Source organism: Triticum aestivum, chromosome 4B, assembly GCF_018294505.1.
Source record: "Triticum aestivum cultivar Chinese Spring chromosome 4B, IWGSC CS RefSeq v2.1, whole genome shotgun sequence".
In the NCBI taxonomy this organism is placed as follows: Eukaryota; Viridiplantae; Streptophyta; class Magnoliopsida; order Poales; family Poaceae; genus Triticum; species Triticum aestivum.
Window position 1 is genome coordinate 541,998,879 of NC_057804.1, and position 72,089 is coordinate 542,070,967.

The following is a 72,089-nucleotide window of genomic DNA, read 5'->3' on the forward strand; positions in this document are numbered from 1 at the left end:
GAAAAGTAGTTATCAACATCATTGTAACCTGTTGTTGCAGCAGCAAAGCAGTTAAACAAACAAGTAGCTATTTAAGTTCAGGCAAACAGGTAATTCTTAACAGTAAGTATGAAACACACAGATAGGCACAGTCTATAATAGGATTAACAGGCTGTGGCATTATGTAATCACTAGCAAACTAAATTAAGCCAAGCAACATAATTGAACTATTTTGCAATAAGTAGCTACCAAAAGCCCGAGAAGCAGGTAACTGAACTTACGCTAGCTCTTTGTACAGGCACACTGCAACTTCTTTTTCACTTACGAGGTTGTACGAAGTTGTCCATGGCATCAATTGCTTGGATACGCAGTCCCAATACTCCTTTCTTCCCACACTGCATTGGTAAGTTGAATGGTTAATCTGGTAAGATGGTGCGTCCTTGATATGTTATATGAGGATGTGTAGTCAGACTAGTTGTATCCACACACATCACACTGGCTTTTACTGTATATTTCATGCGATTACTTGGCATATCAAGATCTAAGAAATCTACAATAGGATGAAAAGACTGGCATCCTTCACATTTTTTTGACTATGTACTGCAAGGCAACAGCCTCACAGTCTTTTATTAACTAATAACATCCTTCACATTATTGGCGAACTCAGTTCATAGAAACAAACAATTCAACCATTCTGTGGGTAAATCAAAAGTGCCACTGGAATATTTTTCACTACCCCAATCATACACGCAAAAAGGGGTGACGCCACCATAGGGGCTGGTATGGGCGGCCGCCTCGGGTGGCTGCAAAGTGTGCACCTAGTTTGAGTCGTCCAGGTTGGCCCAGGCTAGTTTTGTTCGTCCCAACACAGGAGCAGTCAATGTAAAAAATGAAGAAAAATATTTCAATTTGGATGGGCTAATAACATAAGTGCAAGGCAGGCCCTATAGCAGGCTCGCAGCCCAAACGAGCGCCTACCATATCGATCAACAACAGGAAAAATGCCAATTCATTCGCTCCAGCCTCCAGTCTGGTTCGCTCCTAACCTAGCCGCCGCTGGACAGACTGACACAACACTTCCTCGCGCCCTCATTGGAGTGCGGTTGCCGGGCTTCAAGTGAACGGAAGGACAAGAAGATGAAGATCCAACCCTAGGTGTAGCCTGTGTGGGAGGCAGCAGCAGCAGCACGGGCATGGCATCGAGCTTGCGCAAACGGACCGTCACAACTTGCAAGAGTAGCATGCGCAACGTGCAGGTACATCACATCCCTAATTATATCTAATTCAACTCTTCAATTTCTGGCAAATAGTTAAACCTGACGGTGTTGTAAAACTGCTTGTATGTAGGGAATCTATGAGAAAATGAAACCTATTTCTACTTATTTTATAACTCCCCCAATCAATACTGAACTGACTGAATCTAATGTATCTAATCAAGTTTCCGGTGCAAACATACAAGCTCATGTTGTTCTTGAGCCTGAAGTGTCTAATGAATAGACTGCTAATGAAGGATTTGATGCAAACATTTTACATGCACCTGGTGATGAACATATAGTGTCTAATGAGGGATCTAATGAAAGTATTTTGCAAGCTCTCACTGAAGGATTTAGTGTCTAATGATGATCTGCTACGTTGAGAGAGACAGAGATTTGCAGGCATTGATGACAAGCAAATTATAGTGCATTTTCATGGCTTGAGGAAATGTCGAGGCCATCTACCAGGAAGTCCCCGTATCATGACAACGTAGCATAAATACTTTTCTAATCTGTTGTTTGAAACTATTGGCATACTTGTGCATGATAGATATATTGATATGCAGTTTGCGCACTGGTTATAGGTGCAATTACACTTTGATATTTTCAGCCAGAGAACGAATAACTCAAGCAGGTATAGACCATGTTTGTAGTCCTTGTACACCATGTTGCATTTTGTGTTTTTGGTGCTTGCATCATTTAGTGTTTATAATCTGAACTACTTTGGATCATTAGCTGGTTTTCAAAGTGCATGTAGCTTCACATTTCTCAAGTTATGTTGATTTCCGGAGTGCAAGTGCCTTCATATTTTTTAAGTTAAATGTTCGCCCCTGGTAACTTGAATTCATGGATCCGCCACTGCACACAAATCATACACGAAAAACAGTACGAATTAAATGAAATGCAAGGACTTATGCTAGCTCGTTGTACAGGCTCACTACAGCTCTGTTTGCGCTTGGGATGTTCCATGTACAAGTGCTTGTTACCATGTGCAGGCCTTGTGCTCCTTGCATCCCCCTCTGCATTTTTGACATGCCGACTAGTTGATCAAATAAGAGGAATTGACCTTGCTGTTGTACCGGAGGACAGATACTTACATGGTTATATGGGTGTGCAGGATGTGTACCCGATCCCGTAGTTCCGTCATGCTTCGCTAAAAATGGTTTTTCTTGTTTCAGATGATATCTCCAGAAGAAATAAGAGTTAAAGTCAGAGTTGCATATGCGTGTAAGCTAAGAGAGTAGTGGAAGGATATCCAAACATCATCAGAGTAGTCCACAAGGGAGTGATGTGTGGATACCTAGTTCAGGCCGGCGTTTGGGCATGCTCGCCTAGCTAGAGTGCGGGTCACTTTAGAGCCGTTGAGGGTGATGCACTGGCGTTGGCTCGCTGCACACGGATGCAGATCTTGAGTGGCAGCGGAGCGCTACGATGCGGTGGACGAGACCGTTGGTGAAGCCCCAACGGCCTCTGGGGGTGGAGGTGCGACGATGTGCTCGGTGAAGTATCTCCGGTGAGCTGGGAGACAACGTGGGTGAAGCGCACCTGATGCAGTGTAAGCCGGTGTCTGTGAGGCTTGTCAGAATCGCGATTCTGCTATACGATTCTACGACTTTACGATCCAAACTAACCCCTTTGATTCTACGATTTTACTTCATATAATCTACGTTTCTACGATCCTGATAGTGAAGATTCTACGATTTGCGATCCTACCATCGGAGCTCCGATCCGATTCAAAATCACGATTCTGACAACCTTACTAAGGCATGTTGGTTGCGGCGGCCGACGTTTTCGGTAGACCACCCGGTGCGATGGACGAGGGCGTAGATGAGGTAGCTCCGGTGCGGTGGTGAAGCGTGACCATCGTCTTTGCCGTCATCGTCCGACACAGAGGTGGGGAAAGAGACGAGACGATGGGCGATTCGAACTTTGCTTGGGTTGGCGGCGACTTAGGGATTTGAGCAATCTGGGCATGGAAGGGGATGGTGGAGAAAGGAGATTTTGCAGGGCTGGAATTGGGGCCGCCAGATATTTCAATCCGAAACGTGGAAGCGCGAACTTATTTTGTCGTTGTCATTTTTTGGGGGGAGGGGGAGGGAGGGAGGGGGGTGGGTGGCTGGGTGCTAAGCGTCTGTCCGACACACACGACCACCATGACACGACCCTGGTCTACCTGGTGCGCCTACATTTGAGAATGTAAACAAATCTTATTTCATTTGCAAATGAATCTGTATGTATTACCATGCCTGTGTTTACCTTGCAATAATTAGTCATTCGAAACGAGATACTATAAATTAATTAATGAGGAGTTATTTGAAAAAAAATCAAAACGGTATCCACACTAACATGGATTAGAGTGTGTGTCACATAATTAGTTATTTGAATTAGAGTTTGTGTCAGATAGCGATCTCCAATTCTAACGTGGATTTCACATTTCACTCTATCCACGCTACTTTTTAGTACAAATTCATATGTATATGATGAACACCATGGTAGTGAGAAAACTTTTGGATGGATTCAAACATATGACCTACAAAATAGCACAACAAATCGAGTGAATGTCAACTTTTCGAAACCTAGTATGGCACGAATTCGAAATAATTACCCATATGCATGGTCCTCAGTTCAAATCTTACAATGTACACCAAATTGAAACATCGATATTAAGTCTCGTACTATCTACATTCAAATGTTGTTTTTAGCCATGTCAAGATCACAAAGCATTGAGACGGACATTAAGTTGTAACGAAGGGATTCAACAAGCATCACTTTATCAAAGTGTTGATCTTTGAGATATCAACTCTACCTAGGCCCAATACCTTGCTTTTACCAGTGTCAGCGAATGTGATGTGGCTTTTAGTAGATGGACGTATGGTTGAATCCATGAGAATACTTCGATCACCAGTCATGTGGTTAGTGCATCCACTGTCCATAATCCATTCAGTAGCTTTCGGAGTCGTACCCTACAGTGCAGTTAACGGGATAGGCTTCACCAAGAGTATTGTGAAGCACAAACATTTGACGAACAAGCACACTATCAAAATTATGATTCTTGGATGGTAAGATAGGATGCTCATCAAGAAACCCAGGGTCAAAATAAATGGTAACACTATTTTGGCATTTTATCTTGCGTCCCACAAGATGTTTTAGGTCTTGAGCATTATCTTCAGAAGTTAGTGATTTTCGGCTGGAGACCTTTCCCTGCAAGAGAAGTTAATTCTTCTTAACCACCTACATCTTAAGGGGTGGCTTAGAAGCAATGAGTCTAAGTGCAGCATCTAATAACTTTGGCTTTGGAGCCCTAGCAAATAATTTTGCAGGAGGTGAATTGTACTCATAAGAATATGCAGAGAAGTTCTTTGACTTATGAACATAGTGGTTTGAAGAAACACACTCATATTCATGAGTCTGATGACAATTTCCCTGCAAAACATTGGCGTTAGGGTGACCTTGTGAGGTCCTCTATCTATATGAAGCCTTTGGGCCATAAGAAGCCTTTGGTCAAGGATTTGTCTCCTTCCCAGGTGGCGTCATGATGACATTCATGGGAAGCTTCTTAAGACAACTTTTAGGAACCCATATCTTCTTCATGGGAGGCCCATTCCTACAATTAGTACCAATAAACCTGGCAAACACTTCACTGTTCTGATTCTTGAACAGTTTATAGTTTGAGTCAAATGACTCAATGATGATAATAGGATTAGAACAAGAGAAGCCAGATAAGGTGGATGGATCCGTAGATGGACCCTTTGCAGCAACCCATGTGGTTTTGGGGTACTGCTCAGGTTTCCAGTAAGAACCATCAACATTCATTTTCCTCTCGAAACCAACACCCGTTTCCTAGGGTTTCGGTTCAGAATCTGTTTCTTGAGGACATCACATAGTGTCTGATGCCCTTCGAGGCTTTTGTACATGCCTGTTTCAAGCAATGTCTTCAACCTGGCATTCTCATTAGCAATAGTAGTGGCATCCTCGGAAGAGGGGTTAGTTACCACATCAGCAGTTGAAAATATTGCAACATCAGAGACAGTAGAACATTCAGCATTGGAGACATCATTGTAACGCTCAAGGCATTTTAAACATGGTGGCACAAAATCTTCCTGAGCGGAACTAATCTGTTGAGTGAGTAGTGAATCATTTTCCTTTTGAAGATCTTAATGAGACACTCTCAGTTTCTCTAGATCTTGCTTCCTTTGAAAATAATCATAGGAAAGCTTCTCATGAGTAGCTGAGAGGGTTTCATGACGACTTTAAAGTTCCTCATACTAATACAAAGATTTTTGATGTCTTCGATTAAGGACTGAATTCAATTCATTTCCTCGTCCAACAGGTCATCGCTTTTGTCTTGCAATTTCTGAATCTTTTCATGGCTGTTTGTTGTTTAGTTGCAATTTTAGCAAGTGTCTTATAGCTGGGTTTGGATTGACATTCAGAGTCACCTTAACTAGAGATCTAAAAGTAAGATTCGCATGAGGTTACCTTGGCACCTCGTGCCATGAAGCAGTAGCTTGGAGTAGAGTCGTCCTCATCATCGTCCTCAGCATCCGCGACGTGACCATTGTCTTCAGTGTTGAAGATGCACTACAAAAAAAGACACATCCGTGACATTTTGGGCTGAACGAATTTTTTCCTGTCATGCTTATGACACTTCTATGACGATAATTGTGACAAAACCCGGTATCATCATAGATGTGGTGGGCTCCTACTTCTATGAAAAAAATCATGACAGAAAATGGGCTTTTCGTCCTGGGCGGGCCAGAGACATAGCTGCATGGCATTCTTTGGGCCGTCCATGACGGAAAAAATTGTGGTAGAAGCGAGAGTGAGGAAAATATCGGGGAGTTCCCGGTTACGGTGGGAGGTCGGGGGCCGAACAATGCGTGGCGATTGATGGGACATGGGCGTCTCCACTTCCCCATGCTGCCTCGGCAACTGTTTCCGTCTAAAAAAAGGGTTGCCGTCTGCTGCCAGGCTTTCATTGCCTCCTCTTCATCTTGCTCTAGATCCCCTTCTCCCAATACCGGAAGAACTCATCAGATCTGCCAATTTTCTCCCACAATCTTCCGCCCAATGGCTGCTGAGAAGACTAAGGCTTCAGCCTCGGCTGCCGGCCCTGCCTGGTATGAGCCGGTGCTGACCGCGCCCTGCGTCACCGAGGAGAAGCTCCAGACCGTGCTTCTCCTAACGCAAGCGGGGACAACAAGTGGAAGGAGACGGTGCTTCGGGTCGCCGTAGTTGCGCCGGAACCCGCGAACAGTACCTTTTACCCTTTCTTCCTGCACAACGTCTATTCGGGGCTGGTGCCCCCATTCTCCCGCTTCTTCTACGCCGTTCTTCACCATTACGGCCTCCATGCGCTTCATATTCATCCCAATTCCATCCTCCTCCTGTCCATCTTTGCCTTCTACTGCGAGGCGTTCGTTGGGGTGATGCCCTCCGTCGCCATGCTCCGCCACTTCTTCTTCCTCCGCATGGGTGGCGACCGACCCGCTGGGTGTGTCGGCTTCGTAGCTTCCCGGGGCGGTAACGCGATCTCCTGTGCAGGGAAGAAGGTGGAGGATGCCCTGAAGAGATGGGTTCTGTTGGACGCCAAGTGCTCGCAAGACTTGCTGGAGCTGCTGACCGAGTTCCCCTCCTCTGAGAAAGGATGGCTTTCTAAGAAGATCACCGACCCTTCCTTGAAGCCATTGATGAAGAAGATGGAGGAGGACCTGAAGAGCGAGAAGCTGACATGGGCCATGATCATCAAGGAGTTCTTGATTCAGCGCCTAGCGTCGCTCCAGGACCGCTCCAGCCCCCTGTGAAAGCTTGGGGGCGCCAACGACAAGATTCGCCTGCGCCAGGACACCCTTCCCGAGGAGGAGCTGAGCAAGGTGTTGCTTTATTTGACTGGGAAAGATCCGAGCGATGCTCTGGAGGATTGGCTCCCTTTGTACCGTTGAGTCGATGGGGAGGAGGTTGCTGCTGCCATGCCGGTCTTCGACGAGTTCAGGCCCGTGCGGACGGGGCCTCCCCCGCCGCCTACCTCCTTGGTGGACCTGTCCTCCGGCAACCCATCCTCTGAGGCCACCGAGGATGAGGGCGATGGGGAATCCTCTACCCAGAGGCGGAGGGAGCTCCTCCCCGACTTCCCTGATGACGATGATGATGATGCGCCTCCGGTGGTGGAGCTGGCTCGCCCCTCCGAGGTCACCACGAGATCCGGGGTGGCCTCCTCAAAGCAGCCCAAGCAGTCGACCGTGAATAAGGGTAGGAGTGCACTGATCCCCCCGGGCAGCGCTCCGCCTTCGCCAGCAGCGTCCCGAGTGGTGCCGACCACAAGTTCTCCTGCTCCCAAGAGTGCAGCTCCAACTGCCCCGGCCCCGTTGCTGGGCTTGAAGAGGAACTACGTCTTCTTTGACCAGTGAGTCTTTTCCCTTGATCCTGTTATTGATTCCTGATGCGATGCTTAGCATCTTTGTCTATCATTAGGCAACAGTCGTCGAAGAAGAAGGAGGACACCTGAGTTGCCGTGGTCGAGCGTGTTGGGGTGGCTGCCGCGGCCTTGGCAAAGGAGAGCATCGTGGCTCCTGCAGCCCCATCGGCGATGTCATCTCTTCAGGGCTTGGAAGCCCATCCTCAGGAGGTGCCAGCGCCTTTAGTGGGGCTGACCCCGTTGGCGCCCATCCTTGCTGCGGCTGCTGTGGTCGCCCAACCTCTGGAGCCCCCGGTCTTCCCTGCTGCTGTGGTTTCTCCTGCCTTGGCGCTGAGGACATCTTGTCTTCTGCTTGGCTTACAGCCGGGCCATGGCGCTCCTGCCGCCTCCAGAGCCCTGGAGGAGGCACGAGCGGTGCTGAACCTTCTCCAAGGCGAACTTCAGGGCCCGGACCGGCGCGCGGCGTCGGAGCGTCTGGGGATGATCTCTAGATGGCTCCAGGCTGACACGTCTGTCTAAGCAGCCGGGGCTCTGTGGAGGAGGCATAGAAGGTGTTTGGGGTGGCTGCTGCCGAGCGCTACCTGGCGCAAAGGGAGGCCACAGAAGCCGAAGGTCGATGCCGCACGGTGGAGGCTAAAATGAAGGCTCTTCAGGATCAACAGTCTACCCAGGCCGGCCAGCTCCAGGAGCATGAGGAGAAGCTGAAGGCCTAGGAGGCTTTCGTCGCCGATCAAGATGCCGAGCTGAAGAAGGCAGCCCTGGAGCAAGCGGCGGAGCGCGACCGCCTGATGAAGCTGAAGGAGGAGGCGGAGGCGGCCAAGGCGTCCCTTGTCGAGGCGAAGGAAGCGTCCACCATGGAGTGCAGCACCCTCGCCTCCCTCGAGGTGAGGTTACACAAGGCGCATCAGTCACTCTTTGGGGACGATCCCTTGAAGAAGGCGGCAGTGGTGGCCCCGAGGGAGAGCCCTGCTGCACTGCTCCCTGAGGTCACGACAGTGCTCGAGGACTTCGTCGACGGGTTTGGCTCTTTGGTGGAGGGTGAGGCTCGCTTGCTTTCTTCCTCGGCCCTTACATTTCAGCCATCTCTATCTTCGGGACGCCAGCCTCTGTCGGTGCTCTGGGAACGGGGGTCCCCAGACTTGCCTGCCTGCGGCCCGCAGCATGGCTCCACCAGCGGCCCAGTGTGGCCCGTCTTCATCAACCAATGCTCAAGACCCTCGCGAGGGGCCAAGCCTCGCGGGGCGGGTGACACAAGGCCTCCTCAGGGGCGGCCTCACTAGGCAGGCTCGTGAGGAGGCGAAGAGATCATGGCAAGGGGTACCTCGCGAGGTTCCCATGATGCAAGACATGACGACCGAGGCCAGGCGGGCGCCAGCGCGTGCAGTGTCCTCAGTTCCCCTTTGGTGCTAAGGGGGCAAGTGCAGGCATGGAGTACCGAGGCATCAGGCAAAGGTTTCCATATCGGTGCAACAAAACCAGGACCAGCAGGAGGCAAGACAGAGGTCATCGTGGACCCAAGACAGCGTCACCACGAGCGCCTTTGACAGGCGAAGACCACCTTTAGCCATGATAACTTGCACTAGCTGTCCCCTTTCAAATTGGCCGTTGTTGGATCCCTTCCCGCTCAATATTTGGGGAGAGGACAAGGGCCTCTATAAATAGGACGAGCCACCACCATAGGAAGGGAATTAGAATCTCACCTAGAGCTGAACCACCCACCAAGCACAAGAACACCTCGCCTCAGGATGCTGTTCTTCCCCTTGTACTGTTCATCATAAGCCCAAGAGGCAATCCACCACCACCACACTGGAGTAGGGTATTACACCACAATGGTGGCTTGAACTAGTATAAATCTTGTGTCTCTTGTGTTGTGAATTGATAGAGCTAAGCTAAGAGACTGCGGCGAGGCTGAGAGGCGAGATTCGGTAGGGGGAAATCTTCGTGCGCACCCCAGTGTTCGAACCTCAAGGGTTTTGCCGGAACCCGAAATCCGACATTTGGCGCGCCAGGTAGGGGTGTGCTGAAGCCTTCCTTCCACTGATCCGCGTCCCATCGCTTCGTCGCAGCCATGTCTGACGCCTGTCGAGCCCGCACTGAGCGCCGGGCCACTCTTACCGCCCACGTTGCTCAGACGGCTCCAGTCAGCGGGCCTCCCCGTTGTTCCCTGTCGCCTGCCGCCCACGCCAGCACCGGCTCGGCGGGGAATGAGTAGCAAGCGTCCTTGCTGCACCCCTCGGTGCGGCGGGATGGCCGCACCACCACTCCGTCACTGACCCCAGCCGGTTCGTTGTCGCACTCCCACCGACGCGCAGGCCGTGCTGCTCATGGCGCATGAGCTCCGGCGTTACCGCCCCGTCGACGACCTCTACGAGGAATGGCTCGCTCGCATCATCGAGCTCATCAACGCCACATGAGGCTCTATGTGCCGTCCCTCTCGTTGCCTCGCCCTCCGCCAGCAATGGGCGACGTGACTCGTGGAGCGCCTCCACCGCCTCTGCCCCAGGAACGTGCCCTGGCGCCAAGGCGCGCGGCCCTTGGGCGTGACCCACCGCGTCCGGCGCCTGCACGGGAAGAAGGAAGTTGGCAAGAAATCCCTCGGCGTCAAGAAGGCACCCCTGTGCTCCCTGCGCTGGCACAACAAGACCGCATACTGCCTATGGCAGCGGTGCACGGGCATCACCAAGAGCAAGCTCCATGGCAGCAAGGGGCCCTGGTGACCACAGCAGGTTGTCGCACCTTCACCCCCGAGCTGCATAGTGTCGCCTGGATGGGCAAGTTCAAGACGGACCTGCCTCCTCGCTATGACGGCACCCCCGACCCCGCGGAGTTCTTGCAGCTCTACGAGATGAGCATCGAGGCGGCCCAAGGCGACGAGAAATTCATGGCAAATTGGTTTCCCATGGCACTCAAGGACGGTGCCCGCTCATGGCTCCTGAACCTGCCTCCCGGCTCGATCTCCTCTTGGGACGAGATGCGCGGTTGCTTCATCGCCAACTTCCAGGGCACTCGCAACCGCCCCCAGCCGCGGGTGACCTATGCCGCATCAGGAAGCAGCCTAGGGAGACCCCGCAGAAATACATCCAGTGCTTCAACAACACCCGCCTCAAGATCCCCAAGGTGATGGACGAGGCCATCATCTCAGTGTTCTCTGATGGCATCCATGACGTCAAGATGAAGGAGGAGCTCGCCATCCATGAGGAGTTGTGCACATCCCTGGAGCTGTTCAACCTGGCGATCAAGTGTGCAAGAGCTGAGGATGAACACCTCTACCTCCTCGAGCTCCCAGCTGTCGACCCAAAAGAAAAGAAGACCAAGGCCAAGGACGTGAAGTGCAAGGGAATCGCCGTGCTTGCTGCGGAACCAGACACGAAGTGCGGCAGGGATAAGCCGGAGTCGTCCAAGGGCAGCCAACCGTTCTGCGCCTACCACAACCTCCACACCCACAACACCAATGATTGTCAAGAGCTCAGGGCCGTTCGAGAATGACGCTTCGGTTGATGCCCCGAGCGCAATGACCGTTGCTACGGCCGAGGAGGAGGACGTGGCGGAGGACGATAGGTCGACCATGGCCCTCGCCAGGAGTGGCGTGACCAACCTCGTGAGGATCGCTGGCAGGACCAGCCTCGTGAGGGCGCCTGGGGGGACCAGCCTGTTGAGGGCGCCTGGATGGATCAGCCTCGCGAGGATCGCCCCCAGGGTAACGCGGGCCTTCCTCCACTGCCGCCGCTGCCAAGGAGGAGTGACGACCACCATCAGGACGAGGGGGCTGGGGGCTTCTAGGAGCCACGTGCTATCGCTTGCATCTTGGGCGGAGCTCAAGCCCCAGCCTCTCAGCGCATCTTCAAGCAGTTTGCTCGTGAGGTGAACACAACCCTCCCCAGGCTCGGGGCCACGCGCCCGCTCAGGTGGTCCAAGTGCGCCATCACCTTTAGCTCGGCAGATCAACTCAAGTGCGCGACTACTGCTGGCGTTCTCCTAATGCTCTGTTCACCAGTCATCAGTAATGTGCAAGTCACCAAGACCCTCATCGACGGTGGCGTAGGGCTTAGCATCCTGCCCGTTGAGACGTCCGACAACTTTCAAGTGCCATATGTTTAGCTCCAGCCTACCAAGCCTTTCTTAGGAGTTACCGATGGTTCCACCACCCTGATAGGGCAGGTCCGCCTCCCTGTCACCTTCGGACAGCACGACAACTATCACACTGAACTCATCGACTTCGACGTCGCCCACATCCGCCTGCCATACAATGCCATCCTCGGGTATCCAGCCCTGTCCAAGTTCATGGCGGTGACCCACCACGGCTACGACGTTCTTAAGATGCCAGGAGCGGTGGGATCATCACGGTCCCTTGCAAAGAGAGAGACGCGGTGTGCTCCCTTGAGCATGCTTTCCCGGCCGTAGCAATCGAGGACCCAGACAGTAGGTGCGATAACCCTCCTGAGGCCATCCCCAAGAAGAAGAAGTAACCGCTCCATGCAGAGCCTCAGGAGGTTGGGGCCTCGGGTGGAGTCGCGTCAGGATCAGTGCCCGTGCTTGGGGCGCCTCCTTCCATCACATAAGAAGGCGCGCCCGACGCCCTCCTCGGGCAGGGCTCGGGCGCTCTCTTCTGGAGGGCCTCAGACCTCGCTGACATCACGAGGGAGGCGCTCGGGCACCACTTGGAGGCGTGCTTCGCGACACATTTCCCTCATGAAGGCACAGGGCATGGAAAGCCCATCGTTCATGGTTTCATTGCCAAGAACACTCAGGAGGTTCAGGAAGCAAGGGCCATGCGTGGTGATCGCCGCTTGCCTGGCGTGGCTCCCCATCCGGGCAAGGATGGTGGGCTGCGCGTCTGCATCGACATCCCAGGACTCAACCGAGCCACATCCCAGGAGTGCTTCTAGCCTTCGCGTGTGGGATGCTGTGATGGTCCGCCGCACAACTACGTTCGCATGCCTTTCAGCCAGCCGAACGCGGCTGCCACCTGCTAGCATCGCCTGCGGAGCACCCTGGCGGCTCAGGAGGCCAGGCGCCGCGCGATCCTAGCAGAGTTAGAGACGGACCTCGACACCCGGCCCCTAGAGCCTCCCGAGGCTCAGGGTTCCGGTGGCTCATGACGGTCGACCCCTTCACCGCGCATCTCCAGCTGCCCCGACACTGCATCTACAACGGAACTAGGTGACATCCCCCAAATTCATTTCAGCTAGGAGCACCCTCAGGGCTGCATCATTCCCAGGCCGCGTGGGTCCGTCCCTGTGGCATGTATCTCTTTTTATGTCTTTGGCTTGCTTTGCTGGGGGCACCCCTCGGGTTGCATCATCCCCAAGCCGCTTGGGCCTGACCCAGTGGCATGTATCTGTTCCACATTTACCTAAGCCAATTACCTTTCATGCCTGATCTACCTATGATTATCATCTGCTCGATTGCCATCTACCACGGGAGCCGCTCGCGCTGGTACTGTGTTTGCACACGGGTCCGTCCCTGCAGCGCCGACAAACCTGAGTGGTCGTGCTTTGGCCCGTGGCATGCCCCTCACGCGTCACCTCACCAAGCCCTCAGTGCCCTCACCCTTCTTTTGGAGCAACCAATGGCCGGCCGACAATCATAGTGGCAACCCATGCCTTTCTCTTGCTGATTTGCAGGAACCTCGTGAGGTCTATAGCGGGCGGCACCATGAGCCCCCTCTCCTTCCCGAATGATCCACTTGCGTGTTAAAAGGGATGCTCCTGAGCATCGCGACTCAGGAGCTCTTACTGGATCTCCAACCCTCACCCCCTAGCCTTGACCACGACATCGTGACCTGGCATACTAGCGGCGGCTGAGCTCGCTTGAGGGCCGTGACCTGAGGACGTAGAGCACTAAGGAGAATGCAGGGAAGAAGGGGAGGCTCGCACGGTCCTAGCCTAGTTGCGCCACGGCTGCCGACGCTCAAGTCTGGCGCAACACAGGGGAATGACTCCCGATCACCAAGATAAGTCTCGCGCTTGGAACAACTAATCGTCACAACGTGAAATTATTATTTGATGCGGCCCTGTGACGACAATGTTGCCTTCCTTTCTTACCTCTCGACGGCTGCTTGCGCGCTAAAGGGGACCTCCTGAGCATCGCGCCTCAGGGGCTCTTACTGGACCTCGGGCCGCTCACCTCCTGCCCTTGACCACGGCATCGCGACCCGGCATACCATTGACAGTTGCAGCCTGCTTGGGGACCGGGACCTGTCAGCATAGAGCACCGAGTCGTCACGAGGTTAGAAAGGGGGAACCAAGCCGGGACAGGACAAGCACTCGCACTATTTCATAATAAGGATAACATCAACAGAAGACATCGCAGACCCTTTACACGCCCCCGCGAGGTGTTTCTCGATTCCTTACGGGGAACAAAAGAAGAGAACTCTGAGGCGCCCTAACTACACACGCCTTCGTGGCCGACGCCATCATCAACAGTGGGCCACGGGAGACCGACACGAACCCCATCCAAATCAGCGGCGGCGACGTCCTGGTGCTGCCGCCTTGTTCCAAGCGCGGCGAGATCTCGGGGGTGCGTAGCTGCCGTCGCTCGTCTCTGGAGCCCTCGGTTTGGGCGCACTGGGGTAGCGGGTACCCAGGAGGTGGCCGCTCACACCAAGGCCTCGTCATCTCCAGCCTCAGGACCTTGTCACAGCGGTGGACCGGCCTCTTCTTCGGGGAGCGGATCGGGTCCACCGCGGGAGGCCTTCCCCTTCTCTTAGGCCAAGAATCGACGAATCGGCGCCATCAGTGGCGAGACCGGAGGTGGAGCAGGGGGTAAGAAGCAGGTGGAGCAGGGGAGAAGAAGCAGGCGGAGCGGGAAGAGGTAGGCGATGAGGGCTCTCACCCCTCCTCATTTATAGCCCAAGGAAGGCCAACCATCGACCTCCACGATCGCAGGTAATGATGACCCTTTTTGCAGGCAGCAGGGACTCGTCAAGTCAGGCAGTTGCCGAGGCAGCTTGGGGAAGCGGAGACGCCCACGTCCAATCAGTCGCCACATGTCGACAAAGGCTGCAGGCTGGGGGGCCCGCTGCGCTCCGCACTTGCCCTTTGGCTTTGCCGCTAAGCCAAGTCCGAGCGCGCCTTGGGCCCGGGGGCTACTGTCGGCGTTTTGGGAACGGGGGTCCCCAGACTTGCCTGCCTGTGGCCTGCAGTGTGGCTCCACCAGTGGCTCAGTGCGGCCTGTCTTCATCAACCAACGCTCAAGACCTTCACGAGGGTCCAAGCCTCGCGGGGCGGACGACGCAAGGCCTCCTCAGGGGCGGCCTCACGAGGCAGGCTCGCGAGGAGGCGGAGAGATCAAGTCAAGGGGTACCTCGTGAGGTTCCTGTGACGCAAGCCATGACGACCAAGGCTAGGCGGGCACCAGGCAGGCGCCAGCGTGGGCAATGTCCTTGTTTCCCCTTTGGTGCTAAGGGGGCAAGCGCCGCGGAGTACCGATGCATCAGGCAAAGGTTTCCATATTGGTGCAACAAGACTAGGACCAGCAGGATGGGAAGATGAAGGTCATCGTGGAGCCCAAGACCATCTTTAGTCAGGATAACTTGTACTAGCTGTCCCCTTTCTAATTGGCCGTTGTTGGATCCCTTCCTGCTCAATATTTGGGGAGAGGACCAGGGCCTCTATAAATAATACTAGGCACCACCATAGGAAGGGAATCGGAATCTCACCTTGAGCTGAACCACCCACCAAGCACAAGAATACCTCACCTCAGGAGGATGTTCTTCCCCTTCTACTATTCATCATCAGCCCAAGAGGCAATCCATGACCACCACACTGGAGTAGGGTATTACACCACAATGGCGGCCTGAACCAGTATAAATCTTGTGTCTCTTGTGTTGTGAATAGATTGAGCTAAGCTTAGAGACTGCAGCAAGGCTGAGATGCGAGATTCGGTAGGGGGAAATCTTTGTGCGCACCTCAGTGTTCGAACCTCAAGGGTTTTGCCGAAACCCGAAATCTGACAGCCTCGACTTCTCCATCTTCCTAGATCCCGTGGACTCTGACTCCCACGACGCTCCTGCTACCGCCGTGAAGAGCTCCATGGATGCCCTACTGAGCAAGTTCCTTGTCATCGGCCCTCTGGCTGGGGACGAGGGGATGGGCGACGTGCCTGGCGACGGGGCTTCGTTGGCGGGTGATGGTGGTACCTAGGGCTGAAGAGATGGCTTGGCGACGCTACTTCCTCCTGTTCATCCTGTATCATGTAGCATGCCTCATGGAGGCGTTTAAAACTGTTTGCTTGGAACAATTATGTTTTGTAATAATTAGTTTGCCATTCCTTGAATTTTCCATTTGCTTTATTGTTTATTTGTTTTGCGTCGGCAGAGTCCAGCCCCGCGCATACCTCAGCCGCCGTTGGGTCATCTGGATCGCCAGGACGAGCCCAAGGGGTGAGGGGCTACATGACCAGTTAGGCTCCTAAGACGCGATGCTCAGGAGTCCTCCTTGACATGCGAACAACTTAGGAAAAAGTGCGAAGGCAAGCCTTGGTGTTCTGCATCGGCAGGGCCCGGCCCCGCACATACCTCAGCCGCCGTTGGGTCGTCCAGATCACTAGGACGAGACCAAGGGGTGAGGGGCTACATGGCCAGTTAGGCTCCTGAGACGTGATGCTCAGGAGTCCCCCTTGACGTACGAACGGCTTGAAGAGGGCGAAAGTTAGGCCTTGGCGTTCTGCGTCGGCAGGGCCCGGCCCCGCGCATGCCTTAGCCACCGTTGGGTCGTCCGGATCACCAGGACGAGACCAAGGGATGAGGGGCCACGTGGCCAATTAGGCTCCTGAGACGCGATGCTCAGGAGTTCCCCTTGATGTATGAACCGACCATCATACCTTTCCTCGTCGGGCTCTCGCTCGGGAGGGGTGCGCGAAGACCAGGCCCGTGGGGCCTGGTGAGGTGGGGTACGCCAGGCGTGACCTGAGCATAGCCCCCGTGCCCAACCCCCTCACGCTACCCTCCCGAGGGAGAGCAGCATGGTGAGGCTGGTCACTGAGCCTAGAAGTTCCCTGAGGTTAATGCAGCCGCGAGGCCACCCCCAATTGTTTATCACTAGCGGAGCATAGAGCTTCCGCTCTTGCATGGGCATAGCTGCTCCTCGATAGTGTTGACGGCCAGCGCGAAGCATGGTGCTTCCACTGGTGCGTGAGAGGGGGCTCCCTCTGAGGAGAGCCCCGGGGACGTGTACAGCCCCACCCTGACACGTGGCTTGCACGACAGGGCAGGAGGAGGTGTATATGGGCACCCGTGAGCCAGCACGGGACTCACAAGGCCCTACCTCAAGTCGGGTTGCACCTGAGCTTGATTGGGGAACACTTGTGTTAGTCCTGCAAGATGGTTAGGCAGCCTGCGCCGAATGAGTCTCCTGAGGCTATTGCATGAGAAGGCCAGACACCAATGACCCCATGAGGTGACGTGAACGGGGCCAGCCCGCCAGACAGAGCTCAACCGTTGGATTTATCGACGCTGCAAGGATGGACCCAATCACACACATCGTGCCCAGTCTTCTCATGCAAAGATCCTGAAGAAAAACAACCGGCGCGCGGTTCCCGTGGCCATAGGGGCACCGGCTCGCGCACCCTCACTTATCCACCCGCGATTAGCTCATGCGAGAACAAGGCACCAAGGGCCATGGGAGGTGACGTACACGGGGACTGGCCTGCAAGCCAGAGCTCGGCCTCTTGGGTTTAGCAATGTTGTAGGGATGGACCCGAGGACAGAAGCCGTGTCAGTCCTTAATCATGAGGCGGTCGCGGGAGGGCTCACAAGGGTGCGAGACGTCCTTGGCGACGAAGCGCCGGTCAGGCAGTTGATAATCTTAGGGTAGCTTGCGAAGGAAGGTAAACTAGCTCTAATAGATGCAAAAGGGATACATGCCGCAGGGATGGACCCATACGGCCTGGGGATGATGCAGCCCATGGGGCGCCCCCAAACTAAACGAACTGGAGAGATGTCACCTGGTACCGTCACTGAAGAGGTGTTAGGGTAGCAGAAGATGCGCGCTGCTGGAGTCGTCCCTCATGAGCCGCCCTGGCCCTGAGCCTCAGGAGGCCTAGAGGGTCCGGGAGGTTCCTGAAGGCGCTCCTGGTGCCTGGCCTCGCGAGCCACCAGGGCATCCCTCGTGTTGCGCTGGAACACCACGGCTGTGCTTGGCAGTGTTGGGGAACGTAGTAATTTCAACAAATTTCCTACACACACGCAAGATCATGGTGATGCATAGCAACGAGAGGGGAGAGTGTGTCCACGTACCTCGTAGACCGAAAGCGGAAGCGTTATGACAACGCGGTTGATGTAGTCGTACGTCTTCACGATCCGACCGATCCAAGCACCGAACGTACGGCACCTCCGAGTTAGGCACACGTTCAGCTCGATGAAGATCCCCGGACTCTGATCCAGCAGGGTGTCGGTGATGAGTTCCGTCAGCACAACAGCGTGGTGACGATGATGATGTTCTACCGACGCAGGGCTTCGCCTAAGCACCGCAACGATATGACCGAGGTGGAATATGGTGGAGGGGGGCACCGCACACGGCTAAGGAACGATCACGAAGATCAAATTTTGTGTCTAGAGGTGCCCCCCTGCCCCCGTATATAAAGGAGGGAGGGGGGAGGTGCGGCCGGCCCCCTAGGGGTGCGCCTGCAGGAGTCCTACTCCCACCGGGAGTAGGACTCCCCCCTCTTGCCTTGGTGGAGAAGGGAAGGGGGAGGGGAAAGAGGAAAGGGGGGCGCCCCCCCTTCCTTGTCCTATTCGGACTAGGGGGGGAGGGGGCGCGCGGCCTGCCCTGGCTGGCCCTCCTCTTCTCCCTCATGGCCCATGTAGGCCCAATAAACCCCGGGGGGGGGGGGTTTCGGTAACCTCCCGGTACTCCGAAAAAATCCCGGTTTCTCCCGGAACGATTCCGATATCCAAATATAGGCTTCCAATATATCAATCTTTATGTCTCGACCATTTTGAGACTCCTCGTCATGTCCGGGATCACATCCGGGACTCCGAACAACCTTCGGTACATCAAAACATATAAACTCATAATAAAACTGTCATCATAACGTTAAGCGTGCGGACCCTATAGGTTCGAGAACTATGTAGACATGACCGAGACACGTCTCCGATAAATAACCAATAGCAGAACCTGGATGCTCATATTGGCTCCCACATATTCTACAAAGATCTTTATCGGTCAGACCGCATAACAACATACGTTGTTCCCTTTGTCATCGGTATGTTACTTACCCGAGATTCGATCGTCGGTATCCAATACCTAGTTCAATCTCGTTACCGGAAAGTCTCTTTACTCGTTCCGTAATACATCATCTCACAACTAACTCATTAGTCACATTGCTTGCAAGGCTTATAGTGATGTGCATTACCGAGAGGGCCCAGAGATACCTCTCCGACAATCGGAGTGACAAATCCTAATCTCGAAATACGCCAACCCAACATGTACCTTCGGAGACACCTGTAGAGCTCCTTTATAATCACCCAGTTATGTTGTGACGTTTGGTAGCACACAAAGTGTTCCTCCGGTAAACAGGAGTTGCATAATCTCATAGTCATAGGAACATGTATAAGTCATGAAGAAAGCAATAGCAACATACTAAATGATCAAGTGCTAAGCTAACGGAATGGGTCATGTCAATCACATCATTCTCCTAATGATGTGATCCCGTTAATCAAATGACAACTCATTTGTCCATGGCTAGGAAACATAACCATCTTTGATAAGCGAGCTAGTCAAGTAGAGGCATACTAGTGACACTATGTATGTCTATGTATTCACACATGTATTATGTTTCCGGTTAATACAATTCTAGCATGAATAATAAACATTTATCATGATATAAGGAAATAAATAATAACTTTATTATTGCCTCTAGGGCATATTTCCTTCAGTCTCCCACTTGCACTAGAGTCAATAATCTAGTTCACATCATCATGTGATTCAGCACCAATATTCACATCTGTATGTGATTAACACCCATAGTTCACATCGTCATGTGATCAACACCCAAAGGGTTTACTAGAGTCAATAATCTAGTTCACATTGCTATGTGATTAACACCCAAAAGAGTACTAAGGTATGATCATGTTTTGCTCGTGAGAGGAGTTTAGTCAACGGGTCTATCACATTCAGAGCCGTATGTATTTTGCAAATATTCTATGTCTACAATGCTCTGCACGGAGCTACTCTAGCTAATTGCTCCCACTTTCATATGTATCCAGATTGAGACTTAGAGTCATCTGGATCAGTGTAAAAGTTTGTATCGATGTAACTTTTACAACGAACTCTTTTATCACCTCCATAATCGAGAAACATCTCCTTAGTCCTCACTAAGGATATTCTTGACCGCTGTCCAGTGATCTACTCTTAGATCAAAATTGTATTCCTTTGCCAAACTCGGAGCAAGGTATACAATAGGTCCGGTATACAACATATCATACTTTATAGAACCTATGACTGAGGCATAGGGAATGACTTTTCATTCTCTTTCTATTTTCTTCCATGGTCAGGTCTTGAGTCTTACTCAACTTCACACCTTTGCATCACAGGCAAGAACTCCTTCTTTGACTGTTCCATTTTGAACTATTTCAAAAATTTATCAAGGTATGTACTCATTGAAAAATCTTATCAAGCGTCTTGATCTATCTATATAGATCTTGATGCTCAATGTGTAAGCAGCTTCACCAAGGTCTTGCTTTGAAAAACTCTTATTCAAGTATCCTTTCATGCTATCCAAAATTTCTATATCATTTCCAATCAACAATATGTCATCCACATATAATATTAGAAATGCTACAGAGCTCCCACTCACTTTCTTGTAAATACAGGCCTTTCCAAAAGTCTGTACAAAACCATATGCTTTGATCAACTCATCAAAGTGTATATTCCAACTCCGAGATGCTTGCACCAGTCCATCGATGGATTTTGTTAGCACCTTTCGGATCGACAAAACCTTCTGATTGCATCATATACAACTCTTCTTCCAGAAATCCATTCAAGAACACAGTTTTGATATCCATTTGCCAGATTTCATAAAACGTGGCAATTGCTAACATGATTCGGACAGACTTAAGCATCGTTACGAGTGAGAAAATCTCATCATATTCAACACCTTGAACTTGTCGAAAACCTTTCGCAACAAGTCAAGCTTTGTAGATAGTAGCACTACTATCAGTGTCCGTCTTCCTCTTGAAGATCCATTTATTTAACATGGCTTGCTCATCATCGAGCAAGTCAACCAAAGTCCACACTTTGTTCTCATACATGGATCCGATCTCAGATTTCATGGCCTTAAGCCATTTCGCGGAATCTAGGCTCATCATCGCTTCCTCATAGTTCATAGGTTTATCATGATCTAGTAACATGACTTTCAGAACAGGATTACCATACCATTCTGGTGCGGATCTTATTCTGGAAGACCTACGAGGTTCGGTAATAACTTGATCTGAAGCTTCATGATCATCATCATTAGCTTCCTCACTAATTGGTGTAGGAATCACTGGAACTGATTTCTGTGATGAACTACTTTCCAATAAGGGAGAAGGTACAATTACCTCATCAAGTTCTACTTTCCTCCCACTGACTTCTTTCGAGAGAAACTTCTTCTCTAGAAAGGATCTATCTTAGCAATGAATATCTTGCTTTCGGATCTATGATAGAAGGTGTACCCAATAGTTTCCTTTGGGTTTTCTATGAAGACGCACTTCTCCGATTTGGGTTCGAGCTTTATCAGGTTGAAACTTTTTCACATAAGCATTGCAGTCCCAAACTTTATGAAACGATAGCTTTGGTTTCTTGCCAAACCACAGTTCATAAGGCGTCGTCTCAACGGATTGTGATGGTGCCCTATTTAAAGTGAATGCAGCTGTCTCTAATGCATAACCCCAAAACGATAGTGGTAAATCGGTAAGAGACATCATAGATTGCACTATATCCAATAAAGTACGGTTATGACGTTCGGACACACCATAACGCTGTGGTGTTCCATGTGGCGTGAGCTGTGAAACTATTCCACATTGTTTTATATGAAGGCCAAACTCGTAACTCAAATATTGTTCTCCACGATCAGATCGTAGAAACTTTATTTTCTTGTTACGATGATTCTCCACTTCACTCTAAAATTCTTTGAACTTTTCAAATGTTTCAGACTTGTGTTTCATTAAGTAGATATACTCATATCTGCTCAAATCATCTTGTGAAGGTCAGAAAATAACGATACCCACCACGAGCATCAATACTCATTGGACCGCATACATCGAGATGTATTATTTCCAATAAATCAGTAGCTCATTCCATTGTTTCGGAGAACAGAGTTTTAGTCATCTTGCCCAGAAGGCACGGTTCGCAAGCATCAAATGATTCATAACCAAGTGATTCCAAAAATCCATCTTTATGGAGTTTCTTCATGCGCTTTACACCGATATGACCCAAACGACAGTGCCACAAATAAGTTGCACTATCATTATTAACTTTGCATCTTTTGGCATCAATATTATGAATATGTGTATCACTACGATCGAGATCCAACAAACTATTTTCATTGGGTGTATGACCATCGAAGGTTTTATTCCCGTAAACAGAACAACAATTATTCTTTGACTTTAAGTGAATAACCGTATTGCAATGAACACGATCAAATCATATTCATGTTCAACGCAAACGCCAAATAACATTTATTTAGGTTTAACACTAATCCCGAAAGTATAGAGAGTGTGCGATGATGATCATATCAATCTTGGAACTACTTCCAACACTCATAGCCACTTCACCCTCAACTAGTCTCTGATTATTCTGTAACTCCTGTTTCGAATTACTAATTTTTAGCAATCGAACAAGTATCGAATACTCAGGGGCTACTATAAACACTAGTAAGGTACACATCAATAACCTGTATATCAAATATACCCTTGTTCACTTTGCCATCCTTCTTATCCGCCAAATACTTCGGGCAGTTCCGCTTCCAGTGTCCAGTCTGCTTGCAGTAGAAGCACTCAGTCTCAGGCTTAGGTCCAGACTTGGGTTTCTTCTCTTGAGCAGCAACTTGTTTGCTATTCTTCTTGAAGTTCCCCTTCTTCTTCCCTTTGCCCTTTTTCTTGAAACTGGTGGTCTTGTTGACCATCAACACTTGATGCTCCTTCTTGATTTCTACCTCCGCGGCTTTTAGCATTGCGAAGAGCTCGGGAATAGTCTTGTTCATCCCTTGCATATTATAGTTCATCATGAAGCTCTTGTAGCTTGGTGGCAGTGATTGAAGAATTCTGTCAATGACACTATCATCAGGAAGATTAACTCCCAGTTGAATCAAGTGATTATTATACCTAGACATTTTGAGTATGTGTTCACTGACAGAACTATTCTCCTCCATCTTGCAGCTATAGAACTTATTGGAGACTTCATATCTCTCAATCCGGGCATTTGCTTGAAATATTAACTTCAACTCCTGGAACATCTCATATGCTCCATGACGTTCAAAACATTGTTGAACACCCGGTTCTAAGCCGTAAAGCATGGCACACTGAACTATCGAGTAGTCATCAGCTTTGCTTTGCCAGACATTCTTAACGTCGTCAGTTGCATCAGCAGCAGGCCTGGCACCTAGCGGTGCTTCCAGGACGTAATTCTTCTGTGCAGCAATGAGGATAATCCTTAGGTTACAGACCCAATCCGTGTAATTGCTACCATCATCTTTCAACTTTGCTTTCTCAAGGAACGCATTAAAATTCAACGGAACAACAACACGAGCCATCTATCTACAACAAACATAGATAAGCAAAATACTATCAGGTACTAAGTTCATGATAAATTTAAGTTCAATTAATCATATTACTTAAGAACTCCCACTTAGACAGACATCTCTCTAGTCATCTAAGTGATCACGTGATCCAAATCAACTAAACCATGTCCGATCATCACGTGAGATGGAGTAGTTTCAATGGTGAACATCACTATGTTGATGATATCTACTATATGATTCACATTAGACCTTTCGGTCTCCGTGTTCCGAGGCCATATCTGTTATATGCTAGGCTCGTCAAGTTTAACCTGAGTATTCCGCGTGTGCAACTGTTTTGCACCCGTTGTATTTGAACGTAGAGCTTATCACACCCGATCATCACGTGGTGTCTTAGCATGAAGAACTTTCGCAATGGTGCATACTCAGGCAGAACACTTCTTGATAATTTTTAGTGAGAGATCATCTTAAAATGCTACCGCCAATCAAAGCAAGATAAGATGCATAAAGGATAAACATCACATGCAATCAATATAAGTGATATGATATGGCCATCATCATCTTGTGCTTGTGATCTCCATCTCCGAAGCACCGTCGTGATCACCATTGTCACTGGTGCGACACCTTGATCTCCATCGTAGCATCGTTGTCGTTACGCCATCTATTGCTTCTACGACTATCGCTACCGCTTAGTGATAAAGTAAAGCAATTACAGGGTGTTTGCATTTCATACAATAAAGCGACAACCATATGGCTCCTGCCAGTTGCCGATAACTTCGGTTACAAAACATGATCATCTCATACAATAAAATATAGCATCACGTCTTGACCATATCACATCACAACATGCCTTGCAAAAACAAGTTAGACGTCCTCTACTTTGTTGTTGCAAATTTTACGTGGCTGCTACGGGCCGAGCAAGAACCGTTCTTACCTACAATGATAGTTCGTCAAGTTAGTGTTGTTTTAACCTTCGCAAGGACCGGGCGTAGCCACACTCGGTTCAACTAAAGTTGGAGAAACAGACACCCGCCAGCCACCTGTGTGCAAAGCACGCCGGTAGAACTAGTCTCGCGTAAGCGTACGCGTAATGTCGGTCCGGGCCCCTTCATCCAACAATACCGCCGAACCAAAGTATGACATGCTGGTAAGAAGTATGAATTGTATCGCCCACAACTCACTTGTGTTCTACTCGTGCATATAGCATCAACGCATAAAACCTAGGCTCGGATACCACTGTTGGGGAACGTAGTAATTTCAAAAAATTTCCTACGCACACGCAAGATCATGGTGATGCATAGCAACGAGAGGGGAGAGTGTGTCCACGTACCCTCGTAGACCGAAAGCGGAAGCGTTATGACAACGCGGTTGATGTAGTCGTACGTCTTCACGATCCGACCGATCCAAGCACCGAACGTATGGAACCTCCGAGTTCAGCACACGTTCAGCTCGATGACAATACCCGGACTCCGATCCAGCAGGGTGTCGGGGACGAGTTCCGTTAGCACAATGGCGTGGTGGCGATGATGATGTTCTACCGACGCAGGGCTTCGCCTAAGCACCGCAATGATATGACCGAGGTGGAATATGGTGGAGGGGGGCACCGCACACGGCTAAGGAACGATCACGAAGATAAACTTTTGTGTCTAGAGGTGCCCCCTGCCCCCGTATATAAAGGAGGGAGGGGGGAGGTGCGGCCGGCCCCATAGGGGTGCGCCTGGAGGAGTCCTACTCCCACCGGGAGTAGGACTCCCCCCTCTTGCCTTGGTGGACAAGGAAAGGAGGGAGGGGAAAGAGGAAAGGGGGGCGGCGCCCCCCCTTCCTTGTCCTATTCGGACTAGGGGGAGGGGGCGCGCGGCCTGCCCTGGCCGGCCCTCCTCTTCTCCCTCATTGCCCATGTAGGCCCAACAACCCCCCCCCGGGGGGGGGGGGGGTTCCGGTAACCTCCCGGTACTCCGGAAAAATCCCGGTTTCTCCCGGAACGATTCCGATATCCAAATATAGGCTTCCAATATATCAATCTTTATGTCTCGACCATTTCGAGACTCCTCGTCATGTCCGGGATCACATCCGGGACTCCGAACAACCTTCAGTACATCAAAACATATAAACTCATAATAAAACTGTCATCGTAATGTTAAGCATGCGCACCCTACGGGTTCGAGAACTATGTAGACATGACCGAGACACGTCTCTGGTCAATAACCAATAGCGGAACCTGGATGCTCATATTGGCTCCCACATATTCTACGAAGATCTTTATCGGTCAGACCGCATAACAACATACGTTGTTCCCTTTGTCATCGGTATGTTACTTACCCGAGATCCGATCGTCGGTATCCAATACCTAGTTCAATCTCGTTACGGGCAAGTCTCTTTACTCGTTCCGTAATACATCATCTTGCAACTAACTCATTAGTCACATTGCTTGCAAGGCTAATAGTGATGTGCATTACCGAGAGGGCCAGAGATACCTCTCCGACAATCGGAGTGACAAATCCTAATCTCGAAATACGCCAACCCAACATGTACCTTCGGAGACACCCGTAGAGCTCCTTTATAATCACCCAGTTAGGTTGTGACGTTTGGTGTAACACCCCAAAAGTTTAACCAGGTTTTAGTTATTAAAATTTTGCCAAGAGTTTAAAATTTTTGCCTGCAAGAATATCCCTGTTGATTTCAAAACTTTTCTTTTAATATTAAGGAGTTTTTCCCAAGTGGATCCTTCCAAAACATATTGGACTTATTTTCCCTCTCATTTAAAAAACATCTCTCAATCAGGAGATTTATTTATAAAATTATTTCACCCTGAACTTTATTCATTAAAATGAGTTGTTTTAAAATTTGGAGCTCTTTTTGAAATACAACCTTTTGATATATTTAACTAAAAATTTCACCAAAATTTGGAGATATCATGTGATGTCTCTAAATCACTTTTGTGCAATAATATATTTCATTCATTGGATATTTTGAGTTCTACACCAAGTTTTCAAATCTGGTCCAGTGGGCAATTTTACGCTGCAACCTATTTAAATATTTCTTTAAAACTTCTACCAAAATTAGGGGAGGTCAGTAGGAGCATATTATTCCACTTTGTGCAAAAACCTAGTGCTGTTCTTTGAAAATTTTGAGTGAATCAACCTCGTTTTCATTCTGGTCCAGCCCTGTGATTTCTACTGCAACCCTATTTTTTTTGCTCCAATGATCTTGTGTTTTCTCCTACTTGTAGACAGCCCTACCAAACCCCTAAATCCAGGAGCATGCAACCATTGGATTAATTTTGGTTCATGAAATAATGTCATTTATTTCCTGTCCAGAAATGTAGTTTTGCAAAACTTGCACTAACAAGTTTGTGCTTTTCACAAACTAACCTCACCACCCTCTTGTACATCTAAGGAGACCCTGATCTGGAGAATTTGCCCCCTCCAAGAAGAGCCTAGGTGCCTGTGGTATTTTGTCAAACACCTGGAGAGCATGACCAGTTTTGACATGAGTTTTGGCATTGCACTGCGAGCTTGCACCTTTGATCAAACAAGCATGTCCACTAGACTCCCCGTTACTCCTAACCTAGATCTGCTAAATGCCAGCCTCACCCAAGCTCTGTAGCATGCTCTGGAATTACATCGAGCACATCCCGTGCACGCCCAGGGCGCGAGCAGAGCGTGCGTTTGGCACGCACGTGCGCCGAGCCGACACGCTGGCCCCCCTGGTTTTGGCCCGCTCTGCAGCACCACGCCACGCGCTCCCCTCCTCGCAGCAACGCGCCAAGCCGCCCTGGCAGCCTATAGCAACGCCGACAGAGCTTTTGGCGGCACACCGGCGTCCGCAGCGCGCCTCTGCCACGGTCGGCGCCGCCAAAACCACCTCCGCTCGCCAGCTCGCCCTTGGAGCACTGCCCACTCGTCCGCTAGCTCCTGCCGTCATCCCTAGCCACGCCACGTTGCCCTGCAAGCTACAGAGAGGCGGTTCGCCGGAGAGCTTATCCGGACGCCGCGGAACCGACCTCGACGAGCTATAAAAGGAGGCCCCCGAGCTTCCCCGAGCACACAGGCAACCTTAGAATGCTCCCCTGGTTCTCCTATGGCAGCCAATCGACCCGGGGAGGTCTTCTTCCCCACCTCCGGCAACTGCGGCCGCCACCACTGCCCTGGCCAATTCGGCACCACCAGGGCCTCCCCCTCTCCGTTCTCTCCACTAAGAGCTTCCTCATCCTCCCGTGAACCTTTCCCACTACTCGATTTCAATCGGGGCTCACTGCGGGAGAATTTTCACTCCGCCCCCGAAGCCTCCTCCGCCGCGAAGCTCGCCGCCGGCAGCTCCCTCTGTCCCCACCAGCCTGGCAACCACCGGGAGGACCACACTGGAGTGGCGCATCCATCCCCGCCCTCGGGGCCCCGCGAAGAGCTGCCAGTCGCCGGCGACGAACGCCTGAGCTCCGCCTCCGCTCGGGACAGGGGAAGGAGGGGGAAAGAGAGACTAGTCAAACCTGACTAGTGGGACTCTCTGGACCCACTGTCAGTGACCCCGTGCCTGTCCACGTGGGATTAAGTGAAGGCGTAATCCCCCCAGTACGTTTCCCCCGCTCCGAAAGCGTATTCCCCTCCGAAACGTTTTCTTTTCTATTTTATTTAAATAACAGATTTTGACCAGAACTTTGACTGGCTATAACTATTTAAATACAACTCCAAATGAAATGATTCTTTTTCCTACCTCTCTCAAATTTCACCTAGTTTATTTTAAGATTTATTTGAAAAAATTTCAGAACAACTTTTGGTGCTGTTTTTATTTTGTGTGTTAATTCTTTTATATTGCTAAAATAGGATTTTTGAAGAGAGGAGAAATGTTTCAAGTTTTGGAGTGCACATTGAAGGCACCACATTGAAGGCAAGCATTCTGAATCCCGGCATAATATTTTTTGGTGTGATCGTTGATACATTTATAACACCACCGCATTTCGAAGGACTTGTTATTTCATGTAGTATGATCATATGCATGAGTGCATATTAGTGATTTCCATGCTGTTGGAAATGAACACACTTGTGATGATAATCACCCTCATGTGCCTTGCATGCATACCGGCAGGAACCCGGGAAAACCTCTGCCTTGGGTAGGCATGAGTTTGTCGCCGGTCTCCGTCGGGACGGTTATGTCTGGTATGGCATGGTAAGGTGATATGAGCGGTGACTCTGTTTGATGAAATATATTCGTTATACTAACCATGCAGGGAATACTTAAACCTCCTGAGTCGACCGTAGATCGAGTCTTGTTCCAGTAACCCCCATACTTGTTTCGTACTACCACTCGTCTCTACAGCAAGTAGAGTACGGTTCAGTAAGTTGTCAACCTCTTTCTAGCACACACCGTACAGAGAGGCCATGGTGGAAGATACCGGTTGTAGCTGGTAGGCAGGCCACCTGGTCCGGGGGCATGGGTGTTTCCGGTTGGGACCGAGAGGGGAGGCCACCCCTTAGAGCGCGCGATATAAATTTGATCCCATGCTACGCGAGGTTGTAGCCTCCCCACTTAGAGTTTGCTTGACAGGTGTCGTGGGTGATTCCAGACACGTGTGAGTTAAGCTGGTGTGTGCAAGTTAGGTGTGTTTTCAACAAAAAGACCGTAGACGGAATTAGTCCCGATGGACAAAAGAAATCCGTTACTCGTGGGTAAAGAGTACACCCTCTGAAGAGAATAAACCTATTCGAATAGCCGTGTCCATGGTTAAGGATTACAGTCTGGGATGGGTCAGGTGTCGGTCTTAGTGTCGGTCTTCGGAGGTGAAAATGTTAACCAGAACTAGAATTACTACTTGTGACTTGTGATAACTATGATTATTATTATTGTTGACTAACCCGTGATATTATTGTTAATATCGAGTATCTCTGGGATGGTTCTACCTCCGGGATATTCACTATGATTGTTTATTTTAAAGCCCTTTGTGTGGTGTCGCTCAGACGCCCGACTGTGGCATTTCTTTTAAAGCCCTTTTTGTGGTGTCGCTCAGACGCCCGACTGTGGCATTTCTTTTAAAGCCCTTTATGTGGTGTCGCTTAGACGCCCGACTGTGGCATTTCTTTTAAAGCCCTTTTTGTGGTGTCGCTCAGACGCCTGACTGTGGCATTTCTTTTAAAGCCCTTTATGTGGTGTCGCTCAGACGCCCAACTGTGGCATTTCTTTTAAAGCCCTTTATGTGGTGTCGCTCAGACGCCCGACTGTGGCATTTCTTTTAAAGCCCTTTATGTGGTGTCGCTCAGACGCCCGACTGTGGCATTTCTTTTAAAGCCCTTTATGTGGTGTCGCTCAGACGCCCGACTGTGGAATTTCTTTTAAAGCCCTTTATGTGGTGTCGCTCAGACGCCCGACTGTGGCATTTCTTTTAAAGCCTTTTATGTGGTTTCACTCAGACGCCCGACTGTGGCATTTCTTTTAAAGCCCTTTATGTGGTGTCGCTCAGACGCCCGACTGTGGCATTTCTTTTAAAGCCCTTTATGTGGTGTCGCTCAGACGCCCGACTGTGGCTTTGCTTGTTATTTATTTCATAAATTTTAATACTACTATGTTATTGCAATTTTATAAATAACTTGCTTGCACGCATCAGAGATTTATTTATCTTTTGTGACTGACGTCATGAGCATAAAATATTTTCAGCACATCATTGTTATATTATACCTGTGTTCATAATGTTTGCGAGTACATTCAAAGTACTCACTGTCTTCTCCCTGGCTATTGTCTTGGCCAGATTTTCTTGCACGAAGAGGAGCGACACGATGACAGCCCCGGAACCTAAGTAATGGAGATAGCAGCCTCACGAAGATAGGAGTTAACCTGGTCAGCTGTTCCCGTGGGAAATGGAGTCCCATAGACACTGATGTTTCACAACCCGCTTCCGCCATCAACCACTAGAAACCATTTGTTGTACTCACAGGCCAGAATGGTCTTGTACTACATATGTTGTATTCTGCTTGGAATTTCTGTATCAAGTTGGAGCCTCATCAGCTAACAGTAATCCTGGGGCTGATGAGCACGACGGTCTTTTCTGGAAATTTATTAGCCGAAAAACCGGTCGTGACAGACTTGGTATCGGAGCCAGGCTGACCATTGGCTAATCCTATCTTAGCCAGGTCTATAAACTTAGGCAAACCAACCCACCAAACCATAACCAAACCCCAGCCAAGCTTCTCGTGCAAGATAGCCACACAGTGACCCAACACCTTTTTGGCAGTCGGTGCCCAACCTATCAACCTAACCTGTCACTCATGCGCCAGTGACCGGCCCCTAAATAGTCCTTTCTCGCAAGCGTGCGAAGGAAGACTCCGTCCCCTTTTTCCTATAAAAAGGGGCACACTAGTCCCAACACAGCACATCACAGCCTCTACCCAAACCGAGCCACAATGCCTGGCCCTGTCGTGCACAATGAAACCACAGCAACCAACCTTGGAGGTTTTGTGACCATACTCGCAAACCTCACCCGTCGTGCCTATGCGTTAGAAGAGCCACCAGAATTTGTTGTGTACCAAGGACCCATGAGCGGTGAAGACCGTCAATTTTGGGCCACTGTGCACATCTACGGTAGGGGACTGTCACCCGAGCGCCCCTACAGGTTCACCAGAAGAACAACTTCCTTCGAGCCACAAGCCATCCAGCTAGCCGCTCGAGAAGCTACAGTTCATCTCAGGCACTTGTCGCCCAGAGTAAACTGTCGCTCGTTCCACTACTACCCTAGACGTGAAGGGTATGGTAGACCACCCCAAGTTGCCAACGGAGATCACGAGACGGACCCCGCATTGTTGCACCTAGTGCGCTATGTAAGTGCACTAGAGGCACTGTTCGACCAGATCACTATTGATCTAATCGCAGCTCGTGGAGAGCTGGTTCGTCGAGCCCCGGCGAGAGAAGAGAACGAGCCCAACGCCGACAACCCAGTCGTGCTGTTTGGACACCCGATCGAGTCCCTGAGGCCTGCCCCAGCCATCAGCCAAGGTGCTGCGATAACCCCAGAGGTGCTTCGTCGCATATTGGGAGCACACTCCAACGGGGTTGTGGCCAACAATCCCCGCGATGGTCATCATCACTACCCCGACCCTGCAGTTCCTCCGCCATCTCCGACTAATCCCGGCAGTGAGACATGTGGAGAAGCCTCGACATCCACCAGGCACGCCCGTTTAGACATAAATGAGGTAGACTAAGCCGTACGAGTAGTACCGAGTCTCAGTGTATCCTCACTTTGTAATCGTGCGACCGTGTATATTGACGCAGCCTGTCGTTGTGCCTCTGTTTTAATAGTAGCCTTGCATTTTTGGTCAGCGCATAGTTGCATATTTTTCCGGGCACAACTACCAAAACCAACCCGACGACAACCACAGTAACACGTCTCTTTATGAGATATGTGCATCTCTGACACTGACCTGACCTTTGGAGCTAAGCTGGCAAATTTATTACCTTTCACCGTGGTAAAACGATCCGGCTCCATTGCTATATAAAGGCCACCTTGTGACCTTACCCAGCAACCCTCACTTTGTGCACCACACTCACAACTTTTTCCTGTCATGCCGAGCCCCAGCATTCATCTGAGAACCCCAGATGCAACCCCAGGTAGCTTTGTCAAAATATTGTGGGATTTTACCCGCGGTACCATGGGTTCTACCCAGCCACCTCAGTACGAGCTGTTCAAATCAAGGATCACCCCATCCACCTCGGAATATTGGGCAGCAGTACACATTCCTCCTGTAGACCCCAACCAAGATCCAACGGAAGTTTCCTTCGTGGGGAAATCTATGCCAACCCCACACCTGGCCATAGAAGCTGCTGCGAAAGAAGCGATTGCTCACCTTCGATCCGCTGTACCCTATGCCCGCGAACGAGGATATTATTACTTTTAGAGCCGTGCAGCACCCGGAGAAGTAACATCTTTTCCTGGTGGACGCATTGAGAGAGACCCAGTGCTAGCCAACCTTATCCAGTACATCATTACTCAAGAGCATTTGGACCAGCGAGTGATGGATAATCTCCAGAGCCTCGTAGATTTAAGTCCTCAGATTGCCATCGGCAGATCACTGAGACCCGACCCGGAGAGACGCATACATCGACTGGTCAATCCACTGTCTCCGATAGAAGAGGAGTGTATCCCAGTACCAGAGACATTTTATTAGGACCCCGTCCAGTTGCCGTTTCCATTTTAGAACATCGCTGCGGTGTTCATTATTGCAACATTTATTTATGTGTGTGACTTATGCGTGATACCCTGAGTTTGTACGACGAGTCAATTATTTGGCTTCTACAAATGTGTGTAGTTTTTGTTGTGGTTTATGCTCCTTTAAATTAACTGTTTTTCCCTCGCAAAATCCTGGAGTGAGATTTCTTTTCCCTGAGTTGCTACACCTGCCCCTTCTCACGACGTGGATTATTTAATTTCACACAGCACCACGCAGCAGACTCACAACCATAATCATTCGGACACATACACTGTTTGCAAAACTTTGCAATAGTGTTGCATCCAGGTAATCACCCCCTAACAACAGTTAGCACCCGGCACACCCCATCTACTCCTCATGATCACCACCACCGCAGAGAGCCAACACCCGAGCCGCAGCGTCGCGACACTCGTCGAGGATCATCGCGCACAGGAGCACAGAGAGCCCCAGTAGTGTCGCCAGCCCTCCAAATATCAGGGTCACAAACCAGTCCGGCATCGCCTCCGCCATTAGAGCCTCACCCGAGCTTCTGTAAGCAGTAATGGAGAAAGAAGGAGGAGGAGAAGTGAGGCCAGGTGTGAGGAAGAAGAGAGAGGCACCCCGGCCGTTTTTATAGCTCGAGCTCGGTGTACGGTGGGCGAAGTCCACCAACGCCGCTCGTCGCCGATCGCCGGTGTTCGGAGTCGAATCCGCGAGCAGTGCCGACAGCGCGCTGGCCCGCGAGGTGAGTGCACGCTGCACCGGCAGCTAGCACGCCGCGCGCTACCACGGTACGGCCTAGATGCCCTACGCGCTAGGCATCGCCGATGGAGAAAGCGCGAGAAAGCGCGCGGGAGAGAGGAAGAAGAGAGAACCAGAGGGAGAAGAGGAGACTGACAGTGGACCCCGGGTCCACCTGTCAGCCAGAGGGAGCACTGTGCTCTCGGGTACGACCAGCGTATATCTAAATTTAGGAGTTATTCTAAATTTATATCCAGCGTAGAAATCTCACGATTTTGTCCCAAACCGTAGACTCTTCCACGCAGCACCAGTTTTCACACTGTGATTTTTTCACCACTTATTGCCCTCTCACTAAAGCCACATCTTTATTGCGTAATATTTTCTTAACACGGCTTTTAGCAAATCTCGAGGACGAGATTTTTTCTTAAGGGGGGTAGTATTGTAACACCCCAAAAGTTTAACCAGGTTTTAGTTATTAAAATTTTGCCAAGAGTTTAAAATTTTTGCCTGCAAGAATATCCCTGTTGATTTCAAAACTTTTCTTTTAATATTAAGGAGTTTTTCCCAAGTGGATCCTTCCAAAACATATTGGACTTATTTTGCCTCTCATTTAAAAAACATCTCTCAATCAGGAGATTTATTTATAAAATTATTTCACCCTGAACTTTATTCATTAAAATGAGTTGTTTTAAAATTTGGAGCTCATTTTGAACTACAACCTTTTGATATATTTAACTAAAAATTTCACCAAAATTTGGAGATATCATGTGATGTCTGTAAATCACTTTTGTGCAATAATATATTTCATTCATTGGATATTTTGAGTTCTACACCAAGTTTTCAAATCTGGTCCAGTGGGCAATTTTACACTGCAACCTATTTAAATATTTCTTTAAAACTTCTACCAAAATTAGGGGAGGTCAGTAGGAGCATATTATTCCACTTTGTGCAAAAACCTAGTGCTGTTCTTTGAAAATTTTGAGTGAATCAACCTTGTTTTCATTCTGGTCCAGCCCTGTGATTTCTACTGCAACCCTATTTTTTTTGCTCCAATGATCTTGTGTTTTCTCCTACTTGTAGACAGCCCTACCAAACCCCTAAATCCAGGAGCATGCAACCATTGGATTAATTTTGGTTCATGAAATAATGTCATTTATTTCCTGTCCAGAAATGTAGTTTTGCAAAACTTGCACTAACAAGTTTGTGCTTTTCACAAACTAACCTCACCACCCTCTTGTACATCTAAGGAGACCCTGATCTGGAGAATTTGGCCCCTCCAAGAAGAGCCTAGGTGCCTGTGGCATTTTGTCAAACACCTGGAGAGCATGACCAGTTTTGACATGAGTTTTGGCATTGCACTGTGAGCTTGCACCTTTGATCAAACAAGCATGTCCACTAGACTCCCCGTTACTCCTAACCTAGATCTGCTAAATGCCAGCCTCACCCAAGCTCTGTAGCATGCTCTGGCATTACGTCGAGCACATCCCGTGCACGCCCAGGGCGCGAGCAGAGCGTGCGTTTGGCACGCACGTGCGCCGAGCCGACACGCTGGCCCCCCTGGTTTTGGCCCGCTCTGCAGCACCACGCCACGCGCTCCCCTCCTCGCAGCAACGCGCCAAGCCGCCCTGGCAGCCTACAGCAACACAGACAGAGCTTTTGGCGGCACACCGGCGTCCGCAGCGCGCCTCTGCCACGGTCGGCGCCGCCAAAACCACCTCCGCTCGCCAGCTCGCCCTTGGAGCAGTGCCCACTCATCCGCTAGCTCCTGCCGTCATCCCCAGCCACGCCACGTTGCCCTGCAAGCTACAGAGAGGCAGTTCGCCGGAGAGCTTATCTGGCCGCCGTGGAACCGACCTCGACGAGCTATAAAAGGAGGCCCCCGAGCTTCCCCGAGCACACAGGCAACCTTAGAATGCTCCCCTAGTTCTCCTATGGCAGCCAATCGACCCGGGGAGGTCTTCTTCCCCACCTCCGGCAACTGCGGCCGCCACCACTGCCCTGGCCAATTCGGCACCACCAGGGCCTCCCCCTCTCCGTTCTCTCCACCAAGAGCTTCCTCATCCTCCCATGAACCTTTCCCACTACTCGATTTCGATCGGGGCTCACTGCGGGAGAATTTTCACTCCGCCCCCGAAGCCTCCTCCGCCGCCAAGCTCGCCGCCGGTAGCTCCCTCCGTCCCCACTGGCCTGGCAACCACCGGGAGGACCGCACTGGAGTGGCGCATCCATCCCCGCCCTCGGGGCCCCGCGAAGAGCTGCCAGTCGCCGGCGACGATCGCCTGAGCTCCGCCTCCGCTCGGCACAGGGGAAGGAGGGGGAAAGAGAGACTAGTCAAACCTGACTAGTGGGACTCTCTGGACCCACTGTCAGCGACCCCGTGCCTGTCCACGTGGGATTAAGTGAAGGCGTAATCCCCCAGTACGTTTCCCCCGCTCCGAAAGCGTATTCCCCTCCGAAACGTTTTCTTTTTTGTTTTATTTAAATAACAGATTTTGACCAGAACTCTGACTGGCTATAACTTTTTAAATACAACTCCAAATGAAATGATTCTTTTTCCTACCTATCTCAAATTTCACCTAGTTTATTTTAAGATTTATTTGAAAAAATTTCAGAACAACTTTTGGTGCTGTTTTTATTTTGTGTGTTAATTCTTTTATATTGCTAAAATAGGATTTTTGAAGAGAGGAGAAATGTTTCAAGTTTTGGAGTGCACATTGAAGGCACCACATTGAAGGCAAGCATTCTGAATCCCGGCATAATATTTTTTGGTGTGATCGTTGATACATTTATAACACCACCGCATTTCGAAGGACTTGTTATTTCATGTAGTATGATCATATGCATGAGTGCATATTAGTGATTTCCATGCTGTTGGAAATGAACACACTTGTGATGATAATCACCCTCATGTGCCTTGCATGCATACCGGCAGGAACCCGGGAAAACCTCTGCCTTGGGTAGGCATGAGTTTGTCGCCGGTCTCCGTCGGGACGGTTATGTCTGGTATGGCATGGTAAGGTGATATGAGCGGTGACTCTGTTGGATGAAATATATTCGTTATACTAACCATGCAGGGAATACTTAAACCTCCTGAGTCGACCGTAGATCGAGTCTTGTTCCAGTAACCCCCATACTTGTTTCATACTACCACTCGTCTCTACAGCAAGTAGAGTACGGTTCAGTAAGTTGTCAACCTCTTTCTAGCACACACCGTACAGAGAGGCCATGGTGGAAGATACCGGTTGTAGCTGGTAGGCAGACCACCTGGTCCGGGGGCATGGGTGTTTCCGGTTGGGACCGAGAGGGGAGGCCACCCTTTAGAGCGCGCGATATAAATTTGATCCCATGCTACGCGAGGTTGTAGCCTCCCCACTTAGAGTTTGCTTGACAGGTGTCGTGGGTGATTCCAGACACGTGTGAGTTAAGCTGGTGTGTGCAAGTTAGGTGTGTTTTCAACAAAAAGACCGTAGACGGAATTAGTCCCGATGGACAAAAGAAATCCGTTACTCGTGGGTAAAGAGTACACCCTCTGCAGAGAATAAACCTATTCGAATAGTCGTGTCCATGCTTAAGGATTACAGTCTGGGATGGGTCAGGTGTCGGTCTTAGTGTCGGTCTTTGGAGGTGAAAATGTTAACCAGAACTGGAATTAGTACTTGTGACTTGTGATAACTATGATTATTATTATTGTTGACTAACCCGTGATATTATTGTTAATATCGAGTATCTCTAGGATGGTTCTACCTCCGGGATATTAACTATGATTGTTTATTTTAAATCCCTTTGTGTGGTGTCGCTCAGACGCCCGACTGTGGCATTTCTTTTAAAGCCCTTTTTGTGGTGTCGCTCAGACGCCCGACTGTGGCATTTCTTTTAAAGCCCTTTATGTGGTGTCGCTCAGACGCCCGACTGTGGCATTTCTTTTAAAGCCCTTTTTGTGGTGTCGCTCAGACGCCCGACTGTGGCATTTGTTTTAAAGCCCTTTATGTGGTGTCGCTCAGACGCCCGACTGTGGCATTTCTTTTAAAGCCCTTTATGTGGTGTCGCTCAGACGCCCGACTGTGGCATTTCTTTTAAAGCCCTTTATGTGGTGTCGCTCAGACGCCCGACTATGGCATTTCTTTTAAAGCCCTTTATGTGGTGTCGCTCATACGCCCGACTGTGGCATTTCTTTTAAAGCCCTTTATGTGGTGTCGCTCAGACGCCCGACTGTGGCATTTCTTTTAAAGCCCTTTATGTGGTGTCGCTCAGACGCCCGACTGTGGCATTTCTTTTAAAGCCCTTTATGTGGTATCGCTCAGACGCCCGACTGTGGCATTTCTTTTAAAGCCCTTCATGTGGTGTCGCTCAGACGCCCGACTGTGGCTTTGCTTGTTATTTATTTCATAAATTTTAATACTACTATGTTATTGCAATTTTATAAATAACTTGCTTGCACGCATCCGAGATTTATTTATCTTTTGTGACTGACGTCATGAGCATAAAATATTTTCAGCACATCATTGTTATATTATACCTGTGTTCATAATGTTTGCGAGTACATTCAAAGTACTCACTGGCTTGTCCCTGGCTATTGTCTTGGCCAGATTTTCTTGCACAAAGAGGAGCGACGCGATGACAGCCCCGGAACCTAAGTAATGGAGATAGCAGCCTTGCGAAGATAGGAGTTAACCTGGTCAGCTGTTCCTGTGGGAAATGGAGTCCCATAGACACTGATGTTTCACAACCCGCTTCCGCCATCAACCACTAGAAACCATTTGTTGTACTCACAGGCCAGAATGGTCTTGTACTACATATGTTGTATTCTGCTTGGAATTTCTGTATCAAGTTGGAGCCTCATCAGCTAACAGTAATCCTGGGGCTGATGAGCACGACGGTCTTTTCTGGAAATTTATTACCCGGAAAACCGGTTGTGACATTTGGTAGCACACAAAGTGTTCCTCCGGTAAACGGGAGTTGCATAATATCATAGTCATAGGAACATGTATAAGTCATGAAGAAAGCAATAGCAACATACGAAACGATCAAGTGCTAAGCTAACGAAATGGGTCATGTCAATCACATCATTCTCCTAATGATGTGATCCCGGTAATCAAATGACAACTCATTTGTCCATGGCTAGGAAACATAACCATCTTTGATAAACGAGCTAGTCAAGTAGAGGCATACTAGTGACACTATGGATGTCTATGTATTCACACATGTATTATGTTTCCGGTTAATACAATTCTAGCATGAATAATAAACATTTATAATGATATAAGGAAATAAATAATAACTTTATTATTGACTCTAGGGCATATTTCCTTCAGGCAGGTCGAAGGGCATGCAGACGTAGCTGTGGGTGGATCCTCACATCGACCGACTCGAGATGGCCAGAAAAGCTGCCGAGATGCGGCCCTGTAGGACCTTGAAGTAAGTCTAGAGGGAGGGGTGATTAGACTACTTGACCAATTAAAAACTTAACCTTTTCCCAATTTTAGAGTTTGGCAGATTTTAGCTGTCTTAGGACAAGTCAAGCAATCATCACACAATTCGAGCAAGCATGCAAAGAGTATATAGGCAGCGGAAATTAAAGCATGCAACTTGCAAGAAAGTAAAGGGAAGGGTTTGGTGGATTCAAACGCAATTGGAGACACGGATGTTTTTGGCGTGGTTCCGATAGGTGGTGCTATCGTACATCCATGTTGATGGAGACTTCAACCCACGAAGGGTAACGGCTGCGCGAGTCCATGGAGGGCTCCACCCACGAAGGGTCCATGAAGTAGCAACCTTGTCTATCCCACCATGGCCGTCGCCCACGAAGGACTTGCCTCACTAGCGGTAGATCTTCACGAAGTAGGCGATCTCCTTGCCCTTACAAACTCCTTGGTTCAACTCCACAATCTTGTCGGAGGCTCCCAAGTGACACCTAGCCAATCTAGGAGACACCACTCTCCAAGAAGTAACAAATGGTGCGTTGATGATGAACTCCTTGCTCTTGTGCTTCAAATGATAGTCTCCCCAACACTCAACTCTCTCTCATAGGATTTGGATCTGGTGGAAAGAGGGTTTGAGTGGAAAGCAACTTGGGGAAGGCTAGAGATCAAGATTCATATGGTAGGAATGGAATATCTTGGCCTCAACACATGAGTAGGTGGTTCTCTCTCAGAAATGGTAAGTTGGAAGTGTAGGTTTAGTCTGATGGCTCTCTCCACGAATGAAGAGGAGGTGGAGGGGTATATATAGCCTCCACACAAAATCTAACCGTTACACACAATTTACCAAACTCGGTGGGACCGAATCGTTAAACTCGGTCGGACCGATTTAGTAAACCTAGTGACCGTTAGTGATTTTCGGTGGGACTGACATGCATCTCGGTGAGACCGATTCGGTTAGGGTTAGGGCATAACGTAATCTCGGTGAGACCGATTACACAAACTCGGTGAGACCGATTTGGTAATAAGCTTTCCAGAGAGTTGGTCAGGTAAACTCGGTGGGACCGATTTGCTCTTTTCGGTGAGACCGAAATGTTACAAAAAGGAAACAGAGAGTTTACATTGCAATCTCGGTGGGACCGATCGCTCACTTCGGTTAGACCGAAACGTTACGAAGGGAAACAGAGAGATTGCAACCCCATCTCGGTGAGACCGAGATCCCTATCGGTAAGACCGATTTGCTTAGGGTTTGTGGCAGTGGCTATGACTTTTGGAATCGGTGGCGCCGGATAGAAAGAATCGGTGTGACCGATTTTGGCTTTAGGTTTAGGTCATTTGTGGATGTGGGAAAGTAGTTGAGGGTTTTGGAGCATATCACTAAGCACATGAAGCAAGAGGCTCATTAAGCAACACCTCATCCCTTCTTGATAGTATTGGCTTTTCCTATAGACTCAATGTGATCTTGGATCACTAAAATGTAAAATGAAGAGTCTTGAGCTTTTGAGCTTGAGCCAATCCTTTGTCCTTAGTATTTTGAGGGATCCACTTTCATCATCCATGCCATGCCATTCATTGAGCTTTCCTGAAATAATAGTCTTGGAATAGCATTAGCTCAATGAGCTATATGTTGTTATGAATTACCAAAACCACCTAGGGATAGTTGCACTTTCAATCTCCCCCTTTTTGGTAATTGATGACAACATATAGATCAAAGCTTCGACAAATGATAATAAAATTTAAATAACATCGTCGCTTTGAGAAGTATGTGATAAGCAAGAGCTCCCCCTAAATTTGTGCATAGTTTTAGATTTGCTTTGGACTGCAAATGCACAATGAATTAGGCTCATGGGTTACTCTTCCATGTCACATACATCTTGGTGGAGCGCTCAAAATAATAAACAATGAATACATGCACTCATCACCAAGCATAGTGAGTGATCACATAAGATAGATAGGATAATATCAAGCATGCATAAGTGTAGCTTATGATCAAACACATGATCATCAATGTCTCACAAGCATAGTATCTCAACCAAAAGCAAACAAAGATTGAAAAACCACCAAATAAAGCAAGAGAGAACAAAAGCAACACACTCTCTCTCTCTCGAAGCCTATGATCTATACATTTTTCTCCCCCTTCGGCAACAAGTTACCAAAAAGTTCATAGAAAATGCATAGTGCTAGATCGACTCTCAGGCTTGATCTTCTGGTGGTGGTGTCCTGATAACTCCAAGGACGAAGGCTTCAGTTGATGTAGAGGGTGCTGGATTTGATGCTGAAGCTGGTTGCACTGGAGCTGAAGGGGCAGTGGCTGGTGCTGAAGTTGTTGCTCTAGTGTCTGTTACTGGCACTGCAACTGACCTCTGGGCTGTGGGCACTCTGGCAATCACATTTGTGGTAGTCTTGCCCTTCCTCTCCTGCATGTCATCCTACAGCTGCTCCACAACTGACCGAATCTCAGTTACCTTGACATCTAGATCATAGAATTTTTGTTCCATGATTCTTTCCAGGCTCTCCTGGTTTTGAGTTAGGGTGGCCAACCCCTTCTCAATCCTCAGATATGATGCTATCAAGTAACCAAGCTGCGCTTGTTTGGTTTTCAAGAAATATTCATATGCCTCCTCTTGAGTTGGCATCTTGGCAGCCTTCTCCCTCTTTGCCTTCTCCTTCTTCTCCTGAGCTTGAACTGATGATGGACCATCCTCATTCATGACAACCTCATTGTCCTCAAAGTCTGGATAAAGTGGAAAGTGTTCCTTATCCAACTGATATTTTCCTGTGCCCATCTTTGAGTTTATCAATTCTTGAATCTGAGGTGCATATCCACAGCTCCTCTTCTGATCTGCTGCAGTCCTCTTGATTGTTTCAATGATCAAGCTCATGACTTTGAATTTTTGTGGCACATCAAATAAATGCAACATATTGATGGCATGCCCTATGATCATGTTGTGGTCACCTGACATGGGCAACATAGTGTGCCTCAGAATCCAATTGATAGTAGGCAGCCCTGACAACAGAAAATGGACTGATCCAAAAGTGAAAGTCTCTAGGGCTTTGTCTGGGATCTCCTTGTACATGTGTGCCATGGTATTGTGTCCCATTTTATTCTTGGCATATACATCCAGATCATCATCATTTTCCTTTGGGGCATTTATCAGTTTTGCCCATTCTTCTACAGTGGATTGGTACCTTGTACCTTCAGACATCCAAACAATTCTTCCATCTGGGTAAAAATGTGCTGTGGAGTAGAATTGCATGATAAGTTCATCATTCCAATTTGTGAGCTTTTGCCCAACAAAATCTGCAACTCCACAAGCAACAAAGCTGTCTTGCACTCCAGGATAGTGCTGTTCATTTTCCTTGATGAATTTCCAGTCAACCCACCTCATATCACAAACTATGGGCTTCTTGTCCAATAAGATTGTCTCATAGAAGTCCTGCTGTTCCTTTGTATGGAACCTGTAATCAACAACAGTTCTTCTCCTTGTGGCATATGGATCTGCCATTCTCCATAGTCTCAGCCCTGAATCCTTCCTGATTCTCATGTCCTCAGCCACAGGATGGGCATCATTGTGGTCTGGTATCTTTGGCTTGAGCTTCCTTAGAACCTGTCCTTCTTCATCTTCCTCCTCAGCAACCTCAGACACTGGGGCCTTGTTCTTCTCAGCAGCTGGAATACTCCTAGTATTCCTCTTTGGTGCATACTTGGCCTTGGGGGCAGCTTTGGGTGCTTCCTTGGGCTTAGATGTTGCAGCCCCAAATTTAATAGCATCACCCATAAGCTTTGGTGCCTTTGGTGCTGGTGCAGCAAGCTCTTCCTCTTCCATCATGGAAGGTTGCCCAACAACTCTGGCCATGGTCTTCTTGACCCTTTCCTTCCTCTTCTTGCTTTCATCAGCTGGCTCTTTGGGATCGGGATTTACAGGCAGTTGAGTTGATGCTCTGGCCTTGGGCATAGGTTGCCTTCTTGCAGGCCTTTTAATCTTCATGCCTGGCTTTATATCCTTTGCTGAGCCATATTCCTTCTTGAGCACCACTTTCTTGGAAGTAGCCTCATCTTCCTCAGCTTTGTAATCTTCATCCTCTGAATCTGAAGTTCTTTTCCTCCTTTGCCTAGTTGCAGCCTTAGGCAAATTGCTAGGAGTACTTCTGCTCCCTTCATCTGAAGTTGAGGGACTAGTGCCCTCACTCAAGTCCATCTGCTCTTCTGACCTGTTCTGGCTGTCACTTTGATCAGACATACTGCAAAAGCTGACTGCTGACCCTGTGAAGAGTTATAGATGAGATAGAAAAGATGAGCATCACAAAATGCAGAGGTTTTTGCAAAAGAATGACTCAAAAGTTCAGTCTTAGTTTTCCACAGAAAGCATTTCGGATCCACCGATTTTCAAACTCGGTGATACCGAAGCAGTTTTGGAACCTAAACTGATGATCTCGGTTGGACCGAGTTTCAGTTCGGTGGTACCGAGACTGCTAGGGTTTCACAGAATCCTCAAATCGGTTGCACCGATTAGTAATTCTCGGTCAGACCGAGAGTCACTAGTGCAATGGCATAAGCCAAATCGGTGAGACCGAGTTTTTCAACTCGGTGGGTCCGAGATGGTTTCGGCGGAAACCTAACCCTAAAAATTTGAATCACATCTAATCTATGAACTACTTTGGCTGGATAGAAGAGTTTCAATCGTGGCAAGAATCAATATGAAAACAATGTGCCAGGAATCAGACGTGGATAGCACAAAGATTAAGTCCATACCCTAACTTGGCGGTGGACTTGCTACGGCGGCAACGGCGGGGACGAAATCCGTTGACGGCGGCGGAGACCAGCGACAGGAGGCTGCTGGCGACGAGGAGACGATCCGGAGACCACGATGGCAGAGCGAGCTGTTGCGCGGGCGAAGGGTTTCGGAGAAATTTCCAAAATTTTGCCCGTGGCTATATATAGCTCGACCCTGTCGGTGTGACCGAGTGGAACAACTCGGTGGCACCGAGATGCATAACTGTGTTCAGTTACAGCAAATCGGTGAGACCGAAAAGTTCAAATCGGTTGCACCGAGATTGAAAACTCAGATCAACTTGATGATCTCGGTAGGACCGAAATGGAAGGATCGGTCAGACCGAGAATCACTAAGAGGTTTTGGAAGTTTAAGTCTATGACGAATCGGGGACTCCGAGTGCTCCTCACACAGAGTGGTTCGAATCTGACTTGATCAAATTTTGTGATGTAGCATGAATAGAGTTTGAGACGAGAAAAGCATAGATAGCTAAAGAAGGTTCTTAGGCATTCTTGTCCATCCACTTGGCACAAAGAAAAGAATCCAAACAAACAAAACAACAAGTGGATGTCCTTGAATGAGTAAAATATGCACCAACATGCTCACACAATAAGATGGCAAATGAAATATGTGGCAAAGCATGCACAACCAATTCTAGCATCTATCAAACAATTGGCGATGACTAGGTCATCTATATATGAGTATATTGACTTAGGAGTCAAATGAGAACATTTGATCATAGGTCATACTCATCGTTTAAGCTCAAGTGGGGTTACCACTTTTACATAATGCATTAATGTGTTCACACCATTAGAGTTGCTTTGACTCAATTCTTAGAGTTAAGCTCCCCCTAGATGTGAGATCCCCCCTTAGAGGGATGAACTAACCTTGGGTTTTGTCGATGATGACTTCATGTAGGTGTTGAAGATGTAGATGCTCAATGTTGATGTAGATCATTTGGAGCAATCCTTTGGAGTGAGTTGCACTTTCAACTTGCCTACATGGGTTAGTCCCACAAGGAACAAACAAGAATATCCATAGACATAGAGTGATGCACACACAAGATGATGTCCATGAAAACATTAGGTTACCTTGTCCCTTGCCTTACCAACAAGAGGGTTTGTGACTCCTTGAACTAGTGCAAGATGTGAAAGTTGATTGCACTTGTTCTTGCCAAAATGATATGAGTGAAGAATGTTGGCGGAGTCACCCTCAAGAACTCTCTAGTTCTTCTTCTTCGGGATCCACATCATCTTGATGGGAATCCTTGGAGTTGTAGTTGTACTTGATGAAGTAGAACTTGACGTAGTCTTGGGGACCCACTTGAACGAGGCTTTAGGTGCTTCTTCAAATGCATCAATCTCTTCTTGAAGCTTGTCCTTGCCTTTGTTCTTGTGGTCTTGTGGTGGAAGATCATCTTGAGCTTGTGTCCCCTTGAAGGAAGTAGGATCATACTTCTCTTGTTGAGGAACAAACTTTGTCTTGGGGTATTGATCTTCTTCCCACTCAACTCCATTGGCGTTGAACTTTCGTTCAAAACCAACACCTTGATTCTTCCGGTGCCTTCCTTGCTTGCGTACAATTTCCTCGAATTGCTTACTCCCGGCAAGGCTCTTGTAAACACCTTTCTCTATAATTCCCTTCAATAAACTATTTTCTTGCTCAAGTGTAACTTGGCTAAGAGAATCATTAGTGGAATCAAGAGAACTACTAGAAGCAACAACATTGGATTTAACATTATTATTGTTACTACTAGAGGAAGTATCTTTCTTGTACTTGTTACTAGACTTGACTTGAGGCATGTAAGTAGATAAGAGTAAACGCTTGGCAATGTAAGAAGAACTTTTCTTGCGGAGATCATCATTGATTGCCTTTAAGAACTCATGCTCTTGCTCAAGATTGAGCTTTTCAAAGCGTAACTTCTCATGAGCCCTTAAAAGTTCTCGATGATCTTCGAAGATAGTTTCATGAGCCAACTTAAGAGTGTTTAGTTCTTTAGTTAGAAGCTCAATTTTCTCCTTATCATTGTCATTCGTTTGATTAGCATGATTAATTGACGTTTCATCATAGTATTCATCACTAGAGTTGTCAACAAGTAAATCATCATCCACAAGCAAGTCATCTTCATCACTATTAAAATCAACATACTCAGGATGTGTTACCTTTGGACCTTTGGCCATGAAGCATCTTCCAATTCCTTCATTTGGTGAATCAAATATGTCGTAGGAGTTGGTTGACACAAGTGCTAGACCGGCAACACCTTCATCTTGAGTATGTTCGGAGTCGGAGTGATAGCTTCTCTCGGAGTGATTGTCGGAGTCGGAGCCGGATACCCATTCACCAACATGAGCTTGATGTCTTCGTTTTGTGTAGCTCCTTGATGACTTGTCCTTCCTTTCCGAATCCTTGCTTCTCCGTGAGGGTCTTCGTTCATAACGATCATCTCTACTCCTCCTCTCTCTTGGTGGTGATTCTTCTCTTTTGCTTCTTCTTTTTGGAGAATCTTCTCTTCTTTTGTAGGGTGCCGTACACTCATTGGAGTAGTGTCCAGGCTTCCCACAATTGTAGCAATTGCGCTCTCGACTAGAAGATCTCTTGTCATGATAAGACCTTGACTTGGAGCTTCTTTCTTTGCTTCTACTCTTGTAGAATTTGTTGAAGTTCTTCACCATTAAGCTCAATTCTTCATTGAAGGTTTGTTTCTCACTTGATGATGTGGGGGCTTCACTTGAGGCTTTGTAAGCACCACTTGACTTGTTGTGAAGTTCCTCCTTATCCTTGAGTGACATCTCATGAGCAACAATTCTTCCAATGACTTCTGTTGGCTTGAGATTTTTGTAGTTTGGCATCATTTGGATCAATGTGCACACGGTATCATACTTTCCATCCAATGCTCTTAGGATCTTCTTGATGATGAATCTGTCGGTCATCTCTTCACTCCCTAAGCCGGCAATCTCATTTGTGATAAGTGCAAGCCTAGAGTACATTTCAGCGACACCTTCACCATCCTTCATTTTGAACTTGTCAAGCTGACTTTGGAGCACATCCAACTTGGATTCCTTGACGGATTCGGTACCTTCGTGCATATCAATCAAAGTATCCCAAATTTCCTTTGCATTCTCAAGACGGCTGATTTTATTGAATTCTTCGGGGCACAATCCGTTGAAGATGATATCACAGGCTTGAGCGTTGTATTGCAGCATCTTCAATTCTTCCGCATTCGCTTCACGGTTCGGTTCTCTCCCATCAAAGAATTCACCTTGCAAGCCAATACAAATAATTGCCCAAACGGCGGGGTTATGTCCGAGAATATGCATTTTCATCTTATGCTTCCAACTAGCAAAATTAGTACCATCAAAGTAAGGACCTCTACGGTGATAATTTCCCTCGCTAGACGCCATACTCTCCTAGGTTGTGAAACCAAGGCTATGACCACCAAAAGCTATGGAAATCAAAGCAAATGGAGACCAAAGCTCTGATACCACTTGTAGGACCTTGAAGTAAGTCTAGAGGGGGGGTGATTAGACTACTTGACCAATTAAAAACTTAACCTTTTCCCAATTTTAGAGTTTGGCAGATTTTAGCTATCTTAGGACAAGTCAAGCAATCATCACACAATTCAAGCAAGCATGCAAAGAGTATATAGGCAGCGGAAATTAAAGCATGCAACTTGCAAGAAAGTAAAGGGAAGGGTTTGGAGGATTCAAACGCAATTGGAGACACGGATGTTTTTGGCGTGGTTCCGATAGGTGGTGCTATCGTACATCCACGTTGATGGAGACTTCAACCCACGAAGGGTAACGGCTGCGCGAGTCCACGGAGGGCTCCACCCACGAAGGGTCCACGAAGTAGCAACCTTGTCTATCCCACCATGGCCGTCGCCCACGAAGGACTTGCCTCACTAGCGGTAGATCTTCACGAAGTAGGCGATCTCCTTGCCCTTACAAACTCCTTGGTTCAACTCCACAATCTTGTCGGAGGCTCCCAAGTGACACCTAGCCAATCTAGGAGACACCACTCTCCAAGAAGTAACAAATGGTGCGTTGATGATGAACTCCTTGCTCTTGTGCTTCAAATGATAGTCTCCCCAACACTCAACTCTCTCTCATAGGATTTGGATCTGGTGGAAAGAGGGTTTGAGTGGAAAGCAACTTGGGGAAGGCTAGAGATCAAGATTCATATGGTAGGAATGGAATATCTTGGCCTCAACACATGAGTAGGTGGTTCTCTCTCAGAAATGGTAAGTTGGAAGTGTAGGTTTAGTCTGATGGCTCTCTCCACGAATGAAGAGGAGGTGGAGGGGTATATATAGCCTCCACACAAAATCTAACCGTTACACACAATTTACCAAACTCGGTGGGACCGAATCGTTAAACTCGGTCGGACCGATTTAGTAAACCTAGTGACCGTTAGTGATTTTCGGTGGGACTGACATGCATCTCGGTGAGGCCGATTCGGTTAGGGTTAGGGCATAACGTAATCTCGGTGAGACCGATTACACAAACTCGGTGAGACCGATTTGGTAATAAGCTTTCCAGAGAGTTGGTCAGGTAAACTCGGTGGGACCGATTTGCTCTTTTCGGTGAGACCGAAATGTTACAAAAAGGAAACAGAGAGTTTACATTGCAATCTCGGTGGGACCGATCGCTCACTTCGGTTAGACCGAAACGTTACGAAGGGAAACAGAGAGATTGCAACCCCATCTCGGTGAGACCGAGATCCCTATCGGTAAGACCGATTTGCTTAGGGTTTGTGGCAGTGGCTATGACTTTTGGAATCGGTGGCGCCGGATAGAAAGAATCGGTGTGACCGATTTTGGCTTTAGGTTTAGGTCATTTGTGGATGTGGGAAAGTAGTTGAGGGTTTTGGAGCATATCACTAAGCACATGAAGCAAGAGGCTCATTAAGCAACACCTCATCCCTTCTTGATAGTATTGGCTTTTCCTATAGACTCAATCTGATCTTGGATCACTAAAATGTAAAATGAATAGTCTTGAGCTTTTGAGCTTGAGCCAATCCTTTGTCCTTAGTATTTTGAGGGATGCACTTTCATCATCCATGCCATGCCATTCATTGAGCTTTCCTGAAATAATAGTCTTGGAATAGCATTAGCTCAATGAGCTATATGTTGTTATGAAATACCAAAACCACCTAGGGATAGTTGCACTTTCAGGCCCTGTTGAGCCCTGGAATGTCCATGCAGACGCGGAACTCCTTACCCTCGCCAGGGCATTGAGCCGCGCCTTGCGGTAGGCAACAATCGCCTTGCAGGACCCTTGCCTCTTGAATCTCCTTGATTGCCTTGCTGATGAACTCCTGAACGCCTGGCGCCTCCTGCCTGACGCCTTCTCCTGGGAAGCATGCTCTGAAGAGCACCTCCACATGGTGCTCGAGCGCCTCCCTCGTGACCCTGGCTAGGTATGAGGCCCTCCCGAGGAGAGCCCCTAAGCTCAGCCTGAGAGGGGCACCGGGCGCGCCTTCCTATGCGATGGGTGAAGCTGCCCCGTTTGGGGACGCGAGGCTGAGTGCGGCGTCCTTGGGCGATGCTTCCTCACGACATCCCTGACCCAGCTGCAGCATCTTCGTCTTGGGGGTGACCTTAGGAGGGAGGGCACCACCCTCATCTTCAGGGCTCTCGATTGTTGTAGCTTGGAAGGCGCGCTCGAGGGAGCACACTGCGTCCTTTTCCTGGCATGCGACCATGATGACGCCGCTGCTTCCTGGCATCTTGAGGACGTTGTAGCCGTGGTGTGTTGCTACCATGAGCTTGTCCAGTGCCGAGTACCCTAGGATGGCGTTGTAGGGTAGGCGAATGTCGGTGATGTCGAAGTCGATGAGCTCGGTGTGGTAGTTGTTGCATTCACCGAAGGTGACAGGGAGGCAGGCCTGCCCTATCGGGTGTGTGGACCTGCCAGTCACTGCTGAAAATAGCTTAGTTGGCTGAAGCTGGTAGTATGACACTTGGAGTCTGTCGAATGATTGAATGGATAGGACATTGAGCCCCACTCCACCATCGACGAGAGTCTTGGTGACAACCACGTTGGCGATGATGGGAGAGCAGAGCATGGTGAGCGCGTCGGTAGTGGCCGCACACTTGAGTTGGTCTGAGGAGCTTAAGGTGATGGCGCATTTTGACCACCTGAGAGGGCGAGTTGCTTCGGGCTTGGGGAGCGCTGCGTTCACCTCGTGCGCGAACTGCTTGAAGATGCGGTGAGAAGCTGGGGCCTGTGAGCCGCCCAGGATCCAGGCAATGGCTCGAGGCTCCTGGAAGCCCCCAGCCCCCTCGTCCTGGTGGTGATCTTCGTTCCTTCTTGGTGGTGGAGGCAGACCAGCATTGCCGTGAGGGTGCTCCTCACGAGGCTGCTCCCTCCAGGGCCCTCGCGAGGTTGGCCCTGCCATCGGTCCTCCCGAGGATGGTCGCGTCCGTCCCAGTGTCCTCCTCCTCGGCCACCTCTGCGACCCTAGCCTCGACCGTTGTGCTCGGGGCGTCGATCGAGGCGCCCGTCATGGAGGGCCCTGAGCTCCTGGCAGTTGTTGGTGTTGTGGCTATGGACGTTGTGGAAAATGCAGAACAGTCGGTTGCTCTTGGATGACTCAGGGTGGTCGCAGCCGAGCTTCATCTCTGGCTCGGCCGAGCACGGCCGCCCGCTAGTGCTTCACGCCCTTGGCCTTGGCCTTCTTGTATTCTGGGTCAGCATCAAGGAGCTTGAGGAGGGAGAAGCACCCCTCCTGAGCCCTTGCACACTTATTCGCCATGTTGAAATTCTCCAGGGCTGTGTAGAGGTCGTCATGGATGGCGAGATCCTCCTTCATCTTGACAACACGGACGCCATCAGTGAACACTGAGATGATGGCCTCGTCTGACACCTTGAGGATCTTGAGGTAAACATTGTTGAAGCGCTGGATATACTTCTGCAGGGTCTCTCCTGGCTGCTGCTTGATGCGACGTAGGTCACCCGCGGCCGGTGGACGGTCGCGAGTGCCCTGGAAGTTGGTGATGAAGCGGCCACGCATCTCCTCCCAGGAAGAGACTGATCCCTCAGGGAGTTTTAGGAGCCAAGAATGCACACCATCCTTGAGGGCCATAGGGAACTAGTTCGCCATGATCTTCTCGTCGCTGCTGGTCGCCTCGATGCTCAGCTCGTACAGCTGCAGGAACTCGGTGGGGTCAGTGGTGCCGTCGTAGTGGCGGGGCAGGTCAGGCTTGAACTTGCTCGGCCAGATGACGTTGCGGAGCTCCGAGTTGAACGCGTGACATCCTGTGGTGGCCACTGGAGCCCGCCGAGGAGGTAGAACTTGGTCCTGGTGCACGCGCACCGCCACCTCCTGTGGCGGCACACGGGCCTGACGCGGGGCTGCAGGAAGCATGCGCGCCTCCCCTTGAGGCCGCTGCACCACTTGGCAGCGCACCTCCTGCTGAGCAGGCACCGGGCACGGTGGGTCGCGCCATGGCACCACATGCCTTGGCTCAATGATGACGCCCTGGGACGGAGGTGGAGGAGCCCCGTGAGCCACGTCGCTCGCGGCAGGCGACTACTGGGGCAGTGAGTGGGCCGGTGCAGTGGAGCCCCCCAGCTGCGCTGGCGTGCTCGGCAATCCGCTCGAGCCATTCCTCATAGAACTCGTCAACCGGGTGGTAGCGAAGGAGCTCCCGTGCCATGAGCAGAGCGGCCTGCGTGTTCACCGGGCCGTGACGCGCGTGGGAGGATGAAGCTATTGGGGTCAGTGCTGGAGTGGCAGTGCGCCCGCCGCGGCGCGCGGAAGGGTGCAGCGAAGAAGCTTGCTGCTCGTGGCCGGCAGGGCCCATGGCGGCATTGGCAGCCGGAGACGGATCACGTCGAGCACAACCATCACCCGCTAGTGCCGTCTGAGCAACGCGAGCAGCGACTGTGGCCCGGTGCTCAGTGCGAGCCCGGCATGCATCGGCCATGGAGTTGTCGGAGCGACGGTGGATCGATCGATGGAAGAGCAAATCTGACGCACCCCTACCTGGCGCGCCAAATGTCGAATTATGGGTTCCGTAAACCCTTGAAAGGTTCGAACTTCGGGGTGCATGCAGAAATCTCAACCTACCCAGCCTGCCTACTCGCGATGCTCTTAAGCCTAGCGCGACGAGCTCAAAGGGACAGTGATACAACAGTTTATCCTGGTTCGGGCAACCTTGCAGTGTAATACCATACTCCAGCGTTTGGTGGATTGCCTCGAAGGGCTGAGGATGGACTAGTAAAGTGGATGAACTGGCCTCACGAGGTGAGGTGTTCGGGTGAGAATGGATCCGATCCGTTCGTCCCCCCTCTATGGTGGTGGCTAAGTCCTATTTATAGTGGCCTTGGTCCTCTTCCGAAATGTAGGCGGGAAGGGATCCCACAACGGCCGGATTTGAAAGGGGACAAGTAGTACAACTTATCCTAACAAAAGTAGTCTTCGCCTGCGAAAAGCCCCTGGGCATGACGCTGCGGTGGGCTCGGTGATGACCTCCGTCCTGCCATCCCGCTGGTCTTGGTCTTGTAGCACGGGAATGGAAACCTTTGGATGATTCCTTGGGACTCCACGCCTGTGGCTTGCCTCAATTGCACCAAAGAGGAAACTGGCGCTCTGCGCCCGCTGGCGCCCACCTGGCCTTGGTCGTCACAGCTCACGTCAGCTGAGCCTCGTGAGGTGCGCGTTGTATAGAACTGCCCGCCCCTCGGGAGCCAGCCTGAAGAGGCCGATCCCCTCGGGGGTCTTGGCATTGTCCGCCTCGCGAGGCTTGGCCCCTCGCGAGGGTCTTGAGCTGTTGATGTAGAAGCTGGGCTGTACCAGGCCGTCGATGGAGCCACGTGGTGGGCCGCAGGCAGGCAAGTCTGGATACCCCCATATCTAGAACGCCGACAACCGTTGCTACCGCGCGCGCGGTACATGGAACGAGTCGAGACGTGGTGAGTTGAGCCGGTTGGTTGGTTGTGGATGAACAGTTCCGAGTGGGGGTTGGGTGAACATGACCCCGTTGAAAGTGCAACTAATCCTTGGGTGGTTTTGGTAATTCTTAACAACATATAGCTCATTGAACTAATACTCTTTCAAGATGATCATTTCAGAAAGTTCAATGATTGGCATGGCATGGACTAGAGATGTGGACCCCTCAAAATGCTAAGGACATATATTGGCAACAAGCTCAAGACTCTACATTTTCATTTTAGTGATCCAAGATCACATTGATTCCATAGGAATAGCCAATACTATTAGAAGGGGATGAGGTGTTGCTCAATGGCTTACTTGCTCAAAATGCTTAGTGATATGCTCCAATTATAACCCTCAGCCACTTTCTCATTTCCACATATGTCCTAAACCTAAAAGTCAAACTAGGCCCCACCGATTTGACCTATCCAACGCCACTGAGTTCATTTGACATAGACACTGCCACAAACCCTAATCACTTCGGTTTCACCGATAGGGATCTCGATGTCACCAAGATGGGATTGCAAACTCTCTGTTTCCCTTTATAACATTTCAGTCTAACCGCAATGAGCGATTGGCCCCATCGAGTTTGCAATGCAAACTCCCTGTTTCCTTTTCGTAACGTTTTGGTCTCACCGAAATGAGCGAATCGGTCCCACCGAGTTTGCCTGACCAACTCTCTGTTTTCCTATTTTTGAAATCGGTCCCACCGAGTTCATGTGATCAGTCTCACTGAGATCAAGTTATGCCCTAACCCTAGCACATCGGTCCCACCGAGTTGATCATGTCGGTCCAACCGAAAAGCCTAACATTCACATTTTGAACTGAATCGGTCTGGCCGAGTTTCACTATTCGGCCTCACCGAGTTTCAGAATCTGTGTGTAACGGCTAGATTTTATGTGGAGGCTATATATACCCCTCCACCCACTCTTCATTCGTGGGGAGAGCCATCAGAACGTGCCTACACTTCCTGCATTCATTTTCTGAAAGAGAACCACCTACTCATGTGTTGAGACCAAGACATTCCATTCCAACCAGAAGAATCTTGATCTCTAGCCTTCCCCAAGTTGCTTTCCACTCAAATCATCTTTCCACCATAGCCAAATCTGTGAGAGAGAGTTAAGTGTTGGGGAGACTATCATTTGAAGCACAAGAGCAACGAGTTCATCATCAAAACACCATCTATTACCTTTTGGAGAGTGGTGTCTCCTAGATTGGTTAGGTGTCACTTGGGAGCCTCCGTCAAGATTGTGGAGTTGAACCAAGGAGTTTGTAAGGGCAAGGAGATAGCCTACTTCATGAAGATCTACCCAAGTGAGGCAAGTCCTTCGTGGGCGATGGCCATGGTGGGATAGACAAGGTTGCTTATTCATGGACCCTTCGTGGGTGGAGCCCTCCGTGGACTCACGCAGCCGTTACCCTTCGTGGGTTGAAGTCTCCATCAACGTGGATGTATGATAGCACCACCTATCGGAACCACGCCAAAAATCTCCGTGTCCACATTGCGTTTGCTCCCTCCAAACTCCTTCCCTTTACCTTCATATACAATGATTTACATTCTGCTGCTATACTTTTAGAATTGCATGTGTAGGTTGATTTCTCGACTAGTGCATGTGCAGGTTGATTGCTTGACTAGTGCTAAGTTGCTAAAATCTGCCAAGAATTAAAATTGGGAAAATGCTAGGTTTTTATTTGGTCAAGTATTCTAATCACCCCCTCTAGACATACTTTCGATCCTACAAGTGGTATCAGAGCATTGGTCTCCATTTTCCTTGATTTCCATAGCTTTGGTGATCATAGCCTTGGTTTCACAACCTAGGAGAGTATGGTGTCTAGCAAGGGAAATTACCACGGTAGAGGTCCTTACTTTGATGGTACTAATTTTGCTAGTTGGAAACCTAAGATGAAAATGCACATTCTTGGACATAACCCCGCCGTTTGGGCTATTGTGTGTATTGGTTTACAAGGTGAATTCTTCAATGGGAGAGAACTGAATCGTGAAGCTACGGCGGAATTATTGAAGATGTTGCAATACAATGCTCAAGCTTACAATATCCTCTTCAACGAATTATGCCGTAAAGAATTCAACAAAATCAGCCGTCTTGAGAATGCAAAGGAAATTTGGGATACTTTGATTGATATGCACGAAGGTACCGACTCCATCAAGGAATCCAAGTTGGATGTGCTTCAAAGTCAACTTGACAAGTTCAAAATGAAGGATGGTGAAGGTGTCGCTGAAATGTACTCTAGGCTTGATCTCATCACAAATGAGATTACCGGCTTAGGAAGTGAAGAGATGACCGACAAATTCATCATCAAGAAGATCCTAAGAGCCTTAAATGGAAAATATGATACCGTGTGCACTTTGATCCAAATGATGCCAAACTACAAAGATCTCAAGCCAACCGAAGTCATTGGAAGAATTGTTGCTCATGAGATGTCACTCAAGGATAAAGAAGAGCTTCGCAACAAGTCTAGTGGTGCTTACAAAGCCTCATGTGATGCTCCTACATCATCAAGTGAGAAACAAGCCTTCAATGAAGAATTGAGCTTCATGGTAAAGAACTTCAACAAATTCTACAAGAGTAGAAGCAAGGAAACGAGTTCCAAGTCAAGGTCCTACAATGACAAAAGATCTTCTAGTCGTGAGCGAAATTGCTACAATTATGGAAGACATGAACACTATTACAATGAGTGTACGGCTCCATACAAAAGAAGAGAAGACTTACCTAAAAGGAGAATCAAAAGGGAAGAATCACCTCCAAGAGAGAGAAGGAGGAGGGATGATCAATATGAACAAAGAACCTCTCGAAGAAGCAAGGATTCAGAAAGGAAGGGCAAGTCATCAAGGATCTACACAAAACAAAGACATCAAGCTCATGTTGGTGAATGGGTATCCAGTTCCGACTCTGACCACCACTCTGAGAGAAGTTATCACTCCGACTCCGAATATACTCAAGATGAAGGTGTTGCCGATCTAGCACTTGTGTCAACCAACTCCTATGACATATTTGAGTCACCAAATGAAGGAATTGGAAGTTCATGGATAAATGCCCCAAGGTATCACACCCCGAGTATGTTGATTTCAATAGTGATGAAGATGATTTGCTAGGTGATGATGATTTACTTGTTGACAACTCTAGTGATGAATACTATGACGAAATTGCGATTAATCATGCTAATCAAGATGAAATGAATGACAATGATAAGAAGAATATTGAGCATATAACTAAAGAACTAAACACTCTTAAGTTAGCTCATGAAACTACTTTAGAAGATCATTGAGAACTTTTAAAAACTCATGAGAAGGTATGCTTCGAGAAGCTCAATCTTGAGCAAGAACATGGTTCTTAAAAGCCATCAATGATGATCTTCAGAAGAAAAGTTCTTCTTACATTGCCAATCGTTTACTCTTGTCTACTTACATGCCACAAGGAAAATCTAGCAACAAGAGTAAGAAAGATTCATCTTCTAGTAGTAACAATCATCATGCTAAATCCAATATTGTTGCTTCTAGTAGTTCTCTTGATTCCACTAATGATTCTCTTAGCCAAGTTACACATGAGCAAGAAAATATCTTATTGAAGGGAATCTGAAAGGATCGATAAGAGGTGTCTAGGGGGGGGGGGTGATTAGACCCTCAACAAATAAAGTTGGCAGTTTTTAAGTTTTTCAAGTTGAGGTGATAGATTGGCACAATTTCAAGCATACACAATACAAATCAAGCAAGCATGCAAAGAGTATATGAGCAGCGGAAAATAAAGCATGCAACTTGCAAGAAAGTAAAGGGATGGGATTGGAGAGAGAAAACGTAATTGGAGACACGGATGTTTTTGTTGTGGTTCTGATAGGTGGTGCTATCATACATCCATGTTGATGGAGACTTGAACCCACGAAGGGTTACGACTGCATGAGTCCACGGAGGGCTCCACCCACGAAGGGTCCACGAAGAAGCAACCTTGTCTATCCCACCATGGCCATCGCCCACAAAGGACTTGCCTCACTAGGGTAGATCTTCACAAAGTTGGCGATCTCCTTGCCCTTACAAACTCCTTGGTTCAACTCCATAATCTTGTTGGAGGCTCCCAAGTGACACCTAACCAATCTAGGAGACACCACTCTCAAAAAGGTAATAGATGGTGTGTTGATTGCTCTTGTGCTTCAAATTATAGTCTCCCTAACACTCAACTCTCTTATATAGGATTAGATTTGGTGGAAAGATGATTTGAGTGGAAAGCAACTTGGGGAAGGCTAGAGATCAAGATTCATATGGTTGGATTGGAATACCTTGGTCTCAACATATGCGTAGATGGTTCTCTCTCAAAAAATGAATAGTGGAAGTGTAGGCATGTTCTAATGGCTTCCCTCACGAATGAGGAGAGGGTGGAGGGGTATACATAGCCTCCACACAAAATCTAATCGTTACACACAATATACCGAACTCGGTGGGACCGAATCATAAAACTCGGTCGAACCGATTCAGTGCATTATGTGACCATTAGGAATTTCGGTGGGACCGACATGTCAATTCGGTGGGACTGATTTCATTAGGGTTAGGGCATAACGTAATCTCCATTTGACCGATTACACAAACTCGATGGGACCGACTTTGGTAATTAGCTAACCAGAGAGTTGGTTAGGGAAACTCGGTGGGACCAATTCGCTCATCTCGGTTGGACCGATTCGCTCATCTCGGTTGGACCGATACGTTATGAAAGGGAAAAGGCGAGTTTACATTGCAAACTTGGTGGGACCGATCGCTCATCTCGGTTTGACCGAAACGTTGTGAAGGGAAACAGAGAGTTTACAATCCCATCTTGGTGAGACCGAGATCCCTATCGATGAGACCGAAAAGACTAGGGTTTCTGGCAGTGGCTATGTCAAATGAACTCGGTGGCGCCGGATGAATCAAATCGGTGGGGCCGAGTTTGACTTTTGGTTTGGGACGAATGTGGATGTGAGAAAGTGGTTGAGGGCTTTGGAGCATATCACTAAGTATCATGAGAGCAAGCAAGCCATTAAGCAACACCTCATCCCCTTTTAATAGTATTGGCTTTCCTATAGACTCAATGTGATCTTGGATTACTAAAAGTGAAATGTAGAGTCTTGAACTTTGAATCATGAGCCAATCCTTTGTCCTTAGCATCTTGAAGGGGTTCCACATCCTCTTGTCCATGCCACTCCACTGTTGTACTTTATCTGAAATATACTAGATGAAAGTATTAGTCCAACAAGAGATATGTTGACATAAATTATCAAAATCACCCAGGGAGCACTTGTGCTTTCAATCTCCCCCTTTTTGGTAATTGATGACAACATACATCAAAGCTTTAGATAAAGATATAGAGAAGGGCAGGTAAAGCTTTGGAAAAACATGTAACATGCATTGGCTCCCCCTACATGTATGCAATCATGTGAATATGGAACATAAGAGCATGTGAGTGCGTAATCATGACAGAGCAAGCAATGAGTTACATGTATCTTGGCTATATGCATCAGAGTGAATGATGTGAATAAAGAGAATGTTCCTTCATGCTTATGAGTCCTTGCAAACAATATGTACATCAGCAAGAGATCCTCATCCACATGAGTGTGATGCACATACTTACCTTGTGGTCCTGAGCTATCTTTGGAAGAGATGAGCCTGAGAAAACAAGGTTATACAACACAGAAACATCTACCAAACAAAGCAGGAGCATGAAACCACAAGAGTACCAAGATTGGGGTGACATGTAGAGAGTGAGTACTAGGTACTCTATTTGAATGTAGACATGCATGTCCCCAAAGGTAAAGATATGCAATGAATTCGAGGATTTTCTTCCTTTAGATGTCTTGCTCCCCCCTCAATCTTCCATGGGATATTGGGAGAAGATAAGGAATAGAAAATGAGAACAAAGCAAACACATAGGAACAAGAACATGTCTTTCCCCTCTAAAAGACATGTGACTTCTCTCCTCTTTGAATACCAAGCATCTGGGGTCTCACTTTGATGTGATTATTCATCTCTCTTCCCCCCTTTTGATATGATTAAGCTTTGATGTGAACTCTTTCCCCCCCTTTGACATCAATTTACAAGAAGGGTCTTCTCTGGAGTGTGAGTCAAAATAGGATTGGTCCTTGAGTCACATGGCAAAGTAACAGGGAAAAGTATGGTGCTGGTAGAGGATAAGAATCATTGAGTGGAGCTGGAACAAAATGTGCAGAAAGTAAATGACAAGTTGTGTTCTCAGCATTGAAATCGGCTACACCAAGTTGTATTCTTCGGTGGCATCGAAAAGTTTCAGTTTGACCGAAAGAGGCAGATTGGTGTGAGTCATCTCAGCTCACTATGCAAATAAAATCTCACAAAGATTTGCAAGGAATTTAACTAAATGATTTGCAATGAATTAGATGCAGGGAAAATGCAGAAAGTAACAGAGAAAATAAAAGAACAGAAATCTAGATGAAGTTTTTTTTGAAAGGGGAAAACAAATGTGCATAAGAAAAATGCAAGAACATGGAGAAACACTAGAAAACTTCATATAGAGATGGTCGGCGACAAAGTCACTTATGTTAGAGTATATTGACTTAGGAGTCAAGTGAAGACACTTGATCATAGGTCATACTCCTCGTTTGAGCTTAAAAATGGGGTTGCCATTTTTCGTTTAAGCATTTTGATGTATTCACATCTAGTTGAGTTGCTTTGACCCATGTGTTGGGGTAAAGCTTCTCTTAGATGGAATAACATACCTTGGGTGGCGGTGATCATCTTGATCATGTAGTTGAACTTGTGTGGGATGCTCGAGGTTGATGTAGCTCATCAAGAGGTTGGAGCTCCACATGGAATTTGAGTTCATCTACCTACATGAGTTAGTCTTGCAAGGAATAGCACTTGTGTATCCAAAGTGACAATTATGAATATGATACCAAAAGAGTTTTGATATATAGAAATTGTCAAAAGGATATGTTTGAAGAGTTTCATGCTTCCTTGTCCTCAACCACCGGATTGTAGAGTCTTGGTGATGTAGAGATTGCTCAAGATGTGGGTGAGTTTTAATCTCATAGATTTAGATTCCAGCAAGTACCCTACAAGGGTTAGATAGCATGCAAGGGTGCAAATATATCCAAGACATATGATTATCATCATAAGAGAAACATCAAGGATTAGTTATAGGCTCATCCCTAGCATGTATCCAAATGGAGTTCCTACTCCAAGTTTGAAGCATCAATGATGTTCAATTCACCTCTTAACCTGCAAAACACTTTCTCATCAAGTGGTTTAGTAAAAATATCCGCCAATTTCTTGTTGGTACGAACATGCTTAAGGTTGATATCTCCCTTAGCAACATGATCTCGAATGAAATGATGACGAACTTCAATATGCTTAGTCCGAGAGTGTTGCACGGGATTATGAGCAATCTTAATAGCACTCTCATTGTCACAAAGCAATGGAACATGTTTCACATATATCCCATAATCTTTAAGAGTTTAGGTCATCCAAAGTAATTGAGCACAACATGATCCAGCGGCAATGTATTCCGCTGCGGCGGTGGATAAGGATACCGAGTTTTGTTTCTTGGAGGACCAAGACACAAGAGATCTACCAAGAAATTGACAAGTACCCGAAGTGGACTTTCTATCAACCTTGCCATCGGCATAGTCCAAGTCGGAGTAGCCAACAAGATTAAAAGAGGCCCTCTTTGGATACCAAATGCCAAAATTTGGTGTATGCATTAAGTATCTCACTATCCTTTTCACAGCCTTAAGATGTCATTCTTTGGGGGCTTCTTGATATCGTGCACACATGCACACACTTAGCATGATATCGGGACGAGAGGCACATAGATATAACAATGAACTAATCATAGAGCGATAAACTTTTTGATCAACGGGTTCACCGTCCTTAGTCAAGTCAAGATGTCCACTAGTAGGCATGGGTGTACTCGTACCTTTGCATTCTTGCATATTGAACTTCTTGAATAAGTTATTGGTATCCTTTGTTTGAGAAACAAAGGTTCCTTCCTTAGTTTGCTTGATTTGCAAACCAAAAAGAATTTGAGTTCACTCATCATAGACATCTCAAACTTCTCCGACATAAGCCTCCCAAACTACTCACTAAAATGAGGCTTAATTGATCCAAATATAATATCATCAACATAAATTTGACATACAAATAATTCTCCATTAACCCTTTTAGTGAAAAGAGTAGAATCAATCTTTCCTATCTCAAAGCCTTTTTCAATGAGGAACTTGGTCAAGCATTTATACCACGCTCTAGGAGCTTGTTTGAGACCATAAAGAGCTTTGTGAAGTTTGTAGACATGATTGGGTTTCTTAGGATTAACAAATCCGGGAGGTTGTTTAACATAGACTTACTCCTCAATTTCACCATTTAAAAGCACTTTTAAAGTCCATTTGGTAGAGAGTGATATCATGGTGATTAGCATAGGCAAGCAATATGCGAATGGACTCAAGTCTAGCAACGGGGGCATATGTCTCATCATAGTCCATACATTCGACTTGAGTGTAGCCTTGGGCGACGAGACATGCTTTGTTGCGAACAACTTGTCCATCTCCATCTTGATTGTTGCAAAACACCCATTTGGTACCGATGATGTTGTGGTTTGTATCGGGCTTCTTGACCAACCCCAACACTTGGTTTCTCTCGAAGTTGTGTAGCTCTTCATGCATGGCATTTATCCAATCCAGATCTTCCAATGCTTATTCAACCTTCATGGGTTCAATTCTAGAGATGAATGAATAATGTTCACAAAAATTAGCCAAATGAGTTTTAGAGCGGGTGATTCTCCCGGTTTGGATATCATTGTAGATGTGCTCGACGGGATGATCTCTAGCAACTCTTGCTCGAACTCGTGAGAGCTTTTGCTTTGATCGGGGTGGAACATCATCTTCATAATCTCGTTCTTCTTCTTCTTAGCCTTCTTCATTGTTGACGTTGTCGTTCTCTTGTCGTGGTGGAGAAGGAGGTTGATGAGGTTCATCTTGGTGTACTTCCTCGTTTTCTTCATCTTGGTGTGTCCTACTTGTGGATGCTTCCATATCAACTCTTGGTTCACCTTGGCGTGAGGTAGAAGCTTCCACTTGGACGGACGAGGTATTCTACTTCACCTCCGTTGGACGGACCTTCCCAATAGGAAAGTCTTGGATTGCTTCCGAAGGGTCTTTATCTCCTACATCAATTGGCAATTGCTCTATTTGTGAGCCATTAGATTCATCAAACTTCACATCTACCGTCTCTTCAACCTTTCGGGTGAAATTGTTGTAGACACGTTAAGTGTGAGAGTTTGAGCCATAACCAAGTAGGAAACCCTCATGAGATTTAGGAGCAAATTTATAATTACGATCCTTATCAAGAATGTAGCACTTTGAGCCAAATACTCGAAAGTATCCAACTTGGGGCTTGTTACCGGTGAGAAGCTCGTATGCCGTCTTGCCGAGTAGCTTGTGGAGATACAAGTGATTTGTTGCATGACAAGTTGTCTCAACCGCTTCTGCCCAAAAGTGCTTAGGCGTCTTGTACTCATCAAGCATTGTTCTCGCCATTTTGATAAGCGTCCGGTTCTTCCTCTCAACAACTCCACTTTTTTGAGGTGTGTACGTAGCTGAGAACTCATGTGAGATCCCTTCTTCGCCAAGAAAGGTGTCCACATTGGCGTTTTTAAACTACGTTCCATTGTCGCTGCGAACCTTCTTGATCTTCACATCAAATTGATTTTGGGCCTTCGTAGCGAAGTTTTTGAAGATCTTTTGGACCTGCGATTTATCATCAAGAAATAACACCCACGTAAATCTTGAAAAATCATCAATTATAACTAGACCAAATGAGTTTCCACCAAGACTTTTGTAAGCATTGGGACCGAAGAGATCCATGTGAAGTAGCTCGAGCGGTCTCCTCGTGGTCATGATGTTCTTCACGGGGTGGCTTCCTCCAACCTGTTTACCTGCTTGACAAGCGCTGCAAAGCCTATCCTTATCAAATATGGCATCTTTAACACCAAGGATATGGTCACCTTTAATAAGCTTGTCAATATTTCCCATGCCCACATGTCCTAACCTTCTATGCCACAACCAGCCTTTAGAGGATTTAACAATTAAGCAAGTTCTAGGTTGAGCCTTTTTAGTGAAATCAACAATGTATAGATCACCTCTACGTATACCGGTAAAGACCATTTCATAATTATCTCTGCAAAACACTTGGCAGTCTACTTTGGTAAATAGGACATTGAAACCGAAATCAGAAAGTCTAGATACCGAAAGTAAATTATAGCCAATAGATTCAACGAGCATGACATTTTGTATGGAGCTATCATGTGAGGTGGCCACCTTACCGAGGCCAACCACCTTACCCTTTGAGTTATCACCAAAAGTGACATACTTTCAAGGGCCGTTGTTTCCAGCAAGCTCATGAAACATTTCCTTATCTCCAGTCATGTGACTGGTACATCCACTATCAAGGACCCATTCCTTTCCTCTAACCATGTAGCCGCAAAGATTAGCCATAAGACCAAAGTGTCTCATTGCATCATCAAGATCATAGTCACTATCATCATCCTCATCATAGTATCCATGTTCTACATCATCTTGCAAGTGATCATTTCCTAGAGAGAGTGATTCATTAGATATATGATTTTGAAAATGTTCATCTTTATGAATTATAATAGCTTCGAAAATAATATTGCTAATGATTCCTACATCCCCTTTGGCATGCATGAGATTTGTAAGCTCAAATAGGCAATCATCAAACTTAGGATCATTCGAATTCATCTTACTCAAAGCAATATACTTATGAAGGATTTCATCTAAGTTTTGCAAGGAATAATTTGGAAATCTTTCCTCAAGAAATGTCCATATAGTGTAGGCACAATCAAGAGTAGGCAAGCAACCAATCAAGTTTCTAGGCAAACCTTTAGTGATGAGATTAACAGTTTTAAGATTGCGAATCATGTCAATAGACTCATCAAGGGTAGGATGCATAGGATCAACATGAGGTGCACAAGGGCTAGTAATGTACTTCTTCAACTGATATTCATTGAAAATCACAAGCATCTCATTTTTCACTCATGAAAATATTCCCCATCAAGTATAGACACTCTATGTCTAAGACTCCCCAACGTAGACTCATCCATCTTCCTCCAATGGTGATTAAACCAAAGCAATGGAGACCAAGGATCTGATACCAATTGAAAGGATCGATGATAGGTGTCTAGAGGGGGGGTGATTAGACCCTCAACAAATAAAGTTGGCAGTTTTTAAGTTTCTCAAGTTGAGGTGATAGATTGACACAATTTCAAGCACACACAATACAAATCAAGCAAGCATGCAAAGAGTATATGAGCAGCCGAAAATAAAGCATGCAACTTGGAAGAAAGTAAAGAGATGGGATTGGAGAGAGCAAACACAATTGGAGACACGGATGTTTTTGTCGTGGTTCTGATAGGTGGTGCTATCGTACATCCACGTTGATGGAGACTTCAACCCACGAAGGGTAACGGCTATGCGAGTCCATGGAGGGCACCACCCACGAAGGGTCCACAAAGAAGCAACCTTTTCTATCCCACCATGGCCATCGCCCACGAAGGACTTGCCTCACTAGGGTAGATCTTCACGAAGTAGGCGATCTCCTTGCCCTTACAAACTCCTTGGTTCAACTCCACAATCTTGTCGGAGGCTCCCAAGTGACACCTAAACAATCTAGGAGACACCACTCTCCAAAAGGTAATAGATGGTGTGTTGATGATGAACTCCTTGCTCTTGTGCTTCAAATGATAGTGTCCCCAACTCTCAAATCTCTTTCATAGGATTGTATTTGGTGGAAAGATGATTTGAGTGGAAAGCAACTTGGGGAAGGCTAGAGATCAAGATTCATATGGTTGGATTGGAATATCTTGGTCTCAAAAAATGAGTAGGTAGTTCTCTCTCAGAAAATGAATAGTGGAAGTGTAGGCACGTTCTGATGGCTTCCCTCACGAATGAGGAGAGGGTGGAGGGGTATATATAGCCTCCACACAAAATCTAACCGTTACACACAATATACCAAACTCGATGGGACCGAATCATAAAACTTGGTCGGACCGATTTAGTGCATTATGTGACCGTTAGGAATTTTGGCGGGACCGACATGTCAACTCGGTGGGACCGATTTCATTAGGGTTAGGGCATAACGTAATCTCGGTTTGACCAATTACATAAACTCACTGGGACTGACTTTGGTAATTAGCTAACCAGAGAGTTGGGGAGGCAAACTCGGTGGGACCGATTCGCTCATCTCGGTTGTACCAAAATGTTACGAAAGGGAAACAGAGACTTTACATTGCAAACTCGGTGGGACCGATCGCTCATCTCGTTTTGACTGAAACGATACAAAGGGAAACAGAGAGTTTACACCCATCTTGGTGAGACCGATATCCCTATCGGTGAGACCGAAAGACTAGGGTTTCTGGCAGTGGCTATGTCAAATGAACTCGATGGCGCCGGATGAATCAAATCGGTGGGGGCGAGTTTGACTTTGGTTTGGAACAAATATGGATGTGAGAAAGTGGTTGAGGGCTTTGGAGCATATCACTAAGCATCATGAGAGCAAGCAAGCCATTAAGCAATACCTCATCCCCTTTGAATAGTATTGGCTTTCCTATAGACTCAATGTGATCTTGGATCACTAAAAATAAAATGTAGAGTCTTGAACTTTTAATCTTGAGCCAATCCTTTGTTCTTAGCATCTTGAAGGGGTTCCACATCCTCTTGTCCATGCCACTCCACTGTTGGACTTTATCTGAAATATACTAGATGAAAGTATTAGTCCAACAAGAGATATGTTGACACAAATAACCTAAATGACCCAAGGAACACTTGTGCTTTAAGAATCATAGAGAAATGTGTTTACAAGAGCCTTGCCGAAAGTAAACAATTTGAGGAAATTGTACGCAAGCAAGGAAGGCACCGGAAGAATCAAGGTGTCGGTTTGGAATGAAAGTTCAATGCCAGTTGAGTTGAGTGGGAAGAAGATCAATACCCCAAGACAAAGTTTGTTCCTCAACAAGAGAAGTATGATCCTACTCTCTTCAAGGGAACACTATCTCAAGATGATCTTCCACCACAAGACCACAAGCTAAAAGGCAAGGACAAGCTTCAAGAGGAGATTGATGCATTTGAAGATGCTCCAAAGGCCTTGGTCAAGTGGGTTCCCTAGTCTACATCAAGTTCTCCTTCATCAAGTACATCTATAACCCCTAGGATTCCCGTCAAGATGACGTGGATCCCGAAGAAGAAGAACTAGAGAGTTCTTGAGGGTGACTCCACCAACATACCTCACTCATATTCATTTTGGCAAGGACAGGTGCAAACAACTTCCACATCTTGCACAAGTTCAAGGAGTTACAAACCCTCTTGTTGGTAAGGTAAGGGACAAGGTAACCTAATGCTTTCATGGACATCATCATGTGTGTGCTTCACTCTATGTCTATGGATATTCTTGTTTGTTCCTTGTGGTACTAACCCATGCAGGTAGTGAAAGTGAAACTCACTCCAATGGATTGCTCCAAATGATCTACATCAAAAATGGGCATCCACATCTTAAACACCTACATGAAGTCATCATCGACAAAACCCAAGGTTAGTTCATCCCTCTTAGGGGGGATATCACATCTAGGGGGAGCTTTACTCTAAGAATTGGGTTAAAGCAACTCTAATGGTGTGAACACAACAATGCTTTATGTAAAAGTGGTAACCCCACTTGTGCTTAAACAATGAGTATGACCTTTGATCAAATGTTCTCATTTGACTCCTAAGTCAATATACTCCTATATAGATGACCTAGTCGTCGCCGATTGCTTGATAGATGCTAGAGTGATTGTGCATGCCTTGCCACATATTTCATTTGCCATTTTATTGTGTGAACATGTTGACTGCATACTTTTCTCATTCGAGGACATCCATTTGTTGCTTTGATTGTTTGGCTCTTCTTCTTTTGCCAAATAGACAGACAAGAATGCATAAGAACTTCCTCTAGCTATCTATGCTTTTCTCGTCTCAAACTCTATTCATGCTACATAACAAAGTTTGATCAAGTCAGATCCGAACCCTCTGGGTGCGGAGCACTCAGAGTCACCGATTTGTCATAGACTTAAACCTCCAAAACCTCTTTGTGCATTTCGGTCTGACCGATTCATCCTTTTCGGTCATAACGAGTTCACTGAGTTGATCTAGGTTTTCAATCTTGGTGCAACCGATTAGAACTATTCGGTCACACCGAGTTGCAGTAACCACTTGCAATTCTGCATCTCGGTGCCACCGAGTTGTTCCACAGGGTCAGGATATATATATACTGACAGGTCAAATTTTGGAAATTTCTCTAAAACCTATTCGCTCGCACGTGTCCTGCTCTGCCGACTCGGGTCTCCGGATCGTCCTCTCATTGCCGCGACCTCCCCAGACCTGTCACTATCAATGGAAATCTTCACCGCCGTTGCCGCCGTAGTGAGCTCATCGCCGAGTTAGGGTATGAGTTTGATTCTTTGTGCAATGTTTTACCTATGATTCCTAGCACAAAGACAATGCCATGATTCTTACCACATATGAGATCAATCTATCCAGAGAAAACTTCCTTTAGATTAGTTTTGTTTCAAAAATTTAGGGTTAGGTTTCTGCCGAACTCATCTCGGACCGACCGAGTTGTGGAAATCGGTCTCACCGATTTGGCCTAGGCCATTGCAGTTGTAATTTTCGGTCTAACCGTAACTTGCAAATTGGTGTGACCGAGTTCGACTCTCAGTGAAACCCTAGCAATCTCGGAGTCACCGAACTGTATCTCGTTCTGACCGATTCCACTAGTTTAGACTCCAAAGTTGCTTCGGTGTCACCGAGTTTAACAAATCGGTAGCTCCGAAATGCTTTCTGTGGAAAACTAAAACTAAGTTTTTGACTCGTTTGTTTTGCAAAAACTCTACACTTTGTGATGCTCATCCACTCTATCTCATCTATAACTATTTACATGGTCAGCTTTTAGTTTGCAGTGACAGAATGTCTGATCAGAGTGACAGCCAGAATAAGTCTGAGGAGCAGGTGAATCTGAGTGAGGGCACTAGTCCCTCTGGAAGCTATGATGAGGAGCAGGAGCATTCCCAGCAACATGCCTAAGTCAACAACAAGGCAGAGGAAGAAGAAAACCTCAGATTCAGAGGATGAGGATTTTGAAGTTGAGGAGGTAACCTCAAAGAAGAAAGTGCTCAAGAAGGAATATGGTGTTGCTGCTAACACCAAGCCAGGCATGAAAAAGAAAGCTCCTGCCAAAAGAGTTCCAATATCAAAAGCTAGAGCATCAACACAAGAAACTATGGAATTCACTCTTGAGACCAGAGAATATGGTGATGGAAAGAAAAGAAAGGAAAGGGTTAGGAAAACTATTGCCAGAGTGATTGGAAAGCCATCAATGGTGAGAGATTCTGCAGAAGAGGAGGAGGAAGAGCAAGATGCACCTCCTGCCAAGTCTCAAAAGCTGATGGGGGATGCCATCAAGTCTGTGGCTGCCCCTTCAAAGCCCAAGACTTCCCCCAAAGCTCCAGCTCAAGCTTCCAAGTCTGCACCAAAGAGAAGCACTAGAAACATTCCTGCTGCAGAGAAGAACAAGGCCCAAGTGCCTGAGATTGAAGAAGAAGAAGAGGAAGCCCAAGTTCTTAGAATATTGAAGCCAAAGATACCAGATCATGATGACAATCATCCAGTAGCTGAGAATATGAAGGAGAGAAAGGATGCATGTCTCAGATTGTGGAGACAAGCAGATCCCTATGTTGCAAGGAGAAGAACTACTGTGGACTACAAGTTTCACACCAAGGAACACCAGGGCTTCTATGAGACTATGCTCCTAGATAAGATGCCCATTATGTGTGACATGAAGTGGGTGGACTGGAAACACATTGATGCCAATGAAGATCATTTTCCAGGAGTGCATGAGAGCTTCTGATTAAATGGAGTTAACACTTTTGTGGGATAGAAATTAACCAAGTGGAATGATGAGCTTATCATGCAGTTCTATTCAACAGCTCACTTCTACCCTGATAGCAAGATTGTTTGGATGTCTAAAGGTACTAGGTACCAGTCTTCTGTTGCTGAGTGGGCCAAGCTCATTAATGCCCCTGAAGAAGCTGAGGAAGACATTGATGTCTATGCTGAGGGCAAGAAGGACCACAACTTCATGGCCAACATGTACAAGGAAATACCTGACAAAGCCTTGGAGACACATAAGCTAGGCTTAGTGTACTATCTGATGTCAGGATTGGCCACCATGAACACCATTTTGAGGCACACCTTGTTGCCCAAATCAGGAGATGACAGGATGACCAGAGGCCACTCCATCAACTTGCTTTAGCTATTTGATTTGACCCAGAAGTTAAAAGTGATGAGTTTGATTGTTCAGACCATCAAGAGAACAGCTTCTAACCAGAGAAGATCATGTGGGTATGCTCCACACATCCAGATGTTGATTAACTCCAAGATGAGCAAAGGTGTGTATTTGTTGGACAAAGAGCACCTTCCCTTGAGGCCCGATTTTGAGGATAACACAGTTGTCATGAATGGTGAAGATCCCACATCAGTAGAGGCTCACGAGAAAAGGCAGAAAGCAAAAGCTGAGAAGGTAGCCAAGATGCCAAGTGCTGAAGAGGCTTCACATGTTTTCCTCAAGTAAAAGCAAGATCAACTTGGATATATTATTCAAGCCACTTTGAGGATTGAGAAAGGATTGGCCACCCTGACTCAAAATCAAGAGAGCCTAGAAAGGATCATTGAAACAAAGTTCTATGATCTTGACTTGAAGATGACAGAAATGCAAACAACAGTTGAGCAGCTCCAAGAAGAAGCTGAAGAGAGGAAAGGGAAAGCAACGACAAAAGTGTTTCAGAGAGTGCCTGGGGCACAGAGATCTACAACAGTGCTAGTGACAGACACAAGAGCTAGTGTTTCAGCACCTGCAACCACAACTTTAGTTGCCCCTCCGGTTGCAACTCCACCAGCTCCATCAACTTCAACAGATGCATTCGTCCTTGGAGCCCTCTCCACACCACATCCTGAAGATCAAGCTTAGAGAGCCGCATAACACTATGCATTTTCAAGCTTCTTGGTAACTTGTTGCCAAAGGGGGAGAAAGTGTATAGATCATAGGCTGAGAGAGAGAGAGGGAGAGAGAGCTTTGCTTCTTTTGCTACTTATTTGCTTGCTTGCTTGATTGATACTTTATGGTTATGTGTGTGAGATACTTGTATGGTCATGTGTTTGATCATATTATACGTAATGCTTGTGCTTGGATGATGATATTCTCTATCTCTTATGTATGATCATTCACTTTGCCTTGGTGATGAGTGCATGTTCCTCTTTCTATCATTTTGAGAGCTCCATCAAGATGTATGTGACATGGAAGAGTAACCCATGATCCTAATTGTTTGTGTGTTTGCATTCAAAAGTAAATCTTAAATAATGCACAAATTTAGGGGGAGCTCTTGCTTATCACATACTTCTCAAAGCAACGATGTATTTCATTCTTATTATCATTTGTCGAAGCTTTGATCTATATGTTGTCATCAATTACCAAAAAGGGGGAGATTGAAAGTGCAACTAATCCCTGCGTGGTTTTGGTAATTCTTAACAACATATAGCTCATTGAACTAATACACTTTCAAGATGATCATTTCAGAAAGTTCAATGATTGGCATGGCATGGGCTAGAGATGTGGACCCCTCAAAATGCTAAGAACATATATTGGCAACAAGCTCAAGACTCTACATTTTCATTTTAGTGATCCAAGATCACATTGAGTCCATAGGAAAAGCCAATACTATTAAAAGGGGATGAGGTGTTGCTTAATGGATTACTTGCTCAAAATGCTTCGTGATATGCTCCAAAACCCTCAGCCACTTTCTCATTTCCACATATGTACTAAACCTAAAAGTCAAACTCGGCCCCACTGATTTGACCTATCCGGCGCCACCGAGTTGATTTGACATAGCCACTGCCACAAACCCTTATCACTTCGGTTTCACCGATAGGGTTCTTGATCTCACCGAGATGGTATTGCAAACTCTCTATTTCCCTTTGTAACGTTTCGGTCTAACCAAATGAGCGATCGGTCCCACCGAGTTCGCAATGCAAACTCCCTGTTTCCTTTTCGTAACATTTCGGTCTCACTGAAGTTAGCGAATCGGTCCCATCGAGTTTTCCTGACCAACTCTTTGTTTGCCTATTACTGAAATCGGTCCCATCGAGTTCATGTGATTGGTCTCACCGAGATCAAGTTATGCCCTAACCCTAGCACATCGGTCCCACCGAGTTGATCATGTCGGTCCCACTGAAAAGCCTAACATTCACATTTTGAACTGAATCTGTCTAACTGAGTTTCACTATTTGGTCTCACCGAGTTTGGGAATTTGTGTGTAACGGCTAGATTTTGTGTGGATCCTATATATACCCCTCCACCCACTCTTCATTTGTGGGGAGATCGATCAGAACGTGCCTACACTTCCTGCATTCATTTTCTGAAAGAGAACCACCTATTCATGTGTTGAGACCAAGACATTCCATTCCAACCACAAGAATCTGGATCTCTAGCCTTCCCCAAGTTGCTTTCCACTCAAATCATCTTTCCACCATGGCCAAATCAGTGAGAGAGAGTTGAGTGTTGGGGATACTATCATTTGAAGCACAAGAGCAATGAGTTCATCATCAACACACCATCTATTACCTTTTGGAGAGTGGTGTCTCCTAGATTGGTTAGGTGTCACTTGGGAGCCTCCGTCAAGATTGTGGAGTTGAACCAAGGAGTTTGTAAAGGCAAGGAGATCGCCTACTTCGTGAAGATCTACCCAAGTGAGGCAAGGCCTTTGTGGGCGATGGCCATGGTGGGATAGACAAGGTTGCTTCTTCATGGACCCTTCATGGGTGGAGCCCTTTGTGGAATCGCGCAGTTGTTACCTTCGTGGGTTGAAGTCTCCATCAACGTGGATGTACGATAGCACCACCTATCGGAACCATGCCAAAAATCTCCGTGTCCACATTGCGTTTGCTCCCTCCAAACTCCTCCCCTTTACCTTCATAGGCAATGATTTACATTCCGCTGTTATACTCTTAGAATTGCATGTGCAGGTTGATTGCTTGACTAGTGCTAAGTTACTAAAATCTTTCAAGAATTAAAATTGGGAAAAGGATAGGTTTTTATTTGGTCAAGTAGTCTAATCACCCCCCTCTAGACATACTTTCGATCCTACACCCGTGGTTGTAGGCCGTTGCCGCTGGATGAACAGGACCCCGAGGAGGCCGCCGCACCCGAGTCGGTTGGGGGTGGATGAACAGGACCTCGTGGAGGCTCTATGAACAGCAGCGAGTGGAGGCTGGATGAACAGTAGCCATGGATGAACATTAGCTTGTGGAGGCTGGAGGAGGTCGAGCATGGATGAACAATACCCCGTGGAGGCTGGAGCGAGGCAGTAGATGGTGGATGAATAGGACCCCATTTCGACCGTAGGCGCTCCAACAAAAGTCCGTTTCCTCCGTTTTGTGGTACGCCACACCCCTCCCGATCAACAAGACCCTGTTTCAACCATAGGCACTTGAAAAGAAGTTCATTTCCTCCGTTTTGCGGTAGGCCTGACCCTTCCTAATGAACAGGGCCCCATTTTGACCATGCATAGTCGAACAGAAGGCTCGTTTCC